This window comes from Silene latifolia, chromosome X, assembly GCF_048544455.1.
Source record: "Silene latifolia isolate original U9 population chromosome X, ASM4854445v1, whole genome shotgun sequence".
In the NCBI taxonomy this organism is placed as follows: Eukaryota; Viridiplantae; Streptophyta; class Magnoliopsida; order Caryophyllales; family Caryophyllaceae; genus Silene; species Silene latifolia.
This window is the reverse complement of record NC_133537.1, coordinates 13371155-13443243: the sequence shown is the minus strand read 5'-3', so window position 1 is coordinate 13443243 and position 72089 is coordinate 13371155. Positions and strand designations below refer to the sequence as shown.

Genomic DNA, 72089 nt, shown 5'->3' with positions numbered 1-72089 from the left:
TTCTATTCCATATTTCACAATCTTTTAATCTTTGGTAAAGAATTTCCCGTAATATTCACACAAAATATTAAGGAAAATAAGATTAATCCGTTATTCCATAAATTAAACACGAAAATCTTTCTTCCGCAGGAGGAAACCACTTGGAAACAGACGCAGCAGGTGCTGCACCTCTTCCAAGAGACGCAGTGCCTGCTGCGCCTCTTCCCAAGTCCTTTTCTGCGTATTTTTCGTATCTTTTCATATCTTTTCGAGATTCACTTCCAAAGTCTCTCCGAAAACCCTAATTCCTTCACGTGATTAGTATAAATAGGAGCCTTCGCTCCTAATATTTCTCACGCGAGTGTCCGCCCTTCTCTTCTCCCTTTGCATTTTAGACCACGTTCTTACTTTTTGGCGTCTACGTGCTTGAACTTTCGACCACGTAAGCTCGGATCCTTCTGAGTACCAGCCTCGTTTGCATGACCGACCAATTTGACCAACTTCACCATAATCAACTTTAATTAATCTGTTCGTTTTCCTCTTACGAGGGCACTTTCGTTACATTCGAGTCGAGCATCACTAAAACATAAACTTAGTTCATCTCGTTTCGTCAAACATGTAAGTCTGAGGGTGTAAATCCTTCTTTATTTATTGTTATTTACTTTTTGCGATCATTAATGTAAGGTTTATGTCGAAAGTACTTCTAAAACCGATTTGTAAAACCATGTTTAAAACCCTTTTTTCGGATTATCAGGAGACAGACGTCGAGAAAGGACGCAGTAACTGCTGCGCCTCTTCGAAGGGACGCAGCACCTGCTGCGCCTCTTCGTGAGGCTGCCGCAGTTCCTGCTTCCTTTCTTCTTTCTTCGTCCTCTGTTAGTTTCGTTTCTTTGTTTTGTTTCGCCATTGTTTGCTCTTGTTTCGTTCACATAATAATTTTGCATATTGTTAATCACTGTTAGTATATAATACATCGTTAAATCCCGACTTAAATCCCTTATAACCAATATTCGCGGGTTTTCATCATTAAAATCAATCCGGGTTGTAAAAATTCGATTCTTTCATATCGAGTTTTTGGAATTCGATGTTTGGTATATTCCCATCTGTTTATCCGTCTTTAGTTCTTCATTAATTCGTCATATCTAACCTAATTAGTTCACTCATGTCACTAATCAATCCTTCATTCATGTAATTAATTCATTTACATTCGTCTCATCCATGTTTATCGTTTTTTTATGACTCATTCACATGTAATTAATGTATTAAATCACTTTCATCTGAGTCGAATATCGTAATCAATCATTAAATTCACCCACGAATACTAACGATTTGCGCTTAAACTTCACAAACCAGGCCGAACTCACCTTGGAAACAATGACAAGAATCTGGCTGCTGCACTGCGCTGTTCGAGGGCGCTCTGTTGCGCCTGTTCCAGGTTGATTTCTGTCTCTGAACTTCCGTTCTGCCTTGACCTAGTTTAATTAGTTTACGTATTCAATTAATTCTCATTCGTATTATCGTTAATAATCTGTTCGTTTATTTATTCTTTTTTCCCAAATTATCCGTTTTAAAGGTACTTTCGACATAAATCATTAAATCCGTTGTAATTATTGTAATTTTTATTATTATATTATTGTATTTATTTTATCGCATTGTTTGTATGTTTTCACATGTAATTAAATCTAAATTCCTACTTTGACCCAATTGTATGATTAAATTACGTGTTTACCGACTTAGTCTAATTCTTCACATGTTAGGATTAATCTAATGGATGTTGCATTGCATTCATATAATCGAAAATATATCAAGTATAGACAAATTTCCCTAATCATTAGTAGAGGCCGCTATCGAGGCGGGCGGGATTAGGTGTTCGATCAAAAGAGCTTCCTAATACGTACCCTCACCCCTTACTCCAAATCTCTGTGAACATCCGTGTTCATTGGCATCCACGAGAGTCATTCTAGACATAGAATGCTAAGGATAACGAGTTCTTGGTGTTCATATCACTACTTTGTGTCTTGACATGGCACGAGGTATTCGAACGGTTTCCAATTTTCCACAATAAATTGGTGGCGACTCCACAAATGCAAACGCTTGTTTCCCAATCGCCCCCGTGGCCCATTGTCCACACAAACGAGCAATTGATAATTATTCCGCTCGAGGAGGATATTTTAGGGGTTGAGCGCGAAGCAATTCTGTCATGGGAGCTGCTAGCCATTTGGGCTGGCCTTGACGAGATTGATGTCCAACACCTATTTGTTTGGATGAAGTAAGTTTCTTAATAAATCATTTCATATTCTAATATTCTGACTAGATAGTGTTTTAAATACCGGAATTAATACCGTAATAATGTAGGATATTGAAATTGAGAGTGATCCCCGAGAACAAGATTCCATTTGGTCAATACGGATTCTTGTGCCCCTATATTTTATCTATGCATATCTCGATGTTTTCGTTCAAAGATCGGGTAGATTATATTGCTCGGCAATTGGAGGCAACCAAAAAGCTGGTTTTTGCCCCTTATAATGAAATCGGGTAATACATCATTAGCATTACGTTTCCCCCTACAATTGCATTTTCATAACTAATATATGTACTTGTTAATAATGTTGATGTCTCTTGATGTATGTAGGAGTCATTGGGTGCTAGCAGCCATCATGCCGAGCAAGAAGAAAGTTTTTTGGTTGGACTCTTTGCATAGAGAACCAAGCGAGACCTTTAAGGGCTTGATTATTAAGTAAGTTTATAATACGAATTTATTTTTAATAACATTAAGTTTCAATTTTTATTTATAGCAAAACGCTCATTTTTGCCCCAAAAATATGAGTTTCTGCCTTTTTTTTTATAAAAAAAGGGCCTTTGAGAAGAAAAGAGCTAACGAGGATCAACCCACGAAAGATTCTGATGATGGCCCTACTTTTATTGCGATATCAGGGGTACGTGCTCAAATACAATACCTTAAGTGCAAAAATCTGTCTTTAATAATAATACGTGCGCAAATACAATACCTAAAGTGCAAGATTCTGATGTGGGCCTTCTCGTCTCTTCGTTTTTTATGTAATAATAGGTCCCTCGCCAGCCGGATAGCATACAATGTGGATACTACGTTTGTCGGTTCATGTTGGAGGTTATCATGCGAAGATATATCCTTATTCCAGAAAAGGTTAGTAATTTCATAATGTGTGTATTACTTTTTTTAAATTAGAGTTGATGTTGTCTTGCTTGCTTATATACCATGATTTTGCTATAATGTTGAATGATGTATGTTGTTACAATAATGTCTTGTATGTCTTTGTTTTTTCTGCAGTATGTAATCAACGCGCAACATCTACCTGAGTTCAAAAGGCACCAAATAGACGAGGTAAGGGACATGTTGGGCAAATACGTCTTAGATCATTGCAATAAGACTAAATGCATGATACTTAGCTTAGAGCTTAGATCAGATCTTTGTAAATTGTTGTTAGTATGAATTATGATGCTGATGTTGTTGTAAATTGTAAGTATGATGCTGCTGTTGTAAATTGTAAGTATGATGTTGCTGTTGTTAGTATGAATTAATCTGAAAGATAAATTGTATCTATTGAGTTCGGATGAATCCAGCTGCTGATATATGCTGCTTCTGATATATGCAGGATTTTGAATGGCATGAAACAAATTTAATTTTAAAAAAAAATTAGGAAAATGTAATAAAAACGGTTATTTAAATAAAAACCGTTGTAAATACCATTCACAAATACCCGCGCATAATATTCAACAACAGGTTTTAAAAGAAGAACCATTGTAAATACCTTTCACAAATACCCGCGCATAATATTCAACAACAGGTTTTAAAAGAAGAACCGGTTTTACTAACAATTTCAACAACGGTTATGTTCCGTATTACCGTTGTTAAAAGTTTTCACAATTTTGAAGGAAAAGATACAACAACGGTTATGTTCCGTATTATATCTTTCCCACCAAAAGTTTGTCAAACTTCCCACAACGACTTACTCGCAACAACAACGGCTTTTAACCATTGTGAATAGTTTCCACAACGGATTTAGTAAATAACCTAACCGTTGTAAATACCTTTTACAACGACCGCTTTAACAACGTCCGCCTTTTGTTTTTACAACGGTTTTTACCCGTTGTTATAGCATTTATCTGTAGTAGTGAAGGGATAAGCAAAGAGAATGTGAGTGTCATGATGCATGGTCAATATAACTCTAGGAACCCCAATGGGGGAGGGTATTACAAATATGACCCAAGTGGCAACACGTATAATATCGGGTCACGGGACAACCCCAACCTTTCTTGGGGGGGGGGGGGGGGGATACCTCAAGAAGCTTTCAAAATGGCCAATTCAATCACTTGAGGAACTCCAACTCACAAGGTCAAAACATAAATTATCAAAGAAACAACAATCTTCAACAAGCAAAAGGAGGCTCCTTCCAATTTGGAAACCAAGGACATCAAGGGAATTTCCAAGGTAACAACAAGAACTCCCAACAAGGAGGGGGCTCTTCCTCTCAAGGAGATGAAGATTTGTCTATAAAAGAGATGTTTAAGATGATCATGAAGGGGCAAGCCGAAAATACCAAGAGGTTTGACAAGATGGATGCGGACAAGCTTGCAAGTGATGCTAGGGTGAAGAACCTTGAGATCCAACTTAGCCAAATTGCACAAGAGATGGCCAAGAACAATCAAAAGAACTCCAATTCAATTCCATCTACAACATTTCCTCAAAAGGAAAATACAAGTGCAATGACATTAAGGAAGGGGAGAACTCTAGAATCTCCCCCAAAGAAGAAGAGAAAAGCAAAGTCACATGAGAGGGTCATTCACATTGAAGAACAATTAGAAGAAGAGCTTGTGATTGAAAAAGAGAAAGAGACCCTCAAAAGCTAATGGAGAAGAAGTGAAGAGTCCTTTGAGAAATGACAAAGGAAAGCAAGGAAGCAACAACACCAATGATCATATTGAGGAGATCGAAAGAGAGTATATTGTGGAGGTACCCTTTCCTCATGCTCTCACACATTCTAAGAGGTTTGAAAGAGATGAGGATCTCTATGAAACCTTTAGGAAGTGTGAGGTGAACATCCCTTTACTTAATATTTTAAAAGGTGTTTCGAGGTATGCAAAGTTTCTTAAGGAACTTTGTACGCCTAGGAGAAACCCAAGGAAGGGAACCCAAAAGGTAAGGGTAAGTGAACATGTCTCCGCCATATTTAAAAAATCACTTCCCAAAAAGTGTGGCGACCCGGGGATGTTCACCATACTATGCTCTATTGGGGAAAAGAGTTTCACCCATGCTATGTTAGACCTTGGTGCATCAATCAATGTTATGCCCTCTATGAGACCTTGGGGCTTCCACCTTTGAACAAAACTGACGTAGTGATCCAACTTGCGGATCGCTCAAACATATACCCAAAGGGGATGGTGGAGGATGTGTTGGTAGAGGTAGATCACTTAACCTTCCCGGCCGACTTCTATGTTCTTGATATGGAAGTCGACTCGAGGGCCACTCCAATCCTTTTGGGGAGGCCTTTCATGAAAACCTCTAAAACAAAGATTGATGTGTCTAATGAAAATATCACTATGGAATTTGACGGAAAGGAACTCACCTACAACATCTATGATGCTATGAGACAACCTAACGATTTTCATTCTTGCTATTTCTTGGATATAATAGAACCTATTGTTTCTCAAGTTTATAGATTGTGTCAAAGGGACCCTCTTGAGGTTACCCTTACTAATGATTTGGAAAGAGAAGGATTGCGTGTAGTGTTGTCTCAAGATGTGCAGGAAAGCCTAGAGGAGTTGGAGAAGGAAGATCCTCCAAAGGAAGCACCTCAAGGGAAAACTCGAGAAAATCTTCCAGACCTCCACCGGAGCCTCCGGCCCACACCGGACCCCTGCGGTGGGTACCGGATCCTGCGGGATATCTCTGCCCCAGCTGAAGTTTTTGCTTTTTATGGGTTCCTAAAATTTGACCCCTTCCTCACCCTAGATGCATCTTTGGAAAGACCACTCCCCTCTACAATCAAACCTCCCAAAATCGATCTAAAAGCACTTCCAACTCACCTCAAATACATATTCCTTGGAGATAATGACACACTTCCTCTAATCATCTCAAATAAACTCCAAATTGATCAAGAAGAAAGATTGGTAAGCATGCTCAAGAAACACAAAGGAGCATTTGGATGGAGCATTGCGGATATTAAGGGGATAAGCCCAAGCACTTTCATGCACACGATTCGATTGGAAAGGGATGCAAAACCCGTCCGGCAACCACAACGAAGGTTTAATCCACCTATGATGGAAGTTGTCAAGGAAGAAGTTATCAAACTTCTATAAATGGGTATTATCTTTCCAATTAGTGACTCCCAATGGGTAAGCCCTACCCAAGTGGTGCCCAAGAAGGGCGGGGTAACGGTAATAAAAAACACACAAGGTTCAATGATTCCCACCCGCTTGCAAACGGGGTGGAGAGTGTGCATTGATTACCGTCGCCTCAATGCGGTCACCCTTAAGGATCATTTCCCCTCGCCCTTTCTAGATCAAATGCTAGAAATTTTGGGGCGAAAGAATTCTATAGCTTTTTAGATGGTTATTCCGGCTATTTTCAAATACCAAACTTACCGGAAGACCAATCTAAAACCACCTTCACATGCCCCTTTGGAATGTTCGCATACCGAAGAATGCCTTTTGGCTTATGTAATGCACCGGGAACGTTCCAAAGGTGCATGATGAGTTTATTTTCCGACCTTGTTGAACGCACCTTAGAGATCTTCATGGATGATTTCACCGTCCATGAAGATTCTTTTGACTCTTGCTTGGACCACCTCACCACGGTCCTAGTACGATGCATTGACACTCATCTAGTGTTAAACTCCGAAAAGTGCCATCTAATGGTTGAGAGTGGCATCGTATTAGGACATGTGGTATCGAAAAGAGGGATTGAAGTGGATAGGGAAAAGGTAGAAATCATTCAAACCTTACCCTATCCCAATAATACTCGAGATGTGAGGTCATTCCTTGGACATGCGGGTTTTTATCGTCGATTTATTAAGGATTTCTCGAAGATTTCTAACCCCATTTGTAGGTTGCTTCTGTGGACACGGGCCCACGGGGGCGAAAAGCGAAGCAAACTTTTCACTCTTTGGTTTATTTGCATTTGTGGAGTCGCCGCCAATTTATTGTGGAAAATTGGAAACCGTTCGAATACCTCGTGTCATGTCAAGACACAAAGTAGTGACATAGACACTAAGCACTCGTTACCCTTAGCATTCTATGTCTAGAATGACTCTCGTGGATGCCAATGAATACGGATGTTCACAGAGATCTGGAGTAAGGGGTGAGGGTACGTATTAGGAAGCTCTTTTGATCGAACACCTAATCCCGCCCGCCTCGATAGCGGCCTCTACTAATGATTAGGGAAATTGTCTATACTCGATATATTGTCGATTATATGCATGCAATGCAACATCCATTAGATTAATCCTAGAATGTGAGAATTAACTAAGTGGGTGAACACGTAATTAGCAAACAATTAATGTCGAGGTAGGAATTTAGGTTGATTACATGCGAGAGCATACAAGCAATACAATAAAAGAAATACAATAATAATACAATAAAGGAAATTACAATAATTACATCGGATTTAATGATTTATGTCGAAAATACATTTAAAACGGATGTTTTAGAAAAGAAAGAATAAATGAATTAACGAACAGAAATTAGGGGTGATAATACGAATAATAGTTAATTAATACGTAAACTAAACTAAGTCAAAGCACAAACAGGAGTTCAGGGACAGAAATCAACCAGGAACAGGCGCAGCAGAGCTGCATCCCTTGGAAGAGGCGCAGCAGTCGCTGCGTCTGTTCCTGGGTTGAGTTATGGCTGTGAAGCCGGAACCGCAACTCGTTAGTGTTAATTGGTGAATTTAATAATCGATTAATGAATAATTGACTCGGATGGAAGTGATTAACATATTATTTACATGTGATTGAGGTCATAAAAACGATGAAACATGAATAAAACTGATTAGGACGAATATACAAGATTAAAAGGTTAATTACGGATTAACAAACTAAATAAATTAATTATATTAAACAGATTATTAATGACGAATTAATGATAGTGACGGATGAATAACAGATACAAATTTATCAAAGATGAATTCCAGAGGTTCAATATGGGTAAATCGAATCTCTAAAACCCGAATTGATTTTAATGACGAAAACCCGCAAATATGGATTACTTGGGATTTAAGTCGGGATTTGAAAGATGAATGAATTATGAAGAATTATGAATTACAGGTTAAAATTATCATGCTTAAATTGTCGTGTTAATGAAATAATGAACAATCGAAAACAAAGCGAAGAACAAAAGGACGAACAAAAGACGAAGGAAGACGAAAGGAAGCAGGAACTGCGGCAGCCTCACGAAGAGGCGCAGCATGTACTGCGTCCCTTCGAAGAGGCGCAGCAGTTGCTGCGTCCTTTCTCGATGGTTGTCTTCTGATAATCCGAAAAAAGGGTTTTTAAACAAGGTTTTATAAATCGGTTTTAAGCATATTTTCGACATAAATCATACAATATTTATTACGATAATAAAGAACAATAAACAAAAGAAGGATTTACACCCTCAGACTTACATGTTTGACGAAACGAGATGAACTAAGTTAACGTTTAGTGATGCTCGACTCGAATGTACGACGAAAGTGCCCTCTAGGAGGAAAGAAACAAAGTTGATTAATGTTGATTGATGTGGAGTTGGTCAAATTGGTCGGTCATGCAAAACGAGGCTGGTACTCAGAAAGATCCGCGCTTACGTGGTCGAAAGTTCAAGCACGTAGACGCCAAAAAGTAAGAACGTGGTCTAGAATGCAAAGGGAGAAGAGAAGGGCGGACACTCGCGTGAGAAATATGTGAGACCGAAGGTCTCTATTTATACTAATCACACTGAGGAAATAGGGTTTTCGGAGAAACTTTAGAAGTGAATCTCGAAAAGATACGGAAAATACGCAGAAAAAGGACTGAGGAAGAGGCGCAGTAGGCATTGCGTCCCTTGGAAGAGGCGCAGCACCTGCTGTGTCCTTTCCTCGGTGGTTTCCTCCTACGGAAGAAAGATTTCCGCGTTTTTATTATGGAATAATGGATTAATCTAGTTTCCTTAATATTTTGTGTGAATATTACGGGAGATATTTTACCAAAGATTAAAAGATTGGAAAATATGGAATAGAAATATCCGGAACATTCCAGAACATTCTGACTCGGTTTTAGAAAATGAAGATGGTTTTTTGACCCGGACTCCAAATGTACTCTAATTACTGTCAAAACAACCGTATCGGCACATAGATGACAATTAAGAGGTAGACACAAGTGTTTGTGTGACCACTTGACGATAAACTTACGAACTGTCACAAATCGTTCTGTATACCAAACATGCGGCCCAATCATCACCGGGTGGTTTGCGGGAGGTGCAGAAATGAGGTATCTACAGAGCCCCCACTTTGACTGAGGCTTGGAAAAGGCGAAAGTCAAAGTATAGCCATCAGGTCAATCGAAGATTACAACCTGACGACTATGGCGACGCGAGGCGGCTCAAGGGGTCTGAGCCAAGGACCTATCGTCGGGAAGATTTTAGAGTCTGTCGACTATCAGATAGGGTCATTTAAAGTCCATTAGACTACGTGAGGAGGCTCGCCAGCCATAAGAAGAGACCATACCTGAAATTCCATGAAACTCTAGGGGAAACAAAACGCGATATTGAGAGGAGGCAGCAGGACATAATCAGGAACTGCTGGGAGAAATCTGCTTGGGTCGGCTTCAAACAAACTTTGGAAGAGCTTGGGGTCGATGTTGATCTCCATGTCTCGAGAGGGAATGTCTATCCACGGACTCTCGTCGGGGGAACATAATCGGGAACTGATCTCCATGTCTCGAGAGGGAATGTCTATCCGTGTACTCTTGCTGGGGGAACATAATAAAGGCGTGTCGAAACACCTTTCAAAGAAGAACCGCTCGTTGTGACAAGCAAGGTCTTGGCAAAAGAACATGGTAACAGTTTGCTGTTGGCTTGGAAATACGGGTCCGGGCGAAGAATAAATGTCAAACGGACCAAATATGCGATATGACATCGAGGAAGAGGCGCACCAAATATGGGCCCACAAAATAACGAACTTATAACAAATCTTCGAAAATTCATATGGAGGAAAACTGAGAAAGAGGCGCAGGAAGAGTTGTCCCGTGGAACAGGCGCAGCACCTGCTACGTCTTTTCCTGAGTGCGGCATTTCTGGGTAAAAACCCGATGAAACAGGGGTTTATGTTTCATAATTTCGAAACATAATTCTCTAATTTCTCTCTCAAATTCAAACCAACTTTCGTCAAAATTTGATCAAAAACCCGCATTTGCCATGACTAATCGAGGTATGTGTATTAATCTTGTATTAATCTTCTGTATTTGATTGAATTAGACCGACAAAATCAGGGTTTCAACCCTAATATTAGAGCTGGCAAATAATGACACGACACGAAAACCCGACACGAACTCGACACGAAATTAACGGGTTTGGGTTGACACTTAATGACCCATTTATGTAAGTGGGTCGACACGAACACGACACGATAATTAATTGGGTTGGGTTTGGGTTGAGCTCTCTAAACACGAACCCGACATGAATGACTTGTTTACTAAATTAATCCTAATTTTTCTTGATTCTCCATCATATAAATATACTTAAACTTTCCAAATATGGACATGACACGAAAACACGACACGAACCCGACACGAAATTAACGGGTTAGGATTGAGGGTTGATGACCCATTTAAGTAAGTGGGTTAACACAAACACGACACGAGATTTAATTGGGTCGGGTTTGGGTTGGAAGGTTTGTGACCCGTTTACATGTGACACGAACACGAACCCGACACGACCCGATCTGTTTGCCAGGTCTACCTAATATTGTCGAAAATTTGGGGCTTTTCCCCCAAATGATTTTGCCTTGCAAAATTGACCTTGTAAATGGCTAATTGGTAGTATAGGGATCATAACCATGTATTTGTTTCGAATTTTCGTTGAGTTTTGAGCATTTGGGTGAAATTGAGACGGTTTCACAACTAAACCGTAAATCACTTCAAAAATAGCCTTAGGATTGCCCATTTGTGACGAAACTTGACATTTGGAATCCTTGCATGATGGGTAAACTTCCTATCATCTCGGAATTTTTATTTGTGATGGCTTTTTCAGGACACTTTCTAGGGCATAATCGCCGTTATAACGAAATGCTGTCGAAATTCCGACTCGAACCCATGACTAGGCTTCAACTTTGGCTTGACTTGACCCAAATTACCACATTAGTGGACGGGTTTGTGGAAAAATTGCCACGGATGGCGAGAAAAGAGCGACATCGGAGCTCTGAAAACTCGAAAATCCCCTAATTAAGGCTTGTCGTCACTTGACGCGGCCTAAATTCACTTTAATTTTGCAGGTGATGAGGCTTCTACGTCAGGGAGAGGTCCCATGGACGTGGACACTGCCATTGACCCTTCTCGTTTGCTTGAGGAGGCGTTAGAGCAGGCTTTTATTGCCGCGGTGACGGCTGCTGAGGACGAGGTCCTTGAGGAGGAGGTTTTTGAGGAAGAGGAGGCCCTGAGACGGGCCAACGTTTGACGGGGTGGTCCCCAACTGAGGGGAGCACCTGCGTGGGCTGAGACTTGGGACAATAGGCACCTTCTTTGGGCTGCAGGGGGTCACATGTCCTACAGGACGGTGAAGAGCTTGGTAAATCGAATTCATCACTCTTCATTCATCTACTTTCATTTCTATTTGTTATTCCTTTTCTTCATCATTCGAGTTAAAGATAGCTTTTGTGTCGAATCCAAATAGGAGGTCGGGAACATCAGATCGTTCTCGGGCTACACGACGGCGATGGGGTGCTACGAGAGGCTGTCAGCGGAGGAGCGAGCCATCATCGAGCGGGGAGCATTCGGTGCCTTGGTGCAGGCTTGGAGGGATATCACGAGGAGGAAGCTTCGGGCTAACCTCAGTCTCGTCCAAGCTTTCTTGGACCGGTTTTGGGACACGACCTCCACATTTCACATGCCTTTTGGTGAGGTGGGGGTCACTTTGGAGGATTACGGCATGATTTCTGGTTTGCCGTGTGGGACTGAGGTGGTGGAGTAGCCGGAGACAGCCATGAGGGTTGACTCGGCTGAGGCTAGGAGGTTGATCGGTGGAACCCGATCTGCCAAGGCCGCTGCGTGCCTGGATTGGTGCCTAGTTCTTATGTCATGGACTATTTTGCGGGGAAGACCCCGGCGTCGGTGATGATCGAGGGGAGGGAGACGGCTCCTCCTCCCTGTGCTGCAGAGTAGAGAGTCCGTTTGTGGCTCTGGTGGTTTCTGTCTTTGATCTACCTCGGAGACAAGGGAGAGAGGCTTTCGACGAAGCTCCTTCCCTTTCTTTCTGACCTGAGTGACCTATGTCGTTGGGACTGGGTCACTGCTGGTTTTGCGGTCCTCATTCGCTTTATGAGGGCCATGGTTCGTCCGGAGTTGATGAAGAAGGGGACTTCTCCTGCTGTTGTCGGCCCTGGGTTGTTGTTGGAGGTACGAACCTTCATTTCATTTCATGAAAGTTCATTTCCTTTTCTTATCGAATCACGAAAGATCGTTATTGAGTGTCTTGTTTTACAGGCGTGGGTGTACTCCTACTTTCCGGGCCTCGCGCCCAAGAGGACGGAGCCGGTGGAGAAGGCCTATCCCGTTGTGAGGGATTGGGTGATGTGTCGTACGAGGAGTCGGCGCTCCTTCCACGACGTGTGTCGACGGGAGGTGAACGCTCTTCAGTTGGATGGCGTGAGTACTTCACCTTACGTTGTTTGTCTTTCTTCTTTATTTTTAGAACTGATCATAAGGATGACCCTTCGTTTGCTTTTCTTAGTAGGTGCCCAGGCCTTGGACGGACTACGCTGGCGCTTCTCTTTTTGTGGCTAAGGTCATTCGACCTAGGAGCTCGAGCCGGTTGTTGTTGAGGACGTCGATGGGTCCTGTGTGGTACTTGGGCGAGCGTTTGGCTCGTCAGTGCTCTCGAGATGTCTTGACGGTTCCCATCGATCCTCCTCGGGCGATGTTTAGGGAGCCTTCTGAGGCTGAGAGGGAGGCTGACCTGGCTGGCGTCGGTGGTGACGCCCTCCTTCTTCCTGGCGAGGACTACTCGGCGTTCCTCTACGGGAGGTTGGCGTACTGGCCAGTCGTGGTAAGTGTTTTACTCTTTTTTTTTTATTATTTTGAGAACACAATGAATGATCATCGGTTAATGGAAATCACTTGACTTTGCAGGAGGTCGAGGCGGCGGGCATCAAGCCCCCAGAGTACCCCGAGACCCTTGAGTACACTCACGCGACGGGGATGACGACGATCTCCGAGCTTCGCGACTTTGATGCGGCGGTGAGAGATGCTGTCTTGGACGAGTGGCAGCATCTGATTCGGAGGGTGAGTCTCCTAACTTGTATAATTTTGTGTAAGAACACATTTGCTTGAGTTTGTCCAATCGTTAAGAATCTCTTCTTTTGAAATGTAGGTTGCGCCATCCCGGTTCGTGGCTTTATGGAGGGTAGCCAACCGGCTGCGGGCTACTGCCGTCGAGGCACTCGCTGGCGACCGAGGACGTCAGGTATGAACCTTCTGTTTACTTTATTTTCGAATTTTACTAACTTTCCTTATGTTTGAAATGATTGACATGAGCCAACTCTTGTTGTTTACAGAGGGAGCGTGAGCTGGAGCGAGAGCTTGCCCGATCCGGAGGAGACACTCGCTTCTTTGAGGGAGCTCGAGGTCCGCGACGCCGAGGTTGCTGCTCTTGAGGCGAGAGTTGCTGAGCTAGACGGCGACCAGCAGTAGCTTGTTTGTTGCTTTTTTTGTTTTTTGGCTGTATTTTTTACATTTTTAGGACCCATATTTTGGACATTCGGACTTTGTTTTGGGGCTCGAGCCCCAGTTTGGTGTACATATCCCCTCTTGATTGTATATGTGATGGTCTGAGTGCCTTTGCTGCTGGGTTGCTTTGTTTGTACCTGCAGGTTAGCTTTGAACAGGTTTGGTAGATGACGGTTTATGCCGTCATGCTGCCGAAATTTACACAGAAATCACACAGAACATACATTTGTACACATGGCCTAAATTAGCGCAAAACAACGACTCGGAAATGCAAAAAATGCAAAAAAATTGTCGGAAATGACCGAACGGTAGGGAGGGTTACCCCCTAAAAAAAGAAAAAAAAGAGAAACTTATAAATTTGAAATGTAATGTGGAACGGGAGTGAAATGATTCCCCAGAAAGAAACTTTAAAAAAAGAAATGTATAAGTTTGAAAATGAATGAATTAAATTGGTGAAATGATTCCCCCAAAAAAAAATGTATAAGTGTGCTAAGATGACGAAAATGTCGATATCGCCTCGAAATGTGTGCCTGTGGAATTAGGAAACACGAAACATGGCAATTTGACGATTTTACCAAAATAATAACCCGTACGAATAGGAAATTATTATTTGAGGAATTAGGAAAGATCCAACGCGGAAAATCACATAAACAAGGCTGAGGAAAAGGCGCAGCAAGAGCTGCGTCCCTTTGAAGAGGCGCAGCAAGTGCTGCGCCTGTTCCCCAGTGTATCCGTCCTGACGGATTTTAGGAAACAGCTTTTAGTATAAATAGAGACGTCGAGGGAGGTTTTATTCACATAATTCTTCCATCTTTCTTTCGTCTTATTACATAAAGGTCTCAAAATAAGCATACATCATGAATACTCTCGAAATTCATCTAAAAGAATGGACAAATGAGTTCTCTAATGTGGAGAAACACGACATGGGTGCCTATAACTTTGGATCACTTTTGAGATTGAAGTTGATCAAGGTGGTCAAACCGTTCCTAGATGCTTGTCTTGATTACTGGGACCCGAATTATCACGTATTTGCCTTCCCCGGAGGCGACATTTGCCCATTTCCCGAAGAAATTGCTGCGATTGGTGGTTGGGACCCGGAACATTTGCCTGTTATTCCCTCCACTTCTCAAGGGTATAAGAACAAGTTTAGGGACTTGCTTGGGTTGGCAAGAGCTGATGTGGACCGTCTTGTGACTTCTAAAGGGGTGCGAATGTTGGATTTCATCGATCGATTCATCAATAGGGCAGATCCCACTATCTCTTATGTTGTGAGGCGAAGGGCATTCGGGTTTTGCCTATTACATGTATATGTCCTTCAAGGGCATGTTGATGAGGATTTGAGAGGCGACCCTCGTTATTTGAGCTTGATTGAGCAAATGGAGCTGCGCAGGATCCCAGCTTGCCTGTGTTTAGGAGAGATCCTGTTGGGGTTAGATAACAGGAAAGCCAATCATGACCTTCCTTATCTGGGGAGTCCCATTATTTTGCAGGTAAAAGAATTTTTCTTTTTTCTTTTTTTTTTTTTGTTTCTCTGTTCGTTTCTTTTTCTTTTTTTTTTTTGTCTAATTCCTGCTTTTGGTAGGTCTGGCTTATAGAGCGTCTTCAATTGATCGAGCCCCCAGTTAATGTTCCTGCTTATCATGCTCGCTCAATTGCAATGAGGACCGGGCTCTACATGGTGGACTTCACTCGAGTCTGCAACTACTGGGAAAACAAATTGAAGAGTGAAGATGGCCCCTTGATTAGATGGATCGTACCATGGTGGCATCTTAAATCTGTCACTAGAGTATCATCCTTGGACCCTACCCGGTCTGTGCGCATCCCTGGCTTGGAGTTTATGACATGCATCTTCCCGGAGAGGTTGATGAGGTAGGTTGGGTTGAAGCAGATGATTCCGAAGCTTGACACTGTCTCGCAGACTGCCGTGGCGCTTACTATTGAGAGTCGAAGAGAATGGGCCATCAAATGGGCTCAAAGGAATATTTGGTTCTTGAACTCTTCTGTTAGTGCTCTATGGGTGTCGGATTCCTATCTGCGGTGGAGGAAAGCTACTACTCCGGAGGAGCGCGAGAGACTGAGGAAACGCGAACCTGTTGACTACAAGGTTCGTGAGGTAGAAAAGGAGAAAGAGAAGCATCTGACCGAGGGAGAGGAAGAAGCCGGGTTTCGAGTTGTTCGTCCTTCGAAGAAACCGAAGACTTCTCCCGCCGTCGAGATGGTGGTTGACAAGAATGGCAAGGCCAGGCCACGAGAGAGACCATTGGTGATTAGGTCGGAAGTGGCGCAAGAGCGTCCGGCTCGAGGTCGGGACAAGATGTATGATAAAAATGACAAAGGCAAAGGGAAAATGGAAGAATAGCCTAAGTCTTTATTATTATTTTTATTATTATTGTAATAAGAAGGTGGGGTTTTTAGAATCCTAGCCTATTTTTATTTTTATATCCTTTATTATGTAGCGTATTATTATTAAAAGAAATGAAAATAAAAGAGGTTGATTGGTTATGAAACCGTTATGATTTTCTATGATTATTCTTGTCGAATTCCAAATGCATTCGCAAATGTCCTTCTATTTACATTTAAAATAATTAATGGGTTGTATCCTGTGAAGGATTGCCTACGTATTCATTTAAAGAAATGAAATCAAACCCTTGCGCGTAGTTCAAGTAAATGTAAAAGATTAATTGTTCTAAGTAAGAGCTTGTGATGAACTTAGAAAATAAGCATGAGCTTTACTTACTCCTAAAATGCATTTCAGTTTATTTGATGATATGAGGATGACAAATTGTCAAAATGCAAGAGCAAGATGACATTAGCTTATTTCAGCTTGGCCAGGGGCCTTTTATTTCGTGCCACAAGAGCGACACGTGAGGTTACGCGAGGCGCGTTTTTTTTTTTTTTTTTGCTCTTATTCTAGGCATAGTAACGTTTCAGTTGGTCGAGGTTTGTCGGGTTAGCAAATTCGTTCCCATCTAGGTCTATGATTCTAACCGCACCCCCTGGAAGTATGGACTTGACTAGAAATGGCCCAGCCCAATTGGGGTTAAATTTTCCCCGTGGATCGACAGGTAAAAGAGCTGTAATTGATTTGAGGACCAAGTCTCCTTCTTTTATATTCCTTGGCTTAATCCTTTTGTTGAAGGCTCGTTTGATACGTGCTTGGTATGTTTGCACATTATGTAATGCACGTAACCTTCATTCATCCAGGAGGATGAGTTCTTCATATCTATCCCTCTTCCACTCGGCTTCTGGAATTTGACTGGTTGTACAGCTTCCATGCCGTAGGTCAAATAGAAAGGGGTGGCCCCAGTGGGCGTCCTAACAGATGTACGGTATCCCCATAAAGAAAAGGGTATCTTGCTTGGCCAATCTCTATAGTTGTCAATCATTTTATTGAGAATCGTGACAACGTTTTTGTTTCCCGCCTCTATCGCGCCATTGGTTTGTGGTCAATATGGCGAGGAGTGGTGATGCTTGATTTTGTACTTGGCTAGCAATTGCTTAAATTAGTCTCAGCTTGGAAATGTGATCCATTGTCACTGATGATCTCATGTGTGCAACCATATCGACAGATGATGTTGGTTTGTATGAACTTTGCCACGTTCTTGGCTGTAAGACTGGTGTAGGAAGCCGCTTCTACCCACTTGGTGAAGTAAACGATTGCTACTAGGATGAAACAGTGACCTCATGTTCCTGCTGAAGTGATCTTGTCGATGATGTCAATTCCCCAAGCAGAAAATGGCTAGGGAGATGTCATGGGGTAAAGCAATTAAAGAGGGACATGTTGCACATTCCCGAAGATTTGGCAATTATGGCAATGTCTTACATATTTGATGCAATCGGATTCCATCGTGGTCCAATAATACCCCAAACGTGTGATTTTCTTTGCCATCATGGGTCCACTCATGTGAGGGCCACATTCTCCATCATGGACTTCTTCCATCACTTTCCGTGCCTGTGAATGATCAAGACAACGTAGGATTACACCAAGAGGTGTTCTTTTGTATAATTCTCCTTGCATGAGAACGTATTGGGAAGCTAGAAAGCGGATAGCGCGTTGTCCTCTTTTGTCCATTTCTGGTGGATAGGTGTCATTGAGTTTGAAGTTTAGGATCGCTTGGAACCAAGGTTCCTCTGTGATTTCCTCTTAATCGGTAATTTGGTGCACATAAGCTGGCTCTTACCGTCGTTCGATGCGTAGAGGCATTTCTACCATGCTATCCGGCATATTAATCAAAGATGCAAGTTTTGCAAGAGCATCTGCAAATTGATTCTCCTCTCGAGGTAGGTGTAGGTAGGTTACTTGATCGAAGAATTGGGCTACTTGGTCTATTCTGGCTTGATAAGGTACTAAGCTTTCACTTCATATTATCCAAGATCCCGTAATTTGGTTGATGATCAAAGATGAATCCCCATGCACTCGAAGATTCTTGATGCCTAAACCTACTGCTGCTTGCAATCTAATGAGACAGGCCTCGTATTCTGCAGCGTTATTTGTCACCTCGAAGTCGAGTTTGACAGAGATTGGTGTATGCTCGCCTTCAGGAGAAATGAGCAACACTCCTATTCCAAATCCTCTTAAGTTCGATGCTCCATCAAAATAGAGGTCCCAAGAGTCTACATTGGTTTGGAGTATATCCTCATCCGGAAACGACCAGGTGTCTATCGCTTGTGTATCATTAATGGGATTTTCTGCGAAGAATTCGGCAACGGCACGCCCCTTTATAACTTTTAAAGGTACATACATGAGATCGAACTCTGAGAGCATCAAAGTCCATCTTGCTAGGCATCCATTGAGAATGGGTTTCTCGAAGAGGTATTTGACAGGATCCATTTTGGAGTATATTTTGACGGAGTAGCTGAGCATGTAATGGCGTAGCTTCTTCGTTGCCTCATGTTGTACTTCCGCAGCCTTGAGAATAACTTGCGAAGGTTCGCGATGTGCCCCTCTATTTCCTTGGACTTGAAAATCACGTCATCTACGTATACCTCAACTTCTTTATGCATCATGTCATATAAGAGCGTAGTTGTGGTGCGTTGGTATGTAGCTCCGGCGTTGATTAACCCAAACGGCATAACCGTGTAGCAATAGATTCCCCATTGAGTGATGAAGGCGGTCTTATGCATATCTTCTATGGCCGTCTTGATCTGGTTATATCCTGCGTATCCATCCATGAAGGATAGTAACGCGTGATCTGCTGTATTATCCACGAATATGTTGATATATGGTAGAGGAAAGTCATCCTTAGGACTTGTTTTGTTTAAGTCTCTAAAGTCAACACAAACACGGATTCTCCCATCCTTTTTGGGTACGGGTACTATGTTAGCTACTCAGTCTGAGTACTCGGAAACTTTGATGAACCCGGCTTTGAATTGTTTATCGACTTCTTCTTTGATCTTGAGAGCCCATTCTGTCCTCATTCGACGAAGCTTCTGTTTCACGGGTTTAAAACCTGGTTTGATTGGGATTCTATGCTCTGCGATGTCCCTGTCGATCCCTAGCATGTCTTTGTAGGACCAAGCAAAAACGTCTTTGAACTCGTGCAGGAGGTCTATGAAATTGGCTCTTTCGGTAGGGCTCAAGGTCGTCCTTATCCTAAGTTCTTAGGGTTCTAGTTCAATTCCTACATTGATGGGTTCAGTATTTTCTATCACTGGTCCCCCTTCCCCCTCTTGTAGTATTTCTTTGGCTATGTAGGGAGGTATTTCGATTGAGTCTGGGTCTGGGTCATCCTCATTATCATCGTAAACAGAATTGCATTTAAGATAACACGAAGAGTAAGCAGAACCTGATTTATTCATATTAAAATTTGAGAAAAGTTGAAACAAAGAAGCCATCTGATCTGTAGTCAGTGGCGGTAAAGGGACGGCCGTTGGGACATTTTCCGAACTACTGTTACTACTTGACACTAAGCTAGGAGAAACAAGGGGAGTGGGAATGACGACAGGAGGAGACTCTCTAGGAACTTCTCTAGACTCCAACTCTAACTCCGACTCTGACTCTGACTCGAATTCATCGTCTTCTGGTTCTCCTTTGAACATCTCTCCTTCTCCAGTGGTGAGCTTGAAGAGTCTTCCTTGATTGTTTGTCCACTTGATCGACTTTCTCCATCCTTTCTGCCGATTGGTGTTGGTTTTTGTGCCCAGTGTAGTAATGATCTCATCTATGATGCTTTCGGCGCTTTTGATTAAGGGAAGATCTTGGAGGTAGACATCTTCCTCGCTATTTGCCCATATCCCATTGATTACCTCCTCTTTTGGGGAGATAAGATGTGAGAAATCTAAGGTAGATTCTTCACTTGTAATCATCAGAACTCCAAGAGGATTCTGAGTGTTGTTAGGCTTACCTCCAGGTGGTATTGGTAGGCGACCGTCTTCAATCATGTCTTGAAGTACATTTTTCAGTTTGTAGCATTTCTCTGTATCATGTCCCTTGCCTCTATGGTATTCGCAGTACGAATTCTCATCCCAAAACTTGGATTTCTTTTCTGGTTCAGGTGTAGGGCCTATGGGTTGAAGTTTACCCAGTTTCATCAACCTTTTTAGAGCGTTGGAATACGTGTCCCCTAGATTTGTGAATTTACTTAGTGAGGTACTCTTCTTAGATGGCTCGAGAAGGTTAACTTCATCGGTTTTGCTAGTAGAGCCGTAAGAACGACTTGTTGAGCCTTGATATCCACGACCTACCGTTTTGGACAAGAGTCCTTTACGGATGTCATCTTCGATCCTTGTTCCTAGTACGGTTAAGTCTTTGAAGGTCTTAATGTTTTGGAACCTCAAATGATTTGCATAGATGGGCTTTAGGTTGTCCACGAATTTCTCCACGAGGGTAGCTTCATCTGGACGTTCAACAAGTTGAGTACTATTCTTCCTCCACCTACTTAGTAAGTCGGTGAAACCTTCTTTGTCATTTTGGGTAAGAACCTCTAAAATGCGCATGTTGACTTGGATTTCAGCATTATCCGCGTATTGTTTGGCAAACTCAATTGCGGCATCATCCCAGGTAGCGATCTTCTTATGTTCTAGAGAATAGAACCATTGTTTTGGGATGGTGTCAAGAGATGAAGGAAAGATCCTTAAGAACATCTCGGGTTTAATGCCTTTGATAGACATGTAATCCTTGAAAGCACGGATATGGTTCAAAGGGTTTTCATGCCCCTTGAATTTAGGGATATCTGTCATGTTGAAGTTGGTTGGCAACTTGGAACTCACGGCTTCATATTTGCGATTATTTTCCCTATAAATGTCATCCCCTTTGAGATACATCAATTGTTCTTCCAAGTATTGGAGTCGTTTCTCAGCTGTAGTCATACCTATGGGAGGGATTTCGTCTCCGAAGTTATTCACAAATTCATCAGACACTTCACTTTCTCGAGGAGGCATCCTCGTTTCTACGGCATATATTCGGCCCTCGATTGTGTCAAGGCGATCGTATACTTGGTCTTGAGTGACTTGGAGACGAGATAGCGCGGCTAGGATTTGATCATTACCATTCTGGAGTTGGTTGAAGTTCACGTCGCTTGTTTCAGGCATCTTGGAAACTGGATAAGAGATCGACGACGAATCAAAACACGATCGACCATTCTAGCACACTTACTCGGAAAAAAAAATGTTTTGACTCGTGAAGTGAGAGTGTGCCACTTGTGTCAAGTGAGTTTTGAGTAAATGGCGAAGTTTGAAAATGTTGGTCCTAGTCAACTTTAGTGTAGTTGTAGGGGTGGACTCGAAGTGAGGTTTTGAAATGGGTTTTAAGGCCCGAATTTTGACTCGATAATTGGACAGAGTTTCGAGTGGTTTTGCGCTAATGTTAGGCCTAAGTTTCGAAATTTTTACATTTTGAAAGAGGTTTTGATTTTACAAAAATCGTCATGGTTTTGTTTAGAAATGGTGATCACATATGGTACAAACATTATACAAGCATTATAACGGGATGTTGAGTGCATTTAGAAGGGTTTTGGTTTAAAGGGTGGGTTGCCATACCGAACAATCAAACCCGAGGTCTGTGGAGAGGCTCGTACCAAACAAGAGTAAGGTCGATTCCTAGTCCATTTCCTCAAGTAGTGAAAGTCCTTGATACAAACAAGAGTAAGTACCATGGTATGGATGACGTCAATCGCTATCCATCCCTGGGCCCAAATAAGAATTAGGACCGTTTAGACGGGATGATTGGTCGAATGGGTTGGGTTGGGCCTAAGAAGGCCGAATGAAATGATCTAGGAAGACCGAGTTATGAAAACCGACAATTGTCTTGTACAAACTATTCCCTAACCTTGTTCAAGTTTCACCCTTTTGGCTACACGTAAGTGTATTATCCCCAGCGGAGTCGCCAAACTGTGGACGCGGGCCCATGGGGGCGAAAAGCGAAGCAAGCTTTTCACTCTTTGGTTTATTTGCATTTGTGGAGTCTCCACCAATTTATTGTGGAAAATTGGAAACCGTTCGAATACCTCGTGTCATGTCAAGACACAAAGTAGTGACATAGACACTAAGCACTCGTTACACTTAGCATTTTATCTCTAGAATGACTCTCATGGATGCCAATGAACACGGATGTTCACAGAGATCTGGAGTAAGGGGTGAGGGTACGTATTAGGAAGCTCTTTTGATCGAACACCTAATCCCGCTCGCCTCGATAGCGGCCTCTACTAATGATTAGGGAAATTATCTATACTCGATATATTGTCTATTATATGCATGCAATTCAACATCCATTAGATTAATCCTAGCATGTGAGAATTAACTAAGTCGGTGAACACGTGATTAGCAAACAATTAATGTCGAGGTAGGAATTTAGGTTGATTACATGTGAGAGCATACAATCAATACAATAAAAGAAATACAATAATAATACAATAAAAGAAATTACAATAATTACATCGGATTTAAAGATTTATGTCGAAAATACATTTAAAACGGATTTTTTAGAAAAGAAAGAATAAATGAATTAACGAACAGAAATTAGGGGTGATAATACGAATAATAGTTAATTAATACGTAAACTAAACTAAGTCAAAGCAGAAACGGGAGTTCAGGGACAGAAATCAACCGGGAACATGCGGAGTAGAGCTGCGTCCCTTGGAAGAGGCGCAGCAGTCGCTGCGTCTGTTCCTGGGTTGAGTTCTGGCTGTGAAGCCGGAACCGCAACTCGTTAGTGTTAATTGGTGAATTTAATGATCGATTAATGAATAATTGACTCGGATGGAAGTGATTAACATATTATTTACATGTGATTGAGGTCATAAAAACGATGAAACATGAATAAAACTGATTAGGACGAATATACAAGATTAAAAGGTTAATTACGGATTAACAAACTAAACAAATTAATTATATTAAATAGATTATTAATGACGAATTAATGATGGTGACGGATGAATAACAGATACAAATTTATCAAAGATGAATTCCAGAGGTTCAATATGGGTAAATCGAATCTCTAAAACCCGAATTGATTTTAATGACGAAAACCCGCAAATATGGATTACTTGGGATTTAAGTCGAGTTTGAAAGATGAATTAATTATGAAGAATTATGAATTGCAGGTTAAAATTATCATGCTTAAATTGTCGTGTTAATGAAACAATGAACAATCGAAAACAAAGCGAAGAACAAAAGGACGAACAAAAGACGAAGGAAGAAGAAAGGAAGCAGGAACTGCGGCAGCCTCACGAAGAGGCGCAACAGGTACTGCGTCCCTTCGAAGAGGCGCAGCAGTTGCTGCGTCCTTTCTCGACGGTTGTCTTCTGATAATCCGAAAAAAGGGTTTTTAAACAAGGTTTTATAAATTGGTTTTAAGCATATTTTCGACATAAATCTTACAATATTAATTATGATAATAAAGAACAATAAACAAAAGAAGGATTTACACCCTCAGACTTACATGTTTGACGAAACGAGATGAACTAAGTTAACGTTTAGTGATGCTCGACTCGAATGTACGACGAAAGTGCCCTCTAGGAGGAAAGAAACAAAGTTGATTAATGTTGATTGATGTGGAGTTGGTCAAATTGGTCGGTCATGCAAAATGAGGCTGGTACTCAGAAAGATCCGAGTTTACGTGGTCGAAAGTTCAAGCACGTAGACGCCAAAAAGTAAGAACGTGGTCTAGAATGCAAAGGGAGAAAAGAAGGGCGGACACTCGCATGAGAAATATGTGAGACCGAAGGTCTCTATTTATACTAATCACACGGAGGAAATAGGGTTTTCGGAGAAACTTTGAAAGTGAATCTCGAAAAGATACGGAAAATACGCAGAAAAAGGACTAAGGAAGAGGCGCAGCAGGCACTGCGTCCTTTCCTCGGTGGTTTCCTCCTGCGGAAGAAAGATTTCCGCGTTTTTATTATGGAATAACGGATTAATCTCGTTTCCTTAATATTTTGTGTGAATATTACGGGAGATATTTTACCAAAGATTAAAAGATTGGAAAATATGGAATAGAAATATCCGGAACATTCCAGAACATTCTGACTCGGTTTTAGAAAATGAAGACGGTTTTTTGACCCGGACTCCAAATGTACTCTAATTACTGTCAAAACGACCGTATCAGCAAGTAGATGACAATTAAGAGGTAGACAGAAGTGTTTGAGCGACCACTTGACGATAAACTTACGAACTATCACAAATCGTTCCGTATACCAAACATGCGGCTCAATCATCACTGGGTGGTTTGCGGGAGGTGCAGAAATGAGGTATCTACAGCTTCATAAGGATGCGGAATTTATATTTGATGAAGAGTGCAAGGAAGCTTTTGACACTTTGAAGAGCAAGCTAGTTTCGGCCCCGATCATCCGAGCTCCGAATTGGGATCTCCCCTTTGAGATCATGACGGACGTGAGTGACTTTGCCATTGGAGCCGTATTGGGGCAAAAGGAGGACAAAACTTCATATGTAATTCAATACGCTTCTTCCCTTCTCAACGATACCCAAAGGAACTACACTACCACCGAGAAGGAATTCTTGGCGATGGTATATGCTCTTGAGAAGTTTCGATCGTACTTATTAGGAGTCAAGGTAATTGTCTACACCGATCACAAGTCCATCACTCAACTTGTGAGCAAGAAAGACACCAAACCAAGACTTATGAGATGGGTTCTCCTACTAAGTGAATTTGACATAGAGATAAGAGAGAAAAAGGGGTTGGCAAATGTTGTGGCCGACCACCTTAGTCGACTACAACTCAATGATGAACAAATGCAAAGAATGGGGGTGGTTGATGGAAGTTTACCTCATGAATCTCTTTATGCTTTGAGGATGACGGAGCCATGGTACGCCAACTTGGTAAATTACATGGTGACCAAGAAGTTTCCAACTTCTTTGTCATCAAGTCAAAGGAATAAGATCAAGGCCGATTCCCGGTTTTACATATGGGATGATCCTTATCTATGGAAGATGTGTCAAGATCAAGTCATCCAAAGGTGTGTGCCAGATGTAGAGATACCGCCTATCCTCAAACATTGCCATGAATATGCTTGCGGAGGTCACTTTGGACCCCAAAGGACGGCCTGGAAAATTCTTGAAAGCGGATTCTATTGGCCAAACATCTTTAAGGATGCTCATATTTTCACAAAGACTTGTGACAAGTGCCAACGGGTTGGAAATATATCAAGGAGGAACGAAATGCCTCAACAACCCATGCTATACCTAGAGGTCTTTGATGTGTGGGGAATAGACTTCATGGGACCATTCCCCAAATCGGATGGCTATCTTTATATTCTATTGGCGGTAGACTGTGTTTCAAAGTGGGTTGAGGCCATACCAACTCGGAATGATGATGCAAGAACGGTCTCAAGTTTTGTTCAAATCATATTTTCTCAAGGTTTGGCTACCCAAGGGCGTTGATAAGTGACCTAGGGGTTGTTAAAGAAGTACGGGGTCGTGCACAAAGTCTCCACCGCTTACCACCCACAAGCAAATGGGCAAGCGGAGGTGTCTAATCGGGAGATTAGGGTATCTTACAAAAAACAGTGAATCCCGATAGAAAAGATTGGAGTCAAAGGTTGAATGACGCTCTTTGGGCGTACCGCACCGCCTACAAGACCCCAATTGGTATGTCCCCGTACCGACTCATCTATGGAAAGGCATGCCACCTTCCTTTGTTAATGGAGTATAAAGCCTATTAGGCCATCAAATCTTTCAACCAAAGCATAGATGATGCGGGCCTCCATCGGAAGCTTCAACTCCAAGAAATTAAAGAAATTCGTCTTGACTCCTATGATAATGCCGCCATATACAAGGAGAAGGCTAGGGTATGGCATGACCGAATGATAAGTCGGCGGGAGTTCAAGGAGGGCACCAAAGTTCTTGTCTTCCAAAATAGGCTCAAGTTATTTTCCGGAAAGCTAAGGTCAAGGTGGTTTGGACCTTATATTGTAAGGAAAGTCCACCCGCATGGAGCGGTGGAAGTTGAAAACCCAAGCACGGGAAAGATGATCAAAGTGAATGGACAACGTCTCAAGCAATATCATGAAGGAATGGAGCCACAAATGGTGGAAGAAGTCATTTTGGAAGACCCAATTTATCAAGCATGACACAAGAGAAGCACTAAGTCGAGCCATCGACGTTAAAAATACGGCAACCTTTGTAAATACACTCTCTTTAGCATTGAATTTACCGCTTTCCATAGGTAGAATTTAAATTAAAGTCATTTAAAATTCCGTCATTTATATTATTGTTGATACAATGCATTAAACATTCAATGAAGTTACTAACATTCTTTTAAGTAATGAAGGATTTTGGGAAGCCATTTTTGAAGTGAATGATGGAACACGGATGGGAAATAATGAAGCAAAGGCATAGTCGGGTCAAGCATCAAAGGAAACACACCCAAAAGCGAACAAAAAGCCAAAGAAATAAAACTCAAAAAAAAAATCGGAACAGGCCCAAACCGCAGCCTGCGGCCCTCACTGGAGCCTGCGGCGTGTACCGGAGCCTACAGTTTGGTCTGATTTTCTTTTCTAAGGCTTCAAAAAAACCCGACTCATTCCCTTCTTCCTCATTTGTTTCGACTAACACACAAGAGCAACACAAACCCCTACCAATCGACATCCCTCCTCACCTCACCAAAATCCCTCCTCAATCACTTAAACTTTCAACAAATTCACCATTTCTTACCCAAATCTCTTCCTTTTCATCAACAACACCAATTAATCTCTTCAAAATCACCCAAATTTCAGAATTTCCCCTATTTTGCTCAAGAACCCTAGAAAATCCGGGTACCAATTGAAGCTTCAAGAGGACAATTAAAGGGTCAAGAAGGGGTTCACTAACATCCATTGACAACAACAAGCAACAAATTGTGGAATTCGATGAGGTATAAACACCTAACCAAACTTGCAATGCTTACTTAGTTAATAATTCAAAAATTAGCTTAATCTAGTTAATTCTTTGAATTATTGTTGTTTAATTGTTGTTATTGTTCTTGTTGGTGGTAAGAATTTTCTGGGTAAGGTAGGAGGAATCATCAAACACCATTTTTAACTTGCCTTAAGTTATTTTGTTGATTTGCCTCAAAGAGTGCAAAACAATTTTTGAGTGATTATTGTTGTTGGTAGTCTCTAAATTCTTTGTAGGAACAATGACAAGAACACGAGAACCTACTTCAAGGAAAGGTAAGAAACGGGTGGTGGAGGAACCGGAGGAAGAAATTGAAGAGGGTAGTGAGGAAGAGTGTGAGGAGGTATACATGGGGTAGGAAAACATGACCGCAAAACACAAAAAAATCCATGACCAGCTAGTAGAGCCTAGACGCCATCCCCTTACTACCACCACTTTCCTTGATGACGGCAATTTGGAGGCCCTTGGCCTCATGGAATTTGCTAGGCCTATGATGAGGAAAGTTGGATTTGAGTACTACTTGACCGATGACGGTTGGCACGACACTTACCGTTCCTATACTTATGAGTTCATTTCTACGGTATCCGAGGAGATTGTGCCGGAGAGCGGTGAGAAAGTTGTTAAATTCCGATTGAACAAGAAGTGGCATACGGAGACCTATGACACAATAAGAGAGATACTTCACTTTTCCATGCCCCCTTCCGACATCATTGTGGCCCCGGGGAGACTTGAGTACTTGTGGGAGGAATTAACGGGTACGAGAGTCACAAATAAATATGACAAAGTTTCCCAAATCACCAATCCCGCCATCCGTTTATTGGGCTGTTTTCTCACCTCTCTTTTCACTTCCATGGGTGAACCCACAAAAGTCAACCGAGCCGTGAGGTCTTGGATTTATACCATGTTGCCGGACGGAGTTGGGTGTCCGGATTGGGCTAAGCTCTTCATTGATTCTTGCATCAAACATCGCACCAAGCAAGGGGGTAGAAAAATTAACCAAGGTGGGTTAATATCTTTATTTGTGGATTATTATGAGGGGGGTGTCCCCGACAATCAAATGTAAACAAGTGTGGGGGATGTAATGTGTACCATAGAACGGCTTTTGAGAAATACAAAATGTTCCACGTTCTTAGTACAAGACCCTTGAGAGGAATATGGTTGGGAGCACATGAACAAGGCTACCTAGTTCTTCCTAGGCCACCAAACTCCCCACTACCAAGCGGGCACATGGCACGTGAATTCTTTTGTCATCCCGACCCGGAGGCACCCAACTTGTTAGCCCAAAGTCAAAAAGGAGGAGGAGATGAAATAAGAGAAGAAGGAAGTATGGTTCACCATCTTGAGAGTACTTCCCATCAACCTACCTTCCCCACTCACACCACCCACCAAGACACCCCTATGTATGAAGCGGGGGGAAGCTCTAATGCCCCGGTTGCCCCATGGCAACAAGCTATGTATGACTACTTCAAAGATACAAGGGAGGTTTTTACCAATATTAGTGGAAGGGTGGAAGAAAACCGGGCTTGGAAACAACAACAAACCCCAAGATTGGAAAACATAGATCAATGGAGAAGCGTGGTTGATGAAAGGGGAAGATTGATAGAGGAGGCCGCATCGGCTCAAACGGTCTTGATGAGAGAAATGATTGCCAATCAAGAGGCTAACCGTCTTTGGCAACAACAACTTGACCAAACAATGACGGCCAATGCGAACATGTGGAAAGAGCAAAATGAGTGGAGAAGCCAAATGGACCACCAATTTGGGGTCCAAAATGAAAGATATCATGAATATGTCCAAGATTCATACCACGATGCAAGGATCCAAGAGGACACACTTGGGATAGTTAGTGGACTATTTGGCATGTCTCTTCACCCAACAAACCCACCCTCCATCACCCAAGAATTTGTGGACCAAAGCTATGCCCGGGCAACAAGAGAAAGAGAAAGAAGATGGGAGAACCACGACACTTATGATCAAGGGGGTGCCTCGGGTTCTCATGATTGAAGAGAAGATTGTGACCTCCTCCACATTGAGGACAATGTGGAAAGCAAGTGTGGGAGAGGAGTATGAATTGTAAGTATATGTAAATTTCTTGGATGTTTATGCATTAAAAAAAACAAATGAAAATCCCGGCTAGGTGAAAACCCACAAGGGTGGGCACCTAAGGCAAGATTGGGAAGGTGGCCGAGGACGAAATGAAAACCCAAAAGGGCCTTCCGGGTAAAATGAAAAATAGAGAAACGAGCCACCATGAGGGGAAAGGAAAAGCTAAGGTGAAAACCCGAAATGGCACCTTAGGCAAAATGAGGGATTTAAAAAAAAAAAAAAGAAAAAAAAAAAAAGAAAAAAAAAAATTGAAAAATGTAACACCAAAAAGATGGAGGGATAAGAAGGGAGTGATAAGGAGGGTCTTGGAAGGAGGTTAGATTAGGATTTAATTACTTTTTGAGTCACAAAATTTTTTCCAAATTGGTGGTTTTCATATGGCTACTTGTGTTGTTGATTTTCTAGGTGTTTGGCCAAGCATGTAGCATGATGTTTCCTTTCATAGAATGATAAGGGGGTGTCATAAGTGGTGATGATGAATGTGATTTATAGGAGGATCTTGATGGGTCACTTTGCTATTGCCTTGGGATAAGGCAAGAGTGACCATTACTACTTCTTTGGTGATATAAGAAGGGAGGATGTGCGTGATGAGTCGGAGATGGGTTGTATCGTGTCTTTGTGTGAGGGAAGATATAAGGAGGGGGAGTGAGTGAAGAGTGTGTGTTAAAAATTTGAGTCTAGATTTTCTTTTTATCAGTGTACTGTTAATGAGGGGGATATAAGAAGGTAGTCGTGAGGGAAGAGTGATCAATTACTCTCATGCTCACCTATAGGCTTATTGATAAGTAGCATTTTAGTCGTATTTTGTCCCGCATTTATACCTTATTCTGACTCGATTTTGTGTACTTAATTGTCTAAAAAGCTCATTTAATTACTAATTTATAATAATTAATCGTATTGGTTATATTTAGTAATTAGTTGGATTTTTATTTAATAATTAACATTAATATCGTTTCATTATAATTTGTAGGCGAGGCGATATAATAAAGTGGAGATTCGAGTAAGAATAAAGGGGAACGGAAATCGAGGAGTGAGACGGGTCACGGAGCAAAGCGTGTAAATCAAATGAAAACCAAAGAAATGGTCCAACAAAATCTGACCATTTGACAAAGTCAACCCTTGACTTTGACTCAAGCATCATCATCATGCATCGTCCCCTGCTTCAGTCACCATTGATGAACCATTCGTCTTCCACCTTCGTCATTCCATTCACACCATCACCAATCACCATTCTCGATCAACCTCCATTCACCATCACTAACCTCATACACCACCAGTCCAATTCACCATCAACAATTCACACTCTCGCCTGACCTGCACTCCAATACCAGCAATAACCCGCATCTCCCCTGCATCAACCCGACACCATGGCTCCCCTGCAACAATCATCATCACCATTAAAACCACATCTCCATTCACCAATCATTACCACCACCGTCGTATCATCATCTCCCACCATCAGCCACCATCAAATCAGCAGCCCATCAACGAAGCCCAGAAACCCGACACCACCTCTGCCAATCAACAACAACAGTAACTACATCATCGTCAAAGAACAATCAAATCTGAACTCGGGACCAAAACCGAGTTAATATGGAACAAAGTTTCTCCATGTCGGTGCCCCGGCAGTCGACATCCTCAACCGGCAGAACACACCAATTTGTTCTCTTTTTTGTGAAGTCCTCGTTGCCGGTATAGGGACCGGCAGCCGTCATACCGGCAAAACGCACCAATTCAACTCCCTCGCATCATTTTTGTGCTCCATGCCGGTGCCCCGGCAGCCGGCTAGCCGGCACAACACACTTCAAGCTTATTTCTTCCCTTTGCTTCATTGACCTCGCTGCCGGCACAAGCCCCGGCCGCCGGTGGACCGGCAGGACACCACATTGCTGCGTTTTATCCTCACCCGTGTTTCCCCTTCCCCTTTTTCCTTTTTCTTTGTTTTTTAATTGTTTTGTTTTGTGTAAACAAAGTGTCGATTAGTTGAGTTGGTGGGGGTTATTAGGATTATTATTAGGATTAATATTATTATTATTATTATTATTATTATTCTTAGTAGTAGTAGTAATTAGTAGTATTATTAATTAATAAATTAGTATAAAAAGAACTACCCATTACAACTAGACATTGGACACCCTTACTCATTACTTTACCTTAGAATTAAATTAGACTAGTTCATCTTATTCTCTCTCAATATTGTAAAACCCTCATATTTCCTCTCTTATTTTCATTCAATAAAAAGTTGTTATCTTTCTTTAATTATTAGTTTAATTCTTCTTTTGTTCATTCAAGTTCTTCTCTTTTCATTAGTTTACAATTAGTAATTTTGGGTTGTATTTGGGGAATTGAAGAATCCTTCCATATTTCAATCCAAGTTCCTTTCTTTGCTATTGAGTTGGTATAATTTCTCTTCCTAATTTCATTTGTTTACATTTATTTTTCTTTCAAGTTTAATCTTAATTGTTTATGTTAGATTGTTGTTATTCTCTCTCTTGTTCATCTTTTCTCTTCTCACCATTGTTGTTTACAAGATTGAATCTTTGATTTCTCATGTTAAAGATTGAGTCTTTGTGTTTATTGAGTTAAAGTTTGTGCCTTTATTTTAATCTTCATTGTTTCTTGAATTAAATTGTCTTTCCTTATAATTTAAGTTGGATTGTTGCATGATTAGTAATAGAATTTGTACTTCCATCATGATTATGCATAAAGTTTCCATCTTTGTTGTTTCTCTTGCAATTAGGAACATGATTAGTGAGTAGTCTTCCACTAGGACTCGGTTTGACCCAATATGAGTAATTTCACTAATTGAATCTCATAAAGGCTAATTATTTGGGGAAATTGGTGAGGGTAGTTTAGAGGATTGATTTGGGTTTATGGATTGATTTTTGGGTAGTGTCGATTTATGACCCTTGTCCACCAACGAGAGTTGGTTAGGTTGTGATTTGGATACCCGGAATTCGACCCTATTGCTAACCTTGGTTGAGACCGAAAGGGAGAACCGAGTAGGGCACCTCTAAATTAGCGTTTGAAATCGACCCTTGAGAGAGGGAGTGGGATGACCCGGAATACGATGAGTACTTAATGACCTTGACCGATTTCTTGACCTCCTTGGAAATGTGCACGTTTTTGGGGTTGTTGGGTGTTGAGTTAGGGATTCCGACCTTCGAACCCGAGAGGGGGGTTGGTGGGTAGTGCTAGTGTCCTACTTCGAACCCGAGAGGGGGGTCTTAGGCGAATTAGAGCCATCTCCTCCTTACTTGTCTACCCGAGTGATTAGCCTAGGGAATTAGTATGTGGAATTACGAATTGTTGTGGAAGAACCGAGTTCTAGGCCTTTTAATCATTTGAATTACAACTTGTCTTTCTTTCTTGCTAATTTACCTATTTCTTGTTTAGTTTGTATTTCATTTTGTCTTAGGTAGCTTTAGTATAACAATCTCATCCTTTTTTGTCGACTTAGCTAAGCCTAAGAATTAGAACAATTAGTAATCACCCTTGCTCCTTGTGGTTCGACCTCGACTACCCTTACTAGTTGAGTTAAATTGTTTGATCGGGTACGACGACCTCTACCCCGCTTATCAAAATGGCGCCGTTGCCGGGGAGCATTGGCATGATATTAGTTATTTTGTTCTAGTTTAGACTAGGTCTTTCTTTGTTATTAATCCCTTTGTTGAGTAAGTGGAAGGTGTTTTAGAAGAACCGTGTAATCTTGAGTTCTTTGAGATTCCATTTGGAATTCCCGAAGAAGCAAACAATGGCCGCGGTTCCTATGAGGGATAATTTGGCTCCGAAGAAAGTGGTGAATCCAAGTATTGTCAAGCCACCTATTCAAGCCAATAACTTTGATGTGAAGGCTACTTTGTTGCAACTAGTCCAAGGAAACCAATTCGGAGGGGGAGCCACCGAAAACCCCAATGAACATCTTAATGAATTCTTGGATAGTTGTGACATGTTTAAAGCAAATGGAGTGTCGGAGGATGCAATCCGCCTTAGGCTCTTTCCTTATTCTTTGAGGGGGAGTGCTAAGGAATGGTTGAAGAGTTGTGAGCCCGATTCATTTAGAACTTGGAATGATGTCTCCAAGGCCTTCTTGAACAAGTACTTCCCACCACAAAGAACCGCAAGAATCAAAAGTGAGCTTCAAGGCTTCACTCAACAAGATGATGAGACCCTTTACGAAGCATGGGAAAGGTATAAGGGACTCCAAAGGTTGTGTCCTCATCACGGGATTGGATATGATGAGTTGATCAACAACTTTTATGAGGGGTTGAGCAATGAAATGAAAATTAATCTATATTCCGGCTCGGGAAAGGGGGCATTAGATAAAATTGATCACAAGACGGCCAAGGAGCTTATTGAGGAAATGGCTTCCCGAACTTTTCATTGGAATAATGATAGGCACAAGAGGAAGGGAAAGACAACCGTTGAGTCGGCCAACAATGTTGAGGTTAAAGGGTTGATAGAAGAACTTAAGCAACAAATTGCTTTGTTGAACTCAAGCAACACCTCAAGAAACTCTTCATCAAGTAAGTCTCAAGTGTATTGTTGTGAGATTTGTGGAGATCAAGGGCATCCACCAAATGAATGTCCTTTGATGATGGGAGAGGCAAATTGTATGGAGCAAGTGAATGGAGTGTGGGAATCAATTCCGGCTAGACAAGCATTCAACAACAATCAATACCATCCCGGAATGAGAGCCCATCCAAATTTTTCCAATGGCTCACAAAATGCCCAAAACCCCACTTTCCAACAAAATCCACAATTTACACCAAATTTCCAAGCCCAAAAGCAAAATCTCACCTTCCAACCAAGACCACAATTCCAACCACTAAATCAACCAACCAACCCACAATTTCAACAAAATTCCCAACCATTTCAACAAAATTCTCAACCCTTTCAACAATCCGCCCAACCTAAATCAAACATGGAGCTCATGATAGAGCACTTAATGAATTCTCAAGCCCAATTCATCAATCATTCCAACCAAAAGCAAGAGGAAGCAACATCCTCTATCAACCAACTTAGAACTCAAATGCAAGCCTTCCAAAGAATGACGGATAATCAAATCTCTCAATTGGCTTCTCAAATAAGTCAATTTCAAGCCTCAAATGGAAAGTTTCCGGGTAAAACCGAGGAAAATCCAAAGACCATTAATGCTATACATTTGAGGAGTGGTAGGGAGTTGGAAGACCGGGTGTTCGTACAGAGGAAAAAGAGTCGCAAACCGGAAGTTGTGGTTGAACCACCAAAAGTGGTTGAAGATGATCTTGTAGAGGTTGTTGTGGAAACTCCCATGGTAGTTGATGAACCTACCAAAATTGTTGAGGAACCCAAGCAACATGTTGTGAGACCATATGTGCCACCAATCCCTTTCCCTCAAAGGTTGGCAAGAGCAAAACTTGAGCAAAAATATGGGAAATTCATGCACATGATGAAAGGTGTGAACATCACCATGCCTTTTATTGATGCCATCAAGGAGATACCCGAATATGGAAAATTCTTGAAGGAGTTGATTTCCAACAAAAATTCATTGGGACCAAGTACCATGGTCAATTTATCACAAGAATGTAGTGTTATCCTATTGCACAAGATGCCACCAAAGCTTGAAGATCCGGGAAGTTTTTCCATACCATGTACAATTGGGACCGTTCATATTGAGAGAGCCTTGTGTGACTTGGGGGCAAGCATTAGCCTCATGCCTCTCAATATCTTCAAGAAATTGAATGGTTTTGAACTTTCACCTACAAGAGTATCTTTGCAACTTGCGGATAGATCGGTGAGGTATCCAATTGGCCTTGTGGAAGATGTACCACTCAAAGTGGGAAAGCTTGTGATACCTTGCGACTTCTATGTGATGGATATTCCCGAAGATTCTAAAATTCCAATCATCCTAGGACGCCCTTGCCTTGCTACGGGGGGTGTCTTGATTGATGTGAAAAATGGCAAACTATCTCTTCAAGTTGGTGATGACAAGATAGAATTCTCCTTGGAAAACTCCATCAAATCTCCTTCTATGAGTGACTCTTGTTGTAGGGTGGATGTGTTGGAGGATTGCTTGAATGAGCATAATCTTGAGCCTTCATATTTGGACCCATTTGAAGTTTGCCAAACCAAGGAGGGGGATGGAGTTGATGATGTGTTGGGAGTTGATGTGAAGGAAGATTTGGGTGAAAATGACTCAAGGGAAGATGAATTTGAAGACCAAATTAATAATGAGATTGAATCATTCTTGAACTCCCCGGATTCATTAAATCTAAGCCCTTTAGAAGATACACCTTGGTTGGATAACTCTTCAAGTGATTGGGAAGCTCAAATTGATGCCTTGGAGGCGGCTCTCAATAGAAATAGTTCGGGTCAAAAGGAGAGTCAAGAAAATTGGGATAAAAATGACACCACCATGAACCTCAATGTTGAGAAGTTGACTCCTCCACCTACTATTCCCTACCAATTTCCTTACTTTGGCGACCAAGAAGAGAGTTGCCCAACAAGTGAAACTTATGAGATTCCGTTCCTCCTACCACCTAGCTACCATTCCAAGTTTAAGGGTTCTAACTATCAAAAGGACCCAAGAAAGGAAGCCAAGGAGGGTAAGAGGAACTATGATAAGAAGTGTTGGAAGAGAGGTCGGGTGCGGTTTGCTATAGCTTGGCACTACTTGTGTCTAGTTGAAGGTTTTGATAGAGCATTTGACCGTCTCCTCCGTGCCTTGAGTGACATGGATCATGCTACTTGGAATTTCAAACAACAAAATTTTGCATGAGAGGTTTGGTGGAGTCCCTCAAGAACCACTAAGTTGTATGTATTCTCTTCCCTTACTTATACTTTCCTTGCATTTTTGTTCCCCCCAACATTTGTTCCATTGAGGAAAATTTCATGTTTTAAGTGTGGGGAGGGGATTCATTACATAAAAATCTTAAAAACTTGAAAAATTTAAAAATACCAAAAACATGTTATTTATTTTCAAATATTCAAAAAAAAAAAAATCAAAAACATGTTCTTACATTTTGGAAAATTCAAAAAAACCAACAAAAATATGTTATTTAATTTTTCCATTCTCTCCCTATGCTTTGTTCCATTGAGGACAATGTAAATCTCAAGTGTGGGGAGGGAAATATCCACTTTGTGCATATTGTTTATATTTGTATATATTTGCTTGTTAATTTGAGAAAAATACAAAATGCCTAAAAATTGAAAAAATTGAAAAAATCCAAAAATATTGCATTGTTTATATTATATATATTGCATTTGTCCTAACCATTTTGATAGGCAGCACATGAATCATCGGAGAAGACGCTTGGTAAAATTTTTCCAATCTTTTCTCTTTTATCCTTCCTTTCCTTTTTGTATATATAAGCATGGAGGAGGACGGGATATGTGATGTGGGTGTTCCTTTTGGGAACCGTTTTGGATATGCGTGTGTTGTTGATGTGTTGTTAGGACTAGAACTTGTATGCATTTAGATTAGACATGAATATATGTGTTCACTCTTGCATTCACGTAGTTTGTTCATATGTTTAGTTGCATTTCATACACGTTGCATCTTGTTTGTAAATATTTGCATAGAGGGTCTAATGTGGAGGGCATATGTTGCCAATGATGATAATTTGTTTTGCCCGTGTCATTTCCCTCTTGATAGCTCGTGCCTTTTGATGACACTTGTTAGGGTTTTTGCTTGCAAAAACCCGGAAGTCTAGCTTAACAACCAAGTTGCGACCACCTTGTGAGACCGTATTAGGCCCGAGACTTGACCTAGGTCCGATATAGCTACTAAAATGTGAGGATAGAGCCTCCTTATGGCCGGTCCATCAAACCGGTCCCTTTTAGGTCATGAGAGTAGTTCTCCTTACGTGGTATGTCATGTCAAAACGCACAAGTATGGTGCTCATTCCTTACCGTACAAGTGTCGATGTGCATGTTGAGACAATTTTATTCAATAAAGTAACCTCACAATAGCCAAATAAGCTTTTGTTATGCCCTTGAGTCAATCATTTCCTTTTGTTAACCCATTTTGAGCCTAAGCCTTATCATTTCTATTGCCAACAAAACAACTACATCCCTTAAACAACTCACCTTGGTTGAGTAGTTCGTCATTGTGGTTCTCTTGTGGAGTATATTTGGGTTAAAATTTTGACTTATCTTGAGGTGTATGATCGAAAAGCCACATGAGTGAAGTGCAACTTTGGCTACTTTTGTCTAATAAGAGGTGAACAAGTCGTGAAAAATGCAAGAAAGAAAATCAAAGAGAAAAGAAAAAAAAAATGAAGAAGAAAAACAAATAGAAAAAGAGAAAAATGAAATGAAAAAAAAAAACAAAAAGAAAAGAATGTATATTTTTGTTTCAAATAAAGGGTTTGGTAGTTTGCAAATTGAGTTTGTCTTGAAGAGTATTGAATAATTTTTGGAAATAGCAATCTTGTCACATTTTGTGAAGGAATTCATTTGCATTGGTTGAGTTTAGTGAATTGGTTAGATGTGGCGACTACTCGATCCGATAGCCTCACATGTCATAAAACGGTGCTTGCACCAATCCCTTTTTCACCTAACCCAAGCCTCATTACAACCCGGTTGTCTCTCTTGTATGTGCATCATTTGACATTTCTCTTGCGGATATTGGATATAGTACCATATTAGATTGCGGGCATGCTTCGCAAGTCGAGTTAGGAGAGTGATTTCGGTTACTTTTTGTCACAAAAATCACCCCGTTCTTTCATTTGAGTGACTAGTGAAACCCGTGAGAGTCGGTCTTTGGTCTCCTTTTGGTCAAAGGTTTGATATGGAGTCGAATCTTGCGTGTGTCGTGTCATTCTTGGGAGTATAGCTAAGTACTTCCCCTTTCCCGCCAAGAATTTGTTTCTTTGGAATCCCGTGTTGTCAATGTTGGCTACTTGAGCTAGAATTAGGGAGTTGACACCTTGGTAAGACCCGGAGACGACATCCTCCACTAATGACTCTCTTTGTTCGGTTTTTGAAAACAAAACGGCCGCTTAGATGAGGAAAGCGGTTTGGTTTTTGTGATGCATCTTATATGTTGATTCGTGCTTAAATGATGGATGTGTCGAAATTATCCGTAAGCCCCTACTTGCCTTGCATCGGAATGCATACCTCATTGTGTTTTGGTGTGAGTTGAAGGGACGGAGAAGGTCCGTTAATTGCCTTTCATCGGATATTAGTAGTTTAGATAGTACTTTTATATTAAGGGTCTTAGTTTAGTTTAAATGAGCTTACTCGAGGACGAGTAAGGTTTAAGTGTGGGGAGATTTGATAAGTAGCATTTTAGTCGTATTTTGTCCCGCATTTATACCTTATTCTGACTCGATTTTGTGTACTTAATTGTCTAAAAAGCTCATTTAATTACTAATTTATAATAATTAATCGTATTGGTTATATTTAGTAATTAGTTGGATTTTTATTTAATAATTAACATTAATATCGTTTCATTATAATTTGTAGGCGAGGCGATATAATAAAGTGGAGATTCGAGTAAGAATAAAGGGGAACGGAAATCGAGGAGTGAGACGGGTCACGGAGCAAAGCGTGTAAATCAAATGAAAACCAAAGAAATGGTCCAACAAAATCTGACCATTTGACAAAGTCAACCCTTGACTTTGACTCAAGCATCATCATCATGCATCGTCCCCTGCTTCAGTCACCATTGATGAACCATTCGTCTTCCACCTTCGTCATTCCATTCACACCATCACCAATCACCATTCTCGATCAACCTCCATTCACCATCACTAACCTCATACACCACCAGTCAATTCACCATCAACAATTCACACTCTCGCTCGCCCGACCCGCACTCCAATACCAGCAACAACCCGCATCTCCCCTGCATCAACCCGACACCATGGCTCCCCTGCAACAATCATCATCACCATTAAAACCACATCTCCATTCACCAATCATTACCACCACCGTCGTATCATCATCTCCCACCATCAGCCACCATCAAATCAGCAGCCCATCAACGAAGCCCAGAAACCCGACACCACCTCTGCCAATCAACAACAACAGTAACTACATCATCGTCAAAGAACAATCAAATCTGAACTCGGGACCAAAACCGAGTTAATATGGAACAAAGTTTCTCCATGTCGGTGCCCCGGCGATCGACATCCTCAACCGGCAGAACACACCAATTTGTTCTCTTTTTGTGAAGTCCTCGTTGCGGTATAGGGACCGGCGGCCGTCATACCGCAAAACGCACCAATTCAACTCCCTCGCATCATTTTTGTGCTCCATGCCGGTGCCCGGCAAGAAAGGCTAGCCGGCAAGACAACACACTTCAAGCTTATTTCTTCCCTTTGCTTCATTGACCTCGCTGCCAGCACAAGCCCCGGCCGCCGGTGGACCGGCAGGACACCACATTGCTGCGTTTTATCCTCACCCGTGTTTCCCCTTCCCCTTTTTCCTTTTTCTTTGTTTTTCAATTGTTTTGTTTTGTGTAAACAAAGTGTCGATTAGTTGAGTTGGTGGGGGTTATTAGGATTATTATTAGGATTAATATTATTATTATTATTATTATTATTAGTAGTAGTAGTAGTAATTAGTAGTATTATTAATTAATAAATTAGTATAAAAAGAACTACCCATTACAACTAGACATTGGACACCCTTACTCATTACTTTACCTTAGAATTAAATTAGACTAGTTCATCTTATTCTCTCTCAATATTGTAAAACCCTCATATTTCCTCTCTTATTTTCATTCAATAAAAAGTTGTTATCTTTCTTTAATTATTAGTTTAATTCTTCTTTTGTTCATTCAAGTTCTTCTCTTTTCATTAGTTTACAATTAGTAATTTTGGGTTGTATTTGGGGAATTGAAGAATCCTTCCATATTTCAATCCAAGTTCCTTTCTTTGCTATTGAGTTGGTATAATTTCTCTTCCTAATTTCATTTGTTTACATTTATTTTTCTTTCAAGTTTAATCTTAATTGTTTATGTTAGATTGTTGTTATTCTCTCTCTTGTTCATCTTTTCTCTTCTCACCATTGTTGTTTACAAGATTGAATCTTTGATTTCTCATGTTAAAGATTGAGTCTTTGTGTTTATTGAGTTAAAGTTTGTGCCTTTATTTTAATCTTCATTGTTTCTTGAATTAAATTGTCTTTCCTTATAATTTAAGTTGGATTGTTGCATGATTAGTAATAGAATTTGTACTTCCATCATGATTATGCATAAAGTTTCCATCTTTGTTGTTTCTCTTGCAATTAGGAACATGATTAGTGAGTAGTCTTCCACTAGGACTCGGTTTGACCCAATATGAGTAATTTCACTAATTGAATCTCATAAAGGCTAATTATTTGGGGAAATTGGTGAGGGTAGTTTAGAGGATTGATTTGGGTTTATGGATTGATTTTTGGGTAGTGTCGATTTATGACCCTTGTCCACCAACGAGAGTTGGTTAGGTTGTGATTTGGATACCCTAATTCGACCCTATTGCTAACCTTGGTTGAGACCGAAAGGGAGAACCGGGTAGGGCACCTCTAAATTAGCGTTTGAAATCGACCCTTGAGAGAGGGAGTGGGATGACCCGGAATACGATGAGTACTTAATGACCTTGACCGATTTCTTGACCTCCTTGGAAATGTGCACGTTTTTGGGGTTGTTGGGTGTTGAGTTAGGGATTCCGACCTTCGAACCCGAGAGGGGGGTTGGTGGGTAGTGCTAGTGTCCTACTTCGAATCCGAGAGGGGGGTCTTAGGCGAATTAGAGCCATCTCCTCCTTACTTGTCTACCCGAGTGATTAGCCTAGGGAATTAGTATGTGGAATTACGAATTGTTGTGGGAGAACCGAGTTCTAGGCCTTTTAATCATTTGAATTACAACTTGTCTTTCTTTCTTGCTAATTTACCTATTTCTTGTTTAGTTTGTATTTCATTTTGTCTTAGGTAGCTTTAGTATAACAATCTCATCCTTTTTTGTCGACTTAGCTAAGCCTAAGAATTAGAACAATTAGTAATCACCCTTGCTCCTTGTGGTTCGACCTCGACTACCCTTACTAGTTGAGTTAAATTGTTTGATCGGGTACGACGACCTCTACCCCGCTTATCACTTATGCAATTGCTTGTTCCAAGTTTTGCTCGGGACGAGCAAAAGTCTAAGTGTGGGGGTATTTGATAGCGTCAAATAGAGTCGAGTCAATTAAGTGTTGTTAGGTAAATAAAGTGGCCAAACGGAGTGATTTGTTATTGAAATAAGGAAGTTTTGGTTTGATTGCTTGCTTGAATCGGTTACAATTGATAGGATACAAAGGCTTAGAGTTCACCTTAAAAAGTCAACTCAAAGTCAACCAAGGTCAAAGCCGAGCGGTCAACAAGTCAAGGTCAAGACAAGCTTCCAAAGTCCCGACCCAAGTTCAAAGGAACGGGATAGATACACCGTTTGGAGCCCTACACCACGGAGTCAAGACAAAGGGGGAGCAAGGTGATGACAAAGAATAAGTGGCAAGAAAGTCAGACAAAACCGCAGCCTGCGGCACACACCGGAGTCTGCGGCTCCCACCGGAGCCTGCGGTTTGGTCTGCTTCGCAAAAATTAAAGACCGTGTTTTGTGGTAATTGCCTGTTTCGGTTTTTAACCTAGAAAGGAATGCATCCCTATATATACTCCATGTTTGGAACACTCCTATTATCATCTAAGCATACCTAATTATTGAATAATCAAAAAAGACTTGTATGAGAAGAACACTTAGTATTTGGGTAAAAGTTGTAAGCCTTTGTTGGATTTTAATGTCAATCTTTCCACAATTCTTGGATTCATCCATGATTATGGAAGGCTAGACCTTTATTCTTGGTGTAATTTGGAATCCTCTACTTCCTTTAAGCTTTGTAAGACTTCCTTAATCATTCTTCAATAATTATTTCATTTCCTTTTGTTTACTTGTTTATGTTTGATGTTTGTATGTTAGGAGTAATTAACCTTGCATGTTATTCATCATACTATTGCAATTTCTAGTTGTGGGTTTACATCTCTAGAAATATATGAAGCAAACTTGTGTTGTTATGAAATTGTAAAGTTTGTAACTTTATGAGTAAGGTTTGACATCCTTGGGTTAGTTGGATTAAACTCTCACAAGTTGTTCCTAGCTCTTTCATTTGGCTTTGCTCTTAATGCTCTTATGTACTATCCTTTGTGTGGTTTTCATTTGGGAAATTGTATGAGTAGAATTGTTTTCTTCTAGCTTAGGAAGGAAACTCTTATCATCTTATGAAAGTAGTATTAGGTTGTTATTGAAGGATGAAAAGGAGTGTCTTTGTGGCTTAAGGAGTAGAGTAAGACCAAGTTACACCAAGTTCTCCCTTATATTGATCTTTGCATATCAAGTGTTTGTTGATTTGATTCTTAGGAAAGTTTACATCTTTAGTTTTGTTATGCTTGTTTCCAATCAAATTCCTTTCTCCATTTATGTTACACCACTTGTTTACCATTGTTCATAATCATTGTTTGTTGATAAATTTAGTTAGTAAGTCTTAATTGTGGCTAGTGTCTTAATTAGTAAGATTTTTTTTTTTTTGGTGAAAGGTTAGCTTCTCATTAAAACCAAAGACAAACTATTACAAACTACCACAACGGTACAATTTAAGCATAATTTATGACAATTAGGAACTAACTGACATAAGCCATGCTTTCTCTCTATGCGTCTTAACAAGTGTAAACCAATACATAGCACGCATTTTCATTATACACCTAATCTCATAGACTACTCTATTAGGGTGATTCAGGAAGCCATCAACCCTGATCTGGTTCCTTTATCGCCAAAGATAGTAGTGAATAGCCTGAATCCACGCAATAGTAACCATTTTCTTCACCTTGGCCCAAGGTTTAGCTTGTATCCAAAGTAAGAGATTTGTAGCAGGCAAAGTAATATGCAAGATTGCACTGACTTTCTTTAACATCTTGAGCAGAAAAACACAGTGCTGAAACAGGTGAGTGTGAGTTTCAGCAGCATTACCACAAATCAAACATCTGTCATCTTGGCTAATTCCCAGCTGAAAAAGACGGGCTTTCAATGGTAGAGCCTCCCTTGTAATCAGCCAGCTTGTAAAAGTATGCTTTGGAACACTCCAAGAATTCCACACGATCTTAGACCAAAGGACCAGTGGTTGTTTCTGTCTGAGCCACTGATACCCACTGGATACTGTATATCCAGCTGGGTTTGCAGTCCATTGCCCAGCACTGTAACCCACAGAAAAAGTACCTCTAATCTTACATATAGTCTTCCAGCTCCAGGAGACATCATTTTTTGGTGAGTAGGAGTCCCAATCTTGACCTTTCAGATATACATGGTTTACCCATCGAACCCACAAGCTGTCAGGTTTGGTATAAACCCACCATGCCAGCTTACCAATGGCAGCTGCATTCCAATACAGGCTATGTCTAATTCCCAGCCCTCCTTCACATTTAGGAGAGCAGACTTTTTCCCAACTAACCATAGGTGACCTTATATAATCTGCAGAACCATCCCACAAGTAGTTCCTACAAATAGCATCAATTCTTGTTAGTACACCCTTAGGAATTAAGAATATAGTGGCCCAGTAACTGTACAAAGAAGTTAGTACAGATTGGACAAGAGTGATCATGCCACTGTAAGATAGTTTCCTTGCTCCAAAGCCTTTAATTCTAGCAGTGATGCTATCAATAAGCACAGCTTACTGTTGTATTGAGAGCCTGCCAGCAACAATAGGGACTCCCAGATATTTAAAGGGGGTGGTCCCTTCAACAAACCCAGAAACAAGCAAGATATCAGCTCTAGTAGAACTATGAACTCCATTGAAGTAGATATTTGACTTCATAGCATTCATTTGGAGTCCAGTAGCCACTGAAAAGGTAGCAAAAGCTCTCAAAAGAATCATTATTGAAGAAGCATCTCCTTTTGAAAAAAGTAACAAGTCGTCAGTAAAAAGGAGATGAGAAAGTCTAAGGCCTCCACACAAAGGGTGGTACTTGAACTTCATGGTATTAGTAACATGGTCAAGGATTCTAGACAAGTACTCCATAGTGATTGTAAAGAGGAGTGGAGAAATAGGGTCTCCTTGCCTTAAGCCCTTGGCACCATGAAAATAACCAAAGTTCACACCATTCAACACAAGAGAATAAGAGGCAGTTCTAACACATGTCATCACCAGATGAATGAATTTTGCAGGAAAGTTCAGGGCATGTAGCATACTCTCAAGGAAATTCCACTGAACAGAGTCATAGGCTTTTTTTAAGTCCACTTTCATCAAGCATCTGGGGGAGACTGATTTCCTATTGTACAATCTCACAATATCCTGACAAATTAAGATATTCTCAATGATTGTCCTTTCCTTAACAAAACCACCCTGGTTGGGACTGATGATCTCAGGGAGAACAACAGCAAGTCGAGTACATAGAATTAGTAAGATTAGTTGTTACATAGTTTGCAATTCAAGTATTAGTTCAACATCCTTCTCTTGGGTTCGACCCTTTACTTCCAATTTACTATTGTTTTAGTTTAAAGTTAGTAGAGTCAAGTTTAGGTTATAAATTGTTAATTTGGTAGGTTAATTCTAGTATTTAGCGACCTAGTATTATCGTTATCAATACGTTTAGAATTACTCTGTTTAACAACGATTTTGAGGTATTAAGATGATAGTGTCATTATTTACTGATCATTCATTTGATTTCATGGCTATATGATACAATATATATGTAGAATCGTCGTAGACCAATACTAAATATTTAAGCTCAAAGGCTCAAGATATATACTGTCAGAGTTTTTAAATAAAATTGTCAATTTTAAGGTATAAAACCTCTCTTTCTAGAAAATGTAAATAATTTTATATTTCCTTCGTCCCGTTTAATTGTTTGCCTATTCTATTTTTTGGTGTCTAAGTCAATTGTTTATCTTTCTATTTTAAAGATTGTTTTTGATAGGCAACTTGATTTTCCACACTCGATTTGATCTACTTATCATCCAACAATTGGTCTACTGCCGTCTTTGTGCCAAAACCAAAGTAAACAAATAACCCGAGACGGAATGAGTATCGATCTTATTGTAATGTTTCATGGCTATCTAAAGATTTACGAGGTATTATTTGATCGATGTAGTGTTGTAGGTAAGATATTCAAGTAAATGAAAACACCCTTGTCTTTGTAGTTGCACCAACTATAGTTCTTGTTCGTCACACTGGTTTTTATACTTGCTTTCTAATCTACTCAAAGCAATTAAATCAAAGCCCCGTCACTCAAACCTTTGTCTTATGCATGCATGCATGCAAGAGTGGTCTCGGGGACGTGAGCCATGAGCATTCAATTAATTTTGTTAACATAGATTATAGGTTAAACTTAAATCTATAAATATTATTAAAAGGCATCCTAAAAAATGCCAACTAGACAAAGCCACGTAGGCTGTAGAAAAGCCACGTAGGATGTGGAAAAGCCACATAGACATTCACATTAGCACCTTGGTTAAGACTGATACACGTCTACCCAATCATTCTCCACGCAGACTTATTTTAATTGAATGTTTTGTAATAAAACATGTTAATGAATTTATTAAAGTTCTTCATAGTTTTTCATTTTTTCTTTTTTATTTTTTTTCATATGATGAAATATTGGTTGAAAATGGTATATAATTTTATTTTTTTAGGTAAAAAGTTAAACTTAACTTTCCTGAAATTGTACCACTTAAAATTTACACCTACATCTATTTATTTAAGATCGTTATATAAACCCTTTTAATAAAAAAAAAATTGTGAGGTTTATTAATATTCTTAAAAGTAAATGTATGACATTTTATTTCAATTACTATTTAAGATCAATAATAATAATAGTAATTATCATTAACATTTTTTCTTATTTGTTTTACCTCTTGAGCTCCTCACTAATGAATTATCTTATTTAATAATACTCATAACTCAAAAATAAATGAAAAGGCAAATTAAAATATGGGAATCAATAGTTTATAATGGCTACTAAACCTACAATAGTTTTCATTCACTAATCCTCCATTTAAGAACTACGAGTATTACTCATGAACTTCCAAATTACAAACTATATTTCATGATTAAATTAAAAAATTTAAAAAAAAAAAGATGTAACTTACCAAAATTTACATCAAAATTTCTTAATTTACAATTAAAATTCTCATTTTACAATAAAAAAAATGTTAGTGAATCGATTAACAGTTTTCATAGTAATATAGCTCATAAAAGTTGTACATTTATTTATTTATTTAAAATTACACAAACATGAAAACCAAAACAAATGAATAGCTTAATAATATTCTTAAACGTAAACTTATGGCATTTTATATTCAACAATTATTTAAGTTCAACCCACGATAATTTTCACATAAGTGCAATGATTTTCTTAAAGGCATCGTCGAATTTTCTCATAAGTCTCTTCTAATTCCCTACCCTAGCCTAACCGTTACTCCATTTAACTCTCATACTAATTTTGCAATAATTGCTACCACCATAAAGATTATATAAAGCAACCCATTATATACAACCTTTGAATGCTTTTGTTTTTTTCCTAATTAATATTTATGTCATTTAAAGTTTGTGAACATTAGTTTTAGTGTACATCATTTAACTTCCAAATTAGCATTATTTAGCCTCTCCTATTTAAGATCGTCTCATTTGTTTTCCTCCAAAACAATCATTTGGGGGTGGTAAAAATTTGCAGTATTTTCTTTAACTTGAATTTGGAATGACGAATTACTAATTTTTGTATTGTTTTTTGTTTTACTTTTGTTTCGTAGGCGGTACAAAAGGAAGACCTTGTGGTGAAGTCGTTTGGTTAGCGGCTAACTCTTTTTTTTTTCTTTTTTTTTTGTAAAAGGTTAACTCTCATTAATCAAAGAAACCAATTACAAAGCAAAGCTAATACATCATCACTCTTAGCTAACAAAAGAACTCGTCATTTCCTTACTAGGCATTTCGTTTTGCCAAGCATACATCCTTAAAGCACACTCCACAGGTAAATTAACTTTTTTATACAATTAACAATTTCAATATTTCAATTTGGTTTTAAAGTTTTCTAATTCGTACATAATCAAATTCTAAAATTTATGAATTTGTATTAGATGATAACCAAAATTAAAGAATAGGAATATGTATCAATGATAAAATAAATTCCGATTTTATTTGATATTCACAAAAAAAATCAACTATCTAAATTTTTAATTTTTCTAGAGATAACCCGTGATTTTCACGGGTAACAAAACTAGTTATCTTCATTACAAGTATTTGTTAAGATCGATTGGGTTAAACGATCTTCATTATGAGTATTATTAAATTCAAGAAATGAGGAGAAAAAACCGATTCTATATGCAAAATAAGATTTCATGTTAAAAATTGGTGATAAAAGGAGTAACTAATTAATTATGTAATTTTTATAGTATGTCGGTGTTTTGAAGGTCTTTTTAAGGTGGGTGTTGGCAAATTAGAGGCATTTTTTAGGATTTGGTCGAAGGGGTGTTTTATTATAAAAACAATTAGTGTATCCTCACAATAACAACGATTATACTATTCCCTCCGTACCACACCAATGGTAACATTGACTTTTTCACACTTGTCGAGACACATTTTGCAACGTGAATATCTTTAGTTACACATTATTAAAAATTAAAAAAATTTGATATTCTTATATCATTTATGACTATAAATCAACGGAATTACTTTTTCACATACGGATTTTACTCTTTCACATACATTTTACCATTAACTTTCCATTTAATACCCTTCGAACCTTGAACTTTATCAAATTAGCTCTTACTTCTACCATTTTCCTAAAACCAAATCTAATTGCTCAAATTATTTCAACAATGGATCTGAAGTCACTAATCAACTAAGTAATTTATTTGTTTGTCAATTGTTATCATTAATTATTACAATTTTTTTATCAATTATTTAGAATTTTTTTGTTTGTTAATTCAATTGTAATCGTTGAAATTAGGGTTTATAAGATAATTGTTACGGGGTGGTGATGATGGTGGCATTGCCTGTGCGCGAGGGACAAACTGTGCAATGTCTCAAAGAAGTTGTCAAATTCGGTGCACAAGGTGCTTATGGATTATACTTTCCAGCCTTATGAAATTGCACCATGTCTTGTTTTTCTTGTTACTAGTAATGATTGTTCTTTGCATTTCTCATCCTAAATAGTATGCTAATCATATATCATATACTAGTATTATACTAAAGCAATAACCGTCAACTCTTTTGATCGCCACGTGTCACTGCCCCTTCAGATGTCACGTGTCACTGCCCCTTCAGATGCCACGTGTCACTCTCCACTTTATTTAAAAAAAAATCTATATATATTTATAAAAGAGACTTTTTTCGAGCGATTCTAAGCTGTCCACATCATCAAAAATCAATTTAGTAAAGTTTCATAAATAATAATTTTTGATGTAAAGAATAAAGTGGAGAATCTTTTAATTATAGTATATAGTATATAGTATATAGTATATATTTCCTAATTTATATTCAAGTCATGTTTCTATTTTTTTACATGAAAACTCTTACATTTCATTTGACAAAAAATCATTATTTATAAAATAATAAACGGTAGGTGTATATGTATTTATTTTCCATTTTCATTGAAAGAAATATTGTAATCATATGTAAACAAATAATTATATGTAAAAATTAAAGCCTTATAATATTTGTTTTCATTATAACTAAGTTAAATACCCCGTGCAACGCACGGGCTTTCAACCTAATAATAGAATATATAAGGCAATCACGTAAACATTGCTAAAAAAAATTGGAAGTTGCTGATTTTTTAACATATTTTTTAACATATTTTCGGTATAATCTTACTAGGAGATATTTGCGCAATTTTTAAGGAGATATATTCAGTAGAAGTTGCCCACAAGTATCAAAAAATATATTATATTATGATACAAATATTATAGGAAAAATATTATATTTGTTAGGAAGTATAAAACTGATTGAAAGATAATATATGATATATAATTCCATAGAAGCACACAAAAAATGCCGAATTTAACTCCAAAAATCTCGCCCTACTCTGATACACTGGAAATCATTTTTAGAGAAAGATTATAGGAAAACGATTTTATTTGTTACCGAATTTTTAATTATTGATTGTAACCTTAATTAATTAGAAAGATTATAGGAAAAATATCACAAATCTTGCCAATTTCACTTCGTTAAAACTCTCGCCCAAATCAAATCGATTATCACACAAAAAATGCCGAATATTAGATAGAATAAGATAATAGGAAAGATGTTATCTATGTTAAATTGTTAATTTATACTAGATAATGTTATTGCTATCTTACATTAATGTTACTTTTTTTTTACCATACGCAACTCCAAATGTTCTTTTATAGTAGGACATCTTGATGTATACTTCGTATTGAATGCCATGTGTCATAACTAGGTGAAAGACTATATATTAAAATATTATTACCATATATTATCATAATCATATATTATATTTGTCAAACTGTATTGTTAAGAATTGTGAATTTACATCAAATAACAATAGTGTGATTTGCGTTAAATTTGGCAGCTGTAATTTGAATACTATCCTCATTAACTTCAAAAAACAGCATCTCCCACAAAATTAATAAAAAAATGGATTCCTTTCCAATTATAAAATTAGCATATTAATTGGGCCAAATTCATTCAACATGATTTGGATTATGATTATTCCAATTGTAATTATCCTCATTAACGTCAAAAAAGGATTCATTTCCCATTATTCCAATGAGTATATTGGACAGGAGTACTCCATATTACTCCCTCCGTCAAAATCATTTGTTTATCTTTGATATTCTTTGTGAGGCGTCTTTTAATCAAAGGTACAAAAATAAATGAATTGGATGAAGAGAGTATCATTCAAGAAATGTAACTAACACAGATTGATTGAACAATTTATTGGAGGCAAGTTAGATAGAGGTTAATATTGGATTCGTATAAATTGATATGTTAAATAAATCATCCTTTGATTCATCTTTTTTTGTGCTCTAATCTACTCTTTACAGTACTTCTTTTAACTTGCAGTTACTCTAATTAAGGTTGATTTACAAATATATATCTACCATATAATTTTACACAAGTGATAATACAACACTAACCAATGACATAGAATTCACAACGGTTATGGTTGTATTTACCACCATTTTGATACTTCACATTATAAATGCATAGTTGGTATTTCTTAAGATGGGGTTAAATAACATCGTACTTGGATGGATCAGACAAGCTTATTATTAATCCTTAGATATTATGCTTTTTTTCCATGTGTTTTATTTGATCCGTTCTAAGTTTAAGACGGGGTATTAGAATTTAGAACGTAAACATTGATATGCCAATGGGGTAGGAAAACCATTTTATACATCTTTACTTAAATGCGTAAGAGAACATAAACATTGATACGTCAACGGGGTAGGAAAATAACATGTGTCGCATTGCAATAGTTTCAGTTTGTGTAATAACAATTGGGTAAATAAAATATGAAGTTTCATACTACCTTGAGTCCTTTCGTCCCGATCATTTGTTTACCTTTGGTCTGTACACAAATGCCAAGAAAGGAGGAGAGGGTCAATTATTAAATAACAAGTGAATCAAATTAAATGTGGAGTATCAAATTGCTTATCAAAGGCATTCCTAAAATATAAAGGCACACAATTGATTGAGACAAAAGAAGTTTCATGTAAGGAGATACTTATCCATTGTATTACACAATTCGGGTTCAGATCAAGCTTTGGTCCTGAATTTGGGTGTCGGGTAGGGTTATTCGAATCAGCTCAATTTTGACAAGTCTAAGTTACCTGAGCCGCTTACTTCGACTACTTGCCAATAACTTATCAAAAGTCGAGAAAAAAATCATAGTATCAAAAGTGTATGGGTAATAAATAAAGTGAAATTTTATAAAATCTAATAATTTACTAAATCCAAAAAATATGCAAGTTGTTACTTTTAATAATACTTTCTGTTTCACCCGTGCAGTGCACGGGTTTAAAAACTAGTTTCTGACAATTCACGTAGAAAGTTGTATTAATATGGAACAATAAAAATCTGAAACTATTAGTTAGGCTGCGTGGTCAGGTGGTGCGGTGCTGGTGCCCAAGTGGTCTTGTGGGTTGGAGGGAACGCCGGAGAAAGGGAGGGGATGCCGGTGGTGGGGTCGGGCGGGGCTGAGGAGGGAGTGGTGGGTGGTTTTTTATGGATGGGTGAGTTGTATTGTGGGTTTAGAGTGAGGGAGATAAAAAATGACAAGGGTATAAACGTACAAATCGTATGTGAAAGAGTAATTTTCGTATGTAAAAAACCACAACCCTAAATCAAACAATATCTCAAATGACTATATTTTGTCTTATAGATTAAGAATAATATCGAAGATTCCCTACGACCATGAATAGTGCCAAGATTCTCAATGTTACCATTGGTGTGGTATGGAGAGAGTATTAAACACTTTTCGCAAGTTAATGTGGCATAAGGTCGTAAATGAAATTGTCGAATGTCAATTAAGTTGTATGTTGATGAATTTAGGAGATTTATCATAAGATGAGTTTGGTTTGATCGATAATCGTGCAACCATACTCGATATTTGATTATTTTTCATATTTTCGAGTCGCATTTCAATATTCCTTTGTTTTTTCTGAAGCATCATTCAATTAATATGATTTACACAATTAACAATTCTGTACGAGAAAAAAAGATACTTCTTATATATACAAACTCTATTAATAAAATACGATAATATAGTTTACATAAATAATTTATCGGTTTTTCTAAAATGTGTCCTTATGGCACATGTTAATAATCTTAATATGGTAAGATTAACAATATATTCTCACTAATTATGGTAACAATGAAAATATGTTGTCAATCTTACTATATTAAGGTTATTAACATGTGTCCTTATGACACATTTTAGAAAAACCCAACAACTATTAATTTAATAATGCATGTCAGTATGTCACTATCATTATCTATTTTTGATGACATGGATAAATAGTCAAACTTATAAAAAAATAGGAAATTATTGATCTTTCAAATATAAAACATAAAAATATTTATCCACTTATATTAAAGAAAATATTATTTTTCTCTTTTCTATCATTCTATATTTCTTCTACGGAGTACTTCTTTCATGTGTGTGTATTCTCTTTATCAAGTACATCAATCAAGCAAACATTACTATCACCATAAACCCTAATCTGGGTAAAACCCTTTTCAATTTTTCCCCAAATCAATTTAATTCCCCCAGAATTTATCTTTACAATTTTAATTTCCCATATTGTTTTTACTCTAGTTTTTGAGTTTTTTTTACTGTTAAAATTTACTGTGTGTTTTTACCTGTAAATGTGAAAAGAAGCAGTAATTATGGAGGAAATTGTTACCTGGTCATTATAATCAATCAAACTACAAAAACCCAGATAAAAGATTTTAACTTTTTCAATTTTTATGTGTTTCTTGGTTGATTAATTGATGTGCAGCTAAAACCTTCTCAGTAAATTTGATGCTTTTATAATATACGTAGTAGTGTTTAGATGATTAGAGTAGATAAAAAAGTTCCTTGCTTTAGTTGTAAATAGTAATATCCCTCCGTCTCCGTCAATTCTTTACGTTTTTCTTATTTGGATGTCTCGGGGTCATTTCTTTCCTTATGTTTCCTTTTTAGGTATATAAAAATTGCTATCCAGTGGGTGGTACTCCCCCTGTCCCGGTCAATTCTTTACGTTTTTCTTATTTGGATGCCTCATTTATTTCATTATGTTTCCGTTTTAGGTATGTAAAAGTTGCTATTTACTGGTTTGGGCTTGAATGTGTTAAGCTTGAGAGTGATAAAGGATTAATCTTGATTATATTTGTAATTAGGGTTTTGGTGAAAATGTTACCTGAATTAGGAAGGAGACCTGGAATTGGTGGAGGTGGGAACAATAAGGAATCATTTGGGGAGGAATTAGAGAAGGAGATAGGGGTGTTGCTTCGTGAACGAAGGAGGCAAGGCAAAGAATTTACCGATTCAAATAGTGAAGGGGAGCGTGAGTTAAATAGGCTGAGGAGTGGTTCTGCCCCTCCAACTGTTGAGGGATCCTTAAGTGCTGTAGGAGGGCTGTTTAGTAATGGTAATGGTGGGTTTCCGGAGTTAGCTCGGAGGAAGGATAGTAATGTGGGTATGTCTGAAGAGGAGCTTAGGTTGGACCCCGCGTATTTGTCGTATTATTACTCTAAAATGAACTTAAACCCTAGATTGCCGCCACCTTTGTTGTCAAAGGAGGATTGGAGGTTGACACAGAGGTTGCAAGATGGGGGGACGGTGGTTGGCGGGATTGGTGATAGGAGGAAAGTGAAAAAGACTGAGAATGGGCCTGGTAGGTCACCCTTTCTTATGCCGCCTGGTTTTAAACCTAAGAAAGAAGAGGGGGAGGTTCAGCCGGAGAAGGTCCAGGGAACAGCCGACTGGGGTCAAGGTGGGTTGCCAGGTATCGGGCTTCGTCCTAAACAGAAGAGTTTTGCTGAGATTTTTCAGGTAAAATGGCTGATCAGAAACTGTCTGCAGTTAATTATTTGACATCGTTCTGTTTTTCTTCGAGTAATTGTAGTTTTATGGTGGGTTTTTGTTTTATTGAATTGCTATCTTGATACGGGGTCGCTTGTTTCTGGCCTTCTTGACATAATTGTTTTATAAATTAGTCCCATGTCACCATGTGCACGACACTGTGTGAATACAAACATTCATTTGAGGCAGTTTTCAACACAACTTTCACTACGTGTCATCCGAGTACAGCCTCTTTGTGTTGTTTAACATTGGGGAGCAAGGTTAGGTGCCTCATTTGCGGAAGCCCTCGAGGCACTGGGGTAATGTTGTTGTTGTTTTTGTTAAAGAGTACATCTTACTCACTCCGAGGGAGCTAATACAACGTCCTCTGACTCCTTTTGCATTGCATTGACTATGCCATTTTAACACCATCTTATGTTCCACAATACTGTTGTCATCTTTTCTCAAACTCGTATATGATGTGACACACTTTTCTGACCCTTGCAATTTTGCTATTGTATCTGTCTAGAATGACATGGGCTGCGCCGATCCCCCCTCAAGGCACCCTTCTCGCCCGACCAGTCGTAATGCTTTTGATGAAAATGTTGATGCATTAGGTTCAGTTGAAGCTGAGCTGGCTGTTTTACAGCGTGAGGCCGCTTATATTCAAGGTTCTTCAGCCACTAATATTCATCGTCCTTCCGTAACTCAGAATGTTGCTACTCCTACTTCATATTCTTATGCTGCTGCTTTGGGTTCATCGTTGTCAAGAAGCAATACTCCTGATCCTCAACATATAGCTAGGGTTCCCAGTCCTTGCCCTACTCCAATTGGCGAAGGCCGAGCAGGAGTAACAAAAAAGATTGTTACTAATGCGAAGTCCTTCAATAGCATGTCATCAGGAACGAATGACTCTTCTGATCTCGTAGCTGCTTTGTCTGGTATGAACCTGGCGAAAAATGGTAATATTGACAATGGAAATCATTTGCTGTCACAACTTGAACAAGAACACTTTTCTAATATGCATAGTGGCTATGAACATGGTAAGCAACAAGCTTTTCTGAACAGGTCTAATCCTGGGCATATCCATATGCCATCTGCCCATCACTCTGGTGCTTTTGGCAATATAGGGGTTGCTGACTCTTGGAGCCCACCAGGGGAGCTACTTAAAGCCGGCTCTAATTTTGGGGCCTCTTATTCTAAGAAACCAACTCCGTATTCTCTTAATGGCGATGTCTTGCCACCTCATTATAACCATTTAGATGGAAGTCATCGAACGAACTCATCGTATACAAATTATGGCATTAGTATGATGGATAGCCAACTTGGAAACTATGATACATACGTTGGAAATGCTTCTCAGGCATCTCTACAAGATACCATGTATCTTCAACAGTTGAGATCCGCTGAGTATGCTGCACATTATGCTGCATTAACTGATCTAGCTCTTGATAAACGTTCTGTGAAATTGCTTCAGAAAGCATATTTGGGGTTAGTAATGTCTCCAAAGACGACTCAGTTTGGTACTACAGGAAACAAACCCAAAGGGCCAAATCATGGATATTATGGAAATCATGCATTTGATATTGGAATGGGATATCCTGGAACTCCATTATCGAGCCCAGTTATCCCGAATTTGCCTGGTGGATTTGGTAATCCTATCAGGCAGAAGGAGCTCAGCATGCTGAATGCCGATGCCATCAGAAACTTAGGAGGTGGTACGGGACCGTGGCACATGGATAGCAGCTTTGGGTCGTCTCTCTTGGAAGAGTTTAAGAGCAATAAAACAAAGAGCTTTGAGCTATCAGAGATTGCAAACCACGTTGTGGAGTTCAGGTCTGCTATATTGAAGAATTTTTCTTCCTCTTCCCTCATGAAGGGTTTGAATTTTAGTTTTAATTATTTGCTTGTATGAACAGTGCGGATCAGTATGGAAGTCGTTTTATTCAGCAAAAACTCGAAACTGCTACAGTAGATGAGAAAAACATGGTGTTTGAAGAAATTAACCCACATGTTCTGTCTTTGATGACTGATGTTTTTGGGAATTATGTGATTCAAAAGGTATTCTCACTTCTAATTTTGTTCAGTAGTTGAAAATTCATTGCTGATTAGGCATTATCTTCATGCTATTGCATATATTTCTGTAACATAATGGTGTATTGTCTTTCGCCTTGTTCGTGTTGTAGAGCTTGTCACTGTGTGTTAAATGTTAATGTTCACTATTTTGTCCAATTTTCAGTTTTTCGAGCATGGACTGGATCACCATAAAAGAGAGCTCGCCAGTCAGCTTGATAATCGTGTCCTGAGCCTCAGCCTGCAAATGTATGGCTGTCGCGTTATCCAGAAGGTGAATCATTCCCATCTTGATTAGGTTTTCTATTTTTTAACTTTCTTCTTTTATTAGATCTGATGCATATTTGCTGTGTGGATTGTATGATGTTTCTTTTATGTACTTTGTGCTTTTGTGTGGGATATTTTCGGTGGTCTGATCTTAAGACTGAAGTTACTATTATATAAATATGTATATATTACTTATATCTCGAATTTGCTTAGTTTGAATGTTTGATTGAAAGAGACTGGCTAACAAAGATTTTCGTTTTGATGAATAGGCCATTGAAGTAGTTGATGTTGATCAGAAGATTAATATGGTTCATGAGCTTGATGGTTATATTATGCGCTGTGTACGTGACCAGAATGGGAACCATGTAATCCAGAAGTGTATCGAGTGTGTCCCTGAAGAGCATATTCAGTTCATAGTTGAATCATTCTTTGATCAAGTTGTTACTCTTTCTACTCATTGTTATGGGTGCCGTGTGATTCAGGTTTGTTAACTGCCTACGTGAGTCATAGTATTAAATATCAGTCATGACAATGGATTGCCAACCGAATTATCAAGGTTTTGAAAGTTACCTCAACCGCATTTTATGGCACAACAAACAAATCGGCGATCGAGTCTTAAACCAAGATTTAGTAGCATGGCTAGAATGGTCTTGAGTATGTTAAACTAGATTCGCCTGTCGTAATTGATGAAGTGGCTTTTTTGGAGTGTTGCGTTATTTTTCTATGCTTGCAGAGGGTTTTAGAGCACTGTAAAGATCCCATCACACAGAGTAAAGTTATGGATGAGGTTCTGGGATCAGTTAGCATGCTAGCGCAAGATCAGTATGGCAATTATGTGATTCAGGTTCTTCTTTTACCCTGCCTTATTTAGACTTTAAGCTTGCGGTTTTGATGTTAAATATTTTTTTGCGAGTTTTGACAGCTAGGTGAAATCAACAAAAATTTATATGCTCAATACATATGTCACGAATCACGATTCAGCTTCTTTCTGTTAGTCATAATGGTTTCTTGCGCTTAAAAGTTACGAATTGGGTATTGTTTCATGACTTTCATCACTTAAGTCCAATGATTTATCTCTCTACTTGGTACTTGGTAATTTCTAATCTTGTTCGAATTACCCCTTCCATCCCATGATTATTCCCCCCTTTGACTTTGGTGGTCAAAAAAAGAAAAAATCAAATTTGTCCGATATTGTACTCCCATTATATTACAGTTGCAACTTTTTTAAAATGATAATATCAAAATAGTTGTTTTCATTAAATCGAACATGAAAACTTTTAAATTGTATCCCTGCACATATTTGAAGAGATTAACCGTCAAACATACATTGGTTAATCACCAAAGTCAAATGGTGATAATATAAATTTGGGATTGAGGGGACTAATAAACAAAACAAAAGTCTAAATTTATAGATCAGGTTTAGCTTAGTTTTGCTAGTCTTGTTGTTTTGCTGCGATAAATTGTGAAATGAAATAAACAGTCTCTTTTATTTTTGATAAAAGTATACGTACGTTAATGTATATGTTAACATCCTCGTTATCAATTTTGTTGTTGTCTGGTTTCATCTGAACATATTTCTGCATTCATAGGCTTCCCTCGATATGCTTCACATGTTTCTGTTTTTTTCTTCTTTGTTACAAAATTTGCTTTTAAACAGCATGTACTGGAGCACGGGAAGCCACATGAGCGAACAGCCATAATCAAAGAGTTAGCTGGAAAGATAGTCATAATGAGTCAGCAGAAGTTCGCCTCCAATGTTGTGGAGAAATGTTTGACTTTTGGTGATGCCGAAGAACGAGAAATTTTGATGAATGAGATGCTTGGCTCTACTGATGAAAATGAGCCTCTTCAAGTATGTTAAATTCTATTTCTCGGTTCATAAGTGCAATGTTTTCTGTATTTTGTTGATTTTTTGAAGTCCAATAGGTAGTAGTCTATTAATAAGAAAGGAAAGTTGGTATATAGAAATATATCTAAGCCTGCAAGAAATATCTCGAGGGTAGTTGAAAGGTAAAGCCTATGGCGTTGGTAGAAGGTTTGGAAGCTCAACACCATGTAACTGTGGCTAAGTTAATTGTGGTTGTGAATGCCTTATATAACCTTATCTGACTATTGTTCATGCTTTAAATTGAATGTTTATTCTCGTTGTTTCGACATCAGGTGTACTGTAGTGTAAATTTGCCTGTAGTGAGATTTTTGCGTGGAAATTATGCCAAGTTGCCAACTCAAACTCTTTCTTGGCTTTTTTTTTTACTGCTTTTTACTTTTACGTTTGTTTCATTGCTGCGAGTTCTCAAATGCACTTACATGAGCATAACGGCTCTTGTTTTATTCATGTTTACTTGCTTAACACGTGATGCAATTTAATTGACGCCTTTATTATGAACCAACTTTCTACATTTGAGTATATGTTGGACGTATAGTTTCAGCTCCAGTGAAACCAAAGTTGTAACATGATGGAACAAAGCAAACTAACTCGCTAAACTGCTTTAGTTTCTACAAAGTAGCAGTCGGTTTATGCAACTCGTGACACACTGTTCACTGTGAAACAATCTCTGTGTTAAGTAGAGCATACATCTGATATGTTCTAGTGGTGTTGCTACTCTTTAAGTAATTTCGTTAGTATATTACGAGTTCTTGGTTTCTTAGAGTTGCTTTACTTTGCTAATCCAGGCTATGATGAAAGACCAATTTGCAAACTACGTTATTCAGAAGGTGTTAGAAATCTGTAGTGACGAGAAGAGGGAGTATATCCTATCACGGATTAAGGTTCATCTGAATGCATTGAAGAAGTACACTTATGGCAAGCATATTGTTGCTCGGGTCGAGAAGCTTGTTTTTACTGCAGGTACTACTTTTACACTCTTAAATCTGCATGTTCTCTACAACTATGTGCTAATGTGCTATTACCTCTTTCCTTTTGAAATAATTTTTAGTTTACACTTGCTATTGTCTGTAATCACCCGTCACTTTGAATTTAAGATGCAAATATTCCGCATCTTTCCTACAAAGTGTATTTCTCCGAACCCCTTGACAGCTTGACCCCCCTCGCCAAATTATTTACTTCTAGGATTTGCCACTGTTTCCAAGAGTACCCTCGATTAGATTAAATACGTTACCTCTCCCAATGTCATATGTTAAATACTTCCAAATTTGAAAGCGGGCTTTTTTTTTGGTGTAAAGGGAGCCGTAAGGGCGATTTTGGCTTTTGATGCTGACGGGTTCGAACCCGGGTCGTGAGTACCACCGATCATGACTTTACCAACTACGCTAGTTGAGTTGTGCCAATTTGAAAACGGCTTAATGAGGGCTAATATAGTCATTTCAGTACCTCATTATAATTTACTTAATTGCCGTGCCTTGTACTAAACGACAATCATTTATGGACGGAGTAAGTGTGTAACAAGATCTGTATAATTTTCTGTGCAGAAAGGAGAATTGCCTCACAAATTGCGGAACCATCATAGGCAAGTTAGAATCGGAGTTGTACAGTTGACAGCAGCCTACCATTGACTTCACTCAGCCCTTCCAACTTCCAAGCTCGTTTTTTTGAGTTTCCCTTGTAACTTCCTCTTGAAAGACGCAAGGATCCGTAAGAGAATTATGAACTAATCTCGAGTCATCGGTAGTATATAAAATTGTTGAATATAAAATTGTTAGAGAGAAACATGAGCATCGAGTCATCGGTAGTATATAAAATTGTTGAATGGTGACCGGTTAGGGCATCTTTTTGCTTAATTTCTATCTCGAGTTCTCACCCTACAAATTAGGGGCATGTCAAGAGTTGTTCGTTGTCTTTGGGGAACAAATCTCGAATATTTTCCTTGTATTGAAACCTTTTATTTCCTAGCAATGAAGCAATCTTCCTGTTCAGCTAAACATTTCGTGTTCGTGTTTGGATCCTCGCTATTTCCTTTTTCTTTCCCAACTTCCCGATTATTAAAATTAGTCACGGATTTAGTTTTAAAGCTTCCTGTTCAGCTTTACTACACCATGAGTATGATACAGTATCAGTTTTCTCATGATAATCAAGTGACAGTAACTCATAAATCTCATTGAAGACGGCACGTATCCGTCACTTTGGAGTGACGGATACCATTTCCTCTCACAAATGACCCAAATAGAGGAGAAAGGAAAGCACATGGATGTGCCCCCACCTTGTCCCCCCTATCCGTTTTGTGAGTGGCATTATCCGTCACTTGCTCCGACCCGTCTTCAGCAAGACTAACTGGTACTGCAATTCCAATTATTAAAATTAGTCACGAAATTAGGATACAACATCAGAGCCTTAATTCTAAAATGATTTGGGGTCGACTGACATTAATCATCCTTTAGAACCGTCCATGGGTGAAGGCACACCTCAAAATGCGAAAAAAAAAAATAGAAAAGGGAAAAATGAAAAACAAAAGGAAGAGCGAAACATAATACAAAGTCAAGGTAAACTTAGGTCATTAGTTGTCTAACTAGTTGAGATCCCGTGCTAAAGCACGATAATTGTGAGGGTTGAATATATAGAGGTCGTATAAATTTAAAATGTTTACATAAATGAGTTGTACTTATAATAGAATGTTGAAATGTACTGCTTATAATGTTAGTAATATTATTAAAAAAAAAGTTTACTATTCAAAAGACTTTTAGATTAAATTATTTTTGTATGAATCTATTTTTATTATTAAAAAAATAATAGCTGACTATTATGGAATAACATAATCTAATATAGAGTCACTAATTTGTTATTGAATTGATTGGAAAAATTTAAGATGACTTAATCTTGTACTTTTAGTTATAGTAGGATTTTAGGGGATAAGAGGATTGATTACTATAATATGTTATTATGAAACAGTTTTTTATAGGATATACCGCAATAAAGTTATACAGTATATAATTTTGTAGTATATAATCCTTGTTTTTTGTTTTTGTTTCTATTTTAAAATATGAAACTATAAAATATTTTTGTAAAATATGTTCTTTTAAAATATCAATATGTTATCTTTTTGATTTTATCTTGTGCTTAATCTTGTGGTTTTTTATATTAAAATATTAGTATGTTAACTTTTTGATTTCGTATTTTACATTAATATATATTTTTTTTATTTTCAGATTTTATGTGAAGATTGACAGTGTGAATGCTTTATTAAATAGAAAGTTGATTGAAAGATTCGGTTTGGGCCTACTTTGTGTCAATCAGTTGTGTGTTAAAGATTTTATTAAGGGGTTGTTTGGTTGATCAGGGAACTTAATTTTCCTAAGAAAATACAATTCATGGGAATTAAGTTCCCTCATCCAATTCGGGTGAATTTCGGAAAAGTGTTTGGTTACTCATGTAGGAATTAAATTCCACAGGAACTTTCAATGACCAAGGGGGGAGTAGGTAAGCAACTTCTCACATCATGTAGGCATTGGAAGTTCCTGAGAAATTCTAATTCCTACATTTTCCAAAATTTATGGCAACCAAACAACCCATGTTTTTTAAAATCATGAGATTTTCCAATGCCTATGTTTTCTAAGTGGCAACCAAACGACCCCTAAATATGGAAAAAAGTTGAGCAATCTTTCATGCATTTATTAATTGTGTACAAATATTTTATGTGCGTACAAAGATTTCCTATTTTCTAATTGCCTCTTTATTAATTGTGTGTCAATCAATAAAATAATATTTTTAATAGGGGACCTATTTTGTTATCAATCATTTGAGCGGGAAATTTTTAGCAATCCTTATTCTTTTAGTTTAGTGGGGATGCCACATCACTTAACCCGCAAACCTCTCTAACAACAAAACTCAATACAACAATAGACAAACCTCTTAAATATAGACAAACCTAATTAAAGTATACTACATGGGTTTCACTATCACTTACAACCTAAAATACAAACCTGTATACAAAATTGTAACCTTTATCATCCATAAACCTATAAAACTTTGTTCAACAATAGGAGGTTTGTCTATGAACCTCTCAAATAGTGGACAAACCTCTTTGACAAACCTCTTATTGTGAATATTATAGGTTTTAAAATCGAATTCCAAATTCTTTTATAAAAATTTAAAATTTAAATCAAGAATAAAGATTAAAACGATTTTGAAAACCGAAGTGGAATTTAAGGATCCGAAATACCTTAAAAGTAAACCAAGTAAAATACATAAGAAAGTGGTTGGTAAAAAAAGGTGTAATAAAGGAGAGAAAAACAAATAATCCCTTCTATTCTAGATAAACCTCCCTATTCATGGGGGGCACTAGAATTAAGAAGAGTAATTAAAATAAGGTAAATTATTGTAGTGGAGGTTGTTAATTGGAGAGAGAATGTATTGTGGGGTATTATTGTGGATAAGCTGATTAAAATAAGTATTGTTGTTGGGTAAGTTGATTAAAATAAGTATTGTTGTGGGTTGAGGTGGGGTATTGTTGTGGGGTAAAGTGATTAAAATAAGTATAAAACTTTACTAAATAAGGAAATAGGGAAGATATTGTGAATAGATGAAAAAAAAAAAAAAAAAAAGGAAGTTTATGTAGAATAGGAGGGAGTATTTTTTTAAAAAAATTAAATAAAAACACTACTTCGTATATATGTCACGAAATTAGGATACGAGTAGGAATTTCGGAAAAGAGGTTATGATCTCGTAATATACTATTAAGGGTTATTTAATAAGAATACTCTAAACTATTTCATCCCTTCTCAAAATACTCTATACTTTGAATTAACTACGAATAATACCAACTAATGCACCCTTTCCCACGTATTAAAACAGGTGGAAGGGTTACTTGTTCTACCGGTTACCCTTGTTTAAAAATTAGTTTTTAATTCTTTTTCACCTTTATTTCTCTTTTAACTCAAGTTATTACCTTTTCTACCCTTTCTTTTTCATTTTCTTCTCCTCTCCTTGTACCACCGGTTACCCTTGTTGACATTTATTGCCATTGTTGATCCTTCATCGTCATTCATCGTTCTGCACAAATCAATTGAGTGAAGGCGACCCAATTTCAATTTCGCCCTCTATTGATTCCATAATAAAGAGGGTAAATCAATTTCACCCGTAATTAATTATTGATGTGATTTATTTATTTTCTTAAATTTGATTTTTCCCAACTCATTGTTCTTTATTTGCACTGTTCTTTCACATCGTCGTCATCAAAGATGCTTCCTTATTGTGTTATTTGTTCAGATTTGGGAGTATTGAGCAAGTAAGTGCTCATGAATTTTGAGAGATTCATCATCCCCTTTCATGTCTTGCCCAAATAAGTGAGATTATAATCTAAGGGTATAACTCATACTTGAGATACAGTGATGATATGGTCAAATTGCTCAATTAAGCCAACTCATGAGAAAGACAATCAAACAAATTGAAGTTTGTGAACAAGAAGGTAAGAAGGTGACCTCTTCATTTGTTGAACAAATTTTAAGGAGAGATTAAAAAACAGGGAGGAGAGATAGAGAATTTATAAATAAATTAAAAATTGTATGTATTTTCTGAAAATGTGAAAGGCGGGAGATGAAGTTCTTAATAAAGAAAAAGTGAGCTCCGCGTGATACATTACTTGCATTAAATAACCCTATTATTAAAGATCGTCTTTCATGAGACTAATTGTACAATGAAATGTTGAGATGATATCAAGAAGCCAACATTCCATAGACCTTGTTATACCAATTCCATATGTGCACATTGACATAGTCAGTTAGTCACGTAGTGAATTTTTTTTCCTATTTCTTCCATTATATGTAGTACGAATTCGAGACATGTAATCTTGTTATTACCAACTACATCCTGGCAAACTTTTCAATTTCTTCTTCTCCTTCTTAATCCGCTTCTTCAATCTAGCCACATTTCCCCAGCTCCCTTTTCCAGCATATAAACCCGACAATAAACTCGGCCCTGCTCCCTGAGGTTCCAGCTCAGCCAAACGCTTTGCCGCTACCTCTGCAAGCTCTACGTTATCATGTTGCCTACAAGCTCCTAGAAATGCTCCCCATACAAACAAATCAGGCTCCATTGGCATCTCTTTGATTATTATATCATAAGCTTCCATTAATCTTCCTGCTCGACCTACGAGATCCACCAAACACGCATAATGCTCGAGTCTTGCCTTTATAGCATACTTCTCTTCCATTGATTTAAACACGTTTTTTCCGACCTCCACCATTCCACCATGGCTACAAGCTGTTAACACCGCAGTGAATGTCAGATGATCCAGTTTTTCTTTCTCTTCGATTTCCATCCTTTTAAAGAGCTCTATTGCTTCATTACAATAACCGTGATTAGCATATCCAAATATCATCGAGTTCCACGTAGGAGTATTTCTTTTCGACATTTTATGAAATAAGGTTGATGCTTGATATATTGATCCACATTTTGCATACATGTCAATTAGTGCACTCTTTACATAAACGTCCTCGTCAAGTCCATTCCGCATTGCAAACCCGTGTATCTCCTTCCCCCATGTCACATTCCCGACATTAGCACAAGCCGATAAGAGACTGCTAATTGTATTCGTCGTTGGAAAGCAGCCGGAATCCAGCATTTTTAGGAATGTGACAAAAGCTTCATTATTTCTAAAGTTCTTCACCAAACCCGATATGATAGAGGTCCACGACACCACATCCGGCTCAATCCCACTAACGCGCATCAACTCAAATAGTTCATCCACCATCGAGTCATCCCCTGCTTGCGAAAACCCTGCAAGTAAAGTATTCCAAGTTACAACATTCGGTCTCAATCCCGTCAACTGCGCATCTTTAACTAGATTTAGTGCCTCTTTCAACAGCCCCAAGTGAACATAACCGGAAACCAGAGCATTTACGGTTACTAAATCCTTCTTAACCATGCTGTTAAAAACCCTCCTCGCTTTCTCGACGAACCCACATTTAGAGTACATATCCACCAGAGCACTACAAACATAAGCATCGTCCTCGAACGAATTCCTCAAAATCAAACCATGTATTTCCTTCCCTGTCCGCCATTCCGATAGATGCCCACAAGCCTTAAGAGCACTAGGAAGGACATAATTATTCGCCTTCACTCCTTCCGCCGACATTTCCCACAAAAAATCCAATGCTTCCCTATAAAACCCACATTTCGCATACGCCCCGATAAGAACGATCCATCGTCGATAATTTGACTGCGGCATTTCATCGAACAGTTTCCGGGCAATCCCCAATTCACTACATTCGACATACATTGCTACGAGCTTGGAAGCAAAATGGGTCTTACCAACCAACCCGTTTACGACTAAACGGGCATGTATGGTTTGTCCTAATCGTAACGATCGAGTGTGGCCACATTTTTCGACGTAAGTCAAGTACGCTTCGGAGGATGTTTCGAAAAAACGGTTAGTAATGTAGGTTGCCTTGCCAGATATGTGCAGGGTGGATTTTCTTAAAGAAATAAACATTTGAGTAACTAGTGTAAATCGCACCGTATCGCACTAGTTAAAGTTTGAGAAAAACTTACTAAATACGGTCACACACTCATGCCCATGTTTGGATTTTCTTAAAGGATTGTATGAATAAAAATTCAAATATAGGCATGAGTGCGTGACCCTAATTCGGTGAAAATTAACCACAATAGTTGATAAGATTCAATCCGAAATCTAAAACCAATAAAAATTAGGGTTATTTCACGTGAATAATCCAAATTATGACTCATCTTCTCAAAATAAGTCCAACTACATTTTAACTAGGAATAAACCCGACTATACATGCTTTCTTCTCAAAACAACCTTGGTGACTGGCAACCTAATTACCAGGTGATTTTTTATTTTTTTATTTTTTCAACTTTGAAGCATCACCAACATAAAAATGACCTGGTACTCTCACCATACATCCTTCACCAATCACCAATCACCAATCACCCACAAGTCCACAACAACTCACCAGTCACCACCAACGACCACCACCGCTACACTTACCAACCTCCATCCTTAACTATCGTGCCAGCACCGCAACACCGCATCGCCACCCATATACTGTAATATACCAACCTCAAACCTCCAATTTCCAACTTACAATTATATGACGCCAATTATTTCCCCCAAATTACCACTTTTTCTCTCCTAGGGTTTCAAAACACCATTAATAGCGATAACCACAGGAAAGATAACCCAAGAAAGCAACAATGGTGATACCCTCAAGGCCTCAAGGTCGAAGAAGTTGTAGATATGGAGTCTCAGACGATTTAGCACATGGTTGCGCTGATAATTTTATTCATCTTCCTAATGATGCCAGTAATGTTTTTTATTCGTTTGTTTATTAATTGAGAAAATTAAGGTGTTATATGGTGGATTATAAGCATAAAAAGTTAAAATAAGGGGAGGGCGTGGGGAGATGACTAATGCTTGCCAAGAATCAAGATTCAAGTTGGTTGTTGATCATAAATTAAACTTCTGGAGCTTACTTGCACATGGTGTCGTGGATTGACCAGTTTTATTGTACATTGTTTATTGTTTGGTAATTGGTATGTTGGATTGGGGTGAAGCTATTAAATTGTGTCTGATATTCTGATGTATCACGATTCGACGACGATTGATTTTAACTAATTCCGGCATATTCGCCTCCATAAAGTATCTGGAATGTTTATTTTTGGGGTGTAGTGATGTGACGATCTATCCATAAAAATAGGATTTGAGACAATAATTAATGTGAATGGATATGGAAAAGGTTTAGAAATGGCGATGTTAACGGAAACGGAGGAATGTATTGTATGAGGAGATACAAAATGGTCATGGTCACTTGATCAGTGACTCTTCTTTGAAGGACTCTTCATTACTTACCAGAAATAAAGAAGGTAGGAATAAACCAGAGAAAGAATGAAAAAAATGAACAAGGAAGAAGGAAAAGGGAGAAGGAAGAAGAAATAAATAAAGAATCAGAAAAAAAATATAGAAAAGAAATGTACCACATAGTCACTTGTTGGAAAACCTGTGATATTGGGTGACTTATGGCATCAGTTCAGTAGAAGTTAAATGATGTTAAAGCTTGGATTTTTCTCGGTTAAACATTAGTTTGGATTAATATAAGAAGATAGGGCTTAGTTTGGATTATTCCCATGAAATAACCCTAAAAATTATATGTAACACGAGTTACAAGTACGGAGTACTTAATTATCTTACATATATAAGATTGGGTTAAAATGTTGTGGATGCGTCATGTGGTCTATATATCCTTAGGCTCTGTTTGATAAAACTAACTGAAAAGGTAACTGAAACCTGAAAAGGTAGCTGAAAACTGGAAAACTAACTGAAACCTGAAAAAGTAATTGATAAGGCAACTGAAAATTAAGAACTGATAAGTTAGCTGATTATATAAAAAAGTGTTTGGCAAACTAACTGAAAAGGTAACTAATTTTGATTAAATGACGTAAAAAGATATGATAATTATTTAATAGTATAAATTTAAGGGGTAAAACCGGAAAATTAAATCAAATCAGGTACCTGAAATCTCAAATGCTACTCTAGGTAGCATTTCGTTTCAGGTAGCTGATTTGGTTAAATAAGCTACTTGTCAAACGCTTACAAAAAAATAAGCTACCTAAAATTTTGGTCAAATAAGCTACTTTGACCAAATCAGGTACCTGAAATGTCTTGCCAAACGGAGCCTTAATGGCAATGTCAGCTAATTATTTAATATGAATATAATAAATGTTGTATAAATCTCAGCAAAATATTAATTGTGGTTTAATAAATTTTATTATCACTATAACAGAAATGGCCTTTAGCTACGGCTACAAATAACTTTTGGCTACGGTTCCTCATACGTAGTGAATCAAGGTGTTGCCTTAGATCAGATACTTACGACTACAGTTAGAAATCGTAGCCTAAAGTCACTTTTGGCTACGGTTATTTAACACTAACCTTAGCCATAAGTTGATAAAAGGCTACGGTTCTATTTTAACCACCATAGCCGCTTCTCAATTAAAATTTAAAAAAAAAATATTTCCAATATATTTTTTTGGTAAATTTAAAATTTTTATTAAGATAATAATTAATTACAAAACCAATGTTTAACATACAATTCCCATTACAAATCAGCATCAATACTCAAAGCTAAACAAATGCTTAATTAGCTCATTAGCTGAATCTACAAATATTCTCCATGATCATGTACCATCAATCGACTTGATTTTACACATCAATAATTCTTACGCACGACTCTTAATAGTGAATTTAATTCTCGACAACACCTTCTCGATTTGCCAGATTTGATACACGAGTTTGCCCATAGTGTATGTAATACCAGGTTATTGTGGGACCCGTATTTGGACCTTGGATGCGTGAGAGGGCCATTAGAGTATTAGACCCGATAAGAGATCACTCAGGAGGGAAGGATAGCCTTATACAAGGCCTAGTAAAACCTAAACTAGGCCAAGTGGAGCTGTAGTGGACCGAGTGGATCAACTCGGTCGAGTGAAGAGTATACTCGACCGAGTGAGTCCACTCGACCGAATAAGGTATCTACTCGATCGAGTGAGTCCACTCGACCAAGTGGATTTGGCACTCGGTCGAGTGACGTTGTTTCAGAACACGGAATTTAAACCCTTTCTTCCCTAACCCTAAAATCATTTCTATCTTTCTCCTTATCTCCACAAACTCTCTCCCTTCTAACTAAACCCTCACAAACACCTACTACTTGGGATTCAAACTTGGATTAGAAGATTTTTCACATTCCTCTTCATCTCCTTCACCTAGTAAGTAAAGATCTACCATTTTCTAGTCTTTTAAACCCTAACTTTTAGGGGAATTCGTTATGGTAATTAATTAGTAATTAGTTTGTGTAATAGGGGTAATTAAGGGGTAATAATAAGAGATTTTGTAGTGTATATTAGTATAAGATGTATTCTGATAGTTATTATGTGATTTGCATAGGATGAGACGGTTCCTTGAGACGGTTTCGGTCCGGATCCGAGTAGCTTGAGGAGATTGTTAAAAGGTAGGTTAGTCCTACTCGGTTTCAATAATATGGTGTTGTTTATGTTGATGTTATGATTAGTCTCACATAATTAGGGGCATTTGCATTATTACATGTTAAATGGTTAATTGCATCATTAAGAGAATGATTATGATATGTTGGGATATTTCATATTTTGGTTATTATTGTGTATATGGAGGATGTGTTGTTGTTGAAGAGACGTAAGACGGTTGGGAAACCGTCTTGCGCTTGAGTCGCCTCTTGGAGCTTCCCACTCCAAGAGGGATGTGCACATTAATGGCTTGAGTCACGGAGGGACTCGTGTGGTCGAGACACGACGTCTGGCAGCGGATCCGGTGGCTTCCGGACCCGGTACGTCTGGGCGTGTCCCGGTACCTGTTTGTGTTTGTTGGTTTGTCTGGGTGTGTCCCGGTACCAGTGTGGTTGTCGGTATGTCTGGGCGTGTCCCGATACCGTGGTAGTGGAGGTTGGTTGATAGTGTGTCATTCATACTAGTGGTCATGTTGCATATTCACACACTTGAGTCGTGTCACACTTTATTGGTTTATTGAAACTGACATTTGTGTGTCTGTGTAATTGTCACCTATTTTCGGGGTGGCCTGTGTCGATCCATATGATATTTCCGATCATATGGGGATGAGGTTAAGTACAGGTTGTTTGGGTAGCACGCGGGAGACGGGACAAGCTTGATGGGTCACGAGACGAGTATAGTTGGTTAGATGAGTATAGTGGTCATAAGTTGTATTTTATTCATTAGTTTATGTTTGTAATAACTAAATTTGTTATTCATTTAATAAAGTTTCTTAATTATAATTCCGATTTCACTTCCTCGGGAAATCGAGACGGTAACATTACCTAATTACCTTGGTCGGATAAGAAGGGAGTGTTAGAGTGTAATTATCCTCCTTCAAGCTCGAGAGTTCAACCTATATATATAACCCTTAATGTTAACACTACAATGGTTAATAAGAAATTATAATAAATCAAATAAAAAAAATAACATTAGTTCATATTCAACCCATTACTAGAAAAAAAAAGTCTCTTTACAGACATTCATATATCAAATGGAGCTAATCTAGAAGGGGGGCAAATGGCTCTCACTCTAATAATGTAGAGAGAGAAAATCCTTTCAAGAGAAAAAAAAATTCCCCATAATTAAGAGTTGAGTTGGGTTTTGAATCCCTTTGTTGGCTTTCTTACCAACTTCTTCTTCATATCTTTGTTTGAAACATATTTTTGAGTTTTTTCTTCTATAAGATTTAACTTTTTTTACTCTCTATTTTAGCCTAGGAGAGCTTTTCTAAGTCATTTATCTTAAGTATGAAGGTTTAATTCAAGGATTTAAATAGAATTATTTCTGAATTTTGATTTTATCTTATATTGATATGGATTTTAGTGAAACCTTATTAGCTTTGGAAAGATTTGAAATAATAATCTTCCTTTATTTGGACTTTTAGATCTTACAATTAGTCTTACTTAAGACGGATAGTATCCGTCTTAAGTATAAGACGGGTTGAATTAGTACCATATTGAAGGAATTTGGTAAAGCATGACCCATATAATAAAAAAAAAAAAAATAGGCTGGCTGCAAAAGGGAGTAGGGTACTGTTGAAATGAAAGGGTGGACAAACACACTTGACATTAGGGATTAAAAAATTATATTTGTTTACAGTTTCAAGACAATTTGAACGAAACAATTCATTTGTTTTGTGCTTTCATCTTCTTTCAGTTCTAAAACCCTATCTCTCTCTTCATCTTCATCCAAATAAAAAAAACCCAGAAAACCACTACATCACAAAAAAAAAAACTAGTAAACATATCATCTTTATCATGGCAAACAAAAGTTCATCAAAGAAGAAATCAATTTAATTAGCACATGGAACATTGAAGGTGTTGGAGATTACTTTGATTTTGAGTTTTATTTGTAGTAATTTGATTAAGTGTTGAAGGTAATTTTAATTTTGAATTTTATTTCTTGTAATTTTATTTAAGTGTTGAAGGGTAGTTTAATTTTGGGTACGATTTTGAATTTTTTTCTCTTACTATTGCATGTCATAGTGATTTTCGTCTATTAATATTGAACGTTAGATGAATATATTAATTAATTTGTGTAAGATATGTCAATGGTAAGTTATTTGTCTAATATGTGACCATTTATGGACAGAATGTTACATTACTATATTTTTTGACAGAATTATAGTTGAATAGTTAACATGTTGGATGAATTTGTTGATTTATTGAGTATTGTTTCTTATGTAAGAATGGTAACATTTTACAATAACAATGGTAACATATTGCACAAACAAGTTATTTTACATAAATGTCTATATGTTGATTTATTGGGTATATTATTTTCTCAGTAACAATGGTGACATTTTGCAGCATCAGTAGTAATATATAAAATGTACTGCTAATATACTAAAATGTTATTAGGAGAAGGCAAGATTCAAAGGTGATAGGAGAAGATAAAGGGGGAAATATCCAAATTCTTCAAAAATACTTATGTCGGGTTTGGAAGAAGGTACGTACGACAATGGCACGAACGAAAGGGAAGGAGAAGAAAGGCATGCATCAAAGTGCAGAGGAAGACATAAATTTGTTAATGTGATGCCAATTTGTTGAATTTTGTTGCCAATGTTTGAACGTATCTTTTTTTGTGGGAATAATATGTACTGCTTTAATTTAGCATTTGTTTTAAAAAGAGAGGGCATTTTTGTTTCAGGATTTACATATGAAGTAGGACGATTTTAAAGTGGTATCACATTGTTGTATAATGCTATCAATTTTGTAATTTGTACTAATGAGTAATTATTAATGACCTATAAGTGGAAATTTTTTATGTGTGTCCTAACAAACATGTTATTAGTTTCTTGAACAATGTTTACCAATTTCGTGGATGACTTGTGAAGGAAAAGTTGCTATAAGAGTGTTGATATTGGTTATGAAATCAGGAAAATGTAATATGTTAACATTTTTATTGAACAATGTTATTAGTAA

General features: G+C 38.3%; 2 protein-coding genes and 1 non-coding gene across 6 annotated transcripts; 1 reads left to right on the top strand and 2 right to left on the bottom strand.

Annotated features, from left to right (window-relative positions):
• Window positions 1-33465: 33465 nt before the first annotated feature.
• On the bottom strand, window positions 33466-33572 carry LOC141624746 (small nucleolar RNA R71). Its single transcript, XR_012534551.1, has one exon. It is a non-coding gene; the product is annotated as a small nucleolar RNA R71 (small nucleolar RNA).
• An 18757-nt stretch (window positions 33573-52329) lies between these two features.
• On the top strand, window positions 52330-60056 carry LOC141622933 (pumilio homolog 3-like). Of its 4 annotated transcripts, none has more exons than XM_074438961.1 (10): window positions 52330-52516; window positions 53084-53828; window positions 54367-55673; window positions 55757-55898; window positions 56077-56184; window positions 56447-56659; window positions 56911-57021; window positions 57835-58029; window positions 58851-59025; window positions 59607-60056. In XM_074438961.1, the coding sequence occupies exons 2-10, from the start codon at window positions 53187-53189 to the stop codon at window positions 59642-59644; spliced, it is 2931 nt and encodes a 976-aa protein (XP_074295062.1). In that variant the 5' UTR covers window positions 52330-52516; window positions 53084-53186; the 3' UTR covers window positions 59645-60056. The 4 variants fall into 4 exon arrangements, with proteins under 4 accessions (XP_074295062.1, XP_074295064.1, XP_074295063.1 ...); XM_074438963.1 differs by having other exon boundaries at window positions 52334-52516; window positions 53174-53828; XM_074438962.1 differs by lacking the exon at window positions 52330-52516 and adding an exon at window positions 52852-52976.
• A 3586-nt stretch (window positions 60057-63642) lies between these two features.
• On the bottom strand, window positions 63643-66617 carry LOC141622932 (pentatricopeptide repeat-containing protein At5g59600-like). The gene has a single exon (XM_074438960.1). It carries the CDS (start codon window positions 65558-65560, stop codon window positions 63923-63925), a length of 1638 nt encoding a protein of 545 aa, XP_074295061.1. The 5' UTR covers window positions 65561-66617; the 3' UTR covers window positions 63643-63922.
• Between the last annotated feature and the right edge of the window lie 5472 nt (window positions 66618-72089).

What these genes read in the sequence shown, in the direction of transcription:
- LOC141622933 (XM_074438961.1), top strand. Translation starts at nt 53,187, where the DNA reads ATGTTACCTGAATTAGGAAGGAGACCTGGAATTGGTGGAGGTGGGAAC. An exon ending in GGAATTATGTGATTCAAAAG is followed by an intron (nt 55,899 to 56,076) that starts GTATTCTCACTT and finishes TCCAATTTTCAG; the next exon opens with TTTTTCGAGCATGGACTGGA. An exon ending in GCTGTCGCGTTATCCAGAAG is followed by an intron (nt 56,185 to 56,446) that starts GTGAATCATTCC and finishes TTTGATGAATAG; the next exon opens with GCCATTGAAGTAGTTGATGT.
- LOC141622932 (XM_074438960.1), bottom strand. Translation starts at nt 65,560, where the DNA reads ATGTTTATTTCTTTAAGAAAATCCACCCTGCACATATCTGGCAAGGCA.